Source organism: Lepisma saccharinum, chromosome 1, assembly GCF_977018435.1.
Source record: "Lepisma saccharinum chromosome 1, izLepSacc3.1, whole genome shotgun sequence".
NCBI lineage: Eukaryota > Metazoa > Arthropoda > Insecta > Zygentoma > Lepismatidae > Lepisma > Lepisma saccharinum.
The window spans coordinates 201,738,143-201,810,231 of NC_139229.1; the positions used below are offsets into that span (position 1 = coordinate 201,738,143).

Consider the following 72,089-nt stretch of genomic DNA (forward strand, 5'->3'; position numbering starts at 1 on the left):
TCGACTTGAATCTAGGATCGGCCACCCACTTCATGCATTTATTTTTACCTGAAACCAATTTCACGTCTACATGATTCCGCACGTTTTCCATCGTCTTGCCATACACCGCGTTATTCATCAATTTAAAAAAAATCTTTGTCTAAATCGGAAGTGGCAACTGTCCTATGTTGCGTGTTTGTTGCAATGTACGGTTTTTGCCACTCGGAATGTTTAAACCTGAGTATTCTTCTAATCTTCGCTACCTTAGCACCCTTCCCGATCAAGAATCGGAGATTCGAGTAATGAACAACGTATCTCTTTTTCCCCTCTAGAGTCAATAAAAGCTTGCATTGATTAGAATGAGGCGAAGATTTGAACTCGGATGCCGGTGGTAAATCGCTGAACATCGTGTAAATGATCGGGGAATTCGATATCCACCTCTGCCAAGAAGCCATACTCACTATCATTGAAATTTTCTATATCTATTGATGCGCATTCGAATCCCCCGTAAGGAAGTTTCTGTACCATGGCATGTCCGTAGAGATTATTAACGTCGGCGTAGAAGATGTAATTGGATGCTCGATTGAATCATAATCTTCTTTCATGTGCACGTTGTTGGCTATTGCATATCTCTGTACACATTGTACCATCCCGCCCCGAATCCCCCTCTCGATGAAAAGTAACATGTCCACGTCCGATATCAGTTCCAGCTTGACCGTTGTCTGGAATAACATTGCCGACCACGCTAATCCCGGTAGGCTGTAGAAATACGCTGGATCTAATTTATAAATATTCGTTGCCGTTTTCCTGAACGCTTGAAAAACATCCGCGAGTATCGTTACGTCTAATTTTAAGTAGGCATCGTGGTAGTCTCCGAGTGTCCTACATTCTAATTTCTCCCACATGAATTGCGCGTGTTGGTATTCTTCGTCCGTAATTCCTTTCTCTCTGAGTCTGCTGTAAAATTCTCTTGGAAGTGGGAGAGCGTCGTCATTAAATTTAGAATTATCACTAACATATTCGTAAGGATAAATCCCTTTACGTCTAACGAGTTCTATGTCTACGTTGGGAAAACTAGCTTTTGTAATTTTGAATTGTTCGTCTAAAAGTTTGCTGGCAAGAGCGTCCAGGCTGGCAGAGAGAAATCTGTATGAATCCAGAAACCTCATCTCGATGGTATTTTTAGTCTCAGGAATCATAACTTTCTTACTTATAGAGATGTATCGTTCTTCGTTTTGAGCAAGAATATCTATTTTTTGAGTGTCGTATCCGAGTTTCCTAATTAAGGGATGAAAGTCGTAATTAGAACCAATGTGAAAGAATATGGGGACGAATTTTGGTTTTTGGATTTTGAGGTTGCATGCATTACAGATTCCGCTTATGAAGCGACCGTCCGTATGCGAATGGTGAAACACTTTACGATTGTCGTCTGTGAAGTGGTTATCACACACAGGACACTTGACAGTGTCATAGTAATTTTGAAGTTCGATAGCAGATAACGGAAGCATCGGTTTCGATATTTGCAGCATGAATCCAATTTTCCCAACCTCGTCGATCATCTTTTCGAAGAAGCGTTCGATTGCATCGGGTCCTCGGTATACGTACGGTTCATCTATTTTATCCTGTCGCACGACAACGTAACCGAAACTGTTTGGTTCGTGAAGCTGGTAACGTGTGGTGGAAGAAAGTTCGGGATCCGGATCGCAGTATGAGAGTGGTTTGAGGAACGCCTCGAAATCAGCAACGATGATGGCCGGATGTTCCAACAATGCCTTGTGCATTTTGAATTCTTCCACTTCATTCTTTTCGGGCATCAACATTCGAACCGGTCTGTTGTTGCCGCAATATATTTTATGTTGAAAAAGTTTATCGATAGCAATTTGACGTCCTGTGTATTTTCGATAATCGACTTGTTTTTTATCGTTGAACGTGGTTAGGCATCTCGGGCAAACTTCGATGTTGTTTGCATGCTTCATAGTTTGACTTGTGACCAAACGTGATAGTGAACGAATGAGACAGTAATGGTGAACACTGTCGTTTGAAATTAGAAGAAGATTAATCACACGAGCATCATCATCGTCGACATCGCTTATCCTGACGGGATGCACGACATGTTTATCCAACGTATAGGAATACACGTTGATGATTAAGCGTTTTCCTTCTGCATCTCGTGCTCGTGTTTCGAATTTTGATATATCAGAAATGGTCACCGGGTATTCGATGCCAGCCATTGCATTTTCCAGTTCAGGTTCATGCTGCTTGTAATGATAAACCCGTTCTGGATGATTTGACCAATGAATCGGGTGAAGTTCCGCCAACACACACCAAAGGAAACACTTGTTATCACTGTTCTGTATATTTAACACAGCCCTCTTGTGTTGAATGTTCGGTGGAAGAGGAACGTAGCTGGAAGCGCGAAGAGGCGAGAATTGGGTCACGTAAACAGTTAACGTGTGAGGACTTCCACACAGAGACCATCCCGACCCTTTAGCCTCGAAATCGTCGTGTTTCTTAACCAGTTCATTTGAAAGATCAGAATAAAATTCGTCCAAATTATCGACGTCCGCCAAATGAAGAGCCTGGTTTTTTGTTCGATGATAAAAGACTCTTGTTGTACCATCGACTTTTTCGTATTCGGAAAATAGATCAACGTATACTTTTATGGAATTATTTTCCAATTTATTTTTTAAAATATTTAGTACAGATGTTTTCGTTTCACGCAAGAAACTAAGAATGTCGCAGCCTGGTTCCGAAGTAAAAGAGAAATCCTGAATATGACGGTTAAATGCAGATCTAATTGGTTTACGTTCATCGGATAATTTAACTTGTTTGGAAGTGGAAGCTTCGGTTCCTATATCATGGATTTTTCTTTTCAATGTTCCTTGTTCGGTCGATAGTTTGCAAATTTTCAGGTGTTTACTTAAATTTGTAATGCTGATCATCTTTCCGCATCGAGCACAAGACTTAGAAGGTAACGAACGATTTAAACTCGAAGCTGTTTCGCTACATCTTGCCCTGTGTACCGATAAATTGTTCCTTGCGATTAGCTTCCCACAAGTAACACATTCAGTTTTATCATTTTTACGATTGAAACTGGTGGTGGATGCCATTGCTTTCTCCAAAATCACAGAAATCAAAAAGTCTAGTATATAGCGATACAATTTTCAGTATGTTATTTATATAGAATTTCTTGGGTGTGAATACAAAACTCAAGAATTCAATCTACTGTGAATAGAATTTCAGGTATGTTATTTATATAGAATTTCTTGGGTGCGAATACAAAAGTCAAGAATTCAATCTACTGTGAATACAATTTTCAGGTATGTTATTTTATATAGAATTTCTTGGGGTGATTACAAACTTCAAAAAATTCAATCTACTGTGAATAGAATTTCAGGTATGTTATTTATATAGAATTTCTCGGGGGAATACAAAAATCAAAATTCAATCTACTGTGAATATAATTTCCAGGTATGTAATTTTATATAGAATTTTCTCGGGGTTCACGTCCCTCTACCCGAGCGTCATGGTTGCAGCGGGGCTCTCGTCCTTCAACGTGAACTTGGAGTGCCGTGAATTCCACACCGAAACGTCCGTTCCAGGTACGGAAGGTACGTTCCAGCAGCACGAATCCCACCGGTTGCACGGAAGCGGATCTCCACGTGTATTTTTCGCCCGATACGCTCAACGCCCTGTGCATCCGCAAGATCATGACCTTGCGTAAACAAATCAAGGAAGCCAAGAACTGCAAGGCCCTGCCGCCGGGCAAATTGCTCGAAATGGACGCGAAACAGAACACTGCGAAGTTGATGATGAACAGCATGTACGGTCAGATGTACGAACTGAAAGACATTCCCGAAGAAATTCGCACTCACGTGAACCAACCTAACATTCGCAGGCCGTACGAAAAAACGTGGGGCTCGTTCGTTTCGAAGAACCCCGCTTGCGCGTCCCTCGTCACTTTTCTGTCTCGAACCATCCTACTGAAATCGCGAGATGTGGTCGAAAAATTTCCCTCGAACCCGCGACCGCGCATGATGTACATGGACACGGATTCGCTTTTCATACTCACGGATAAACGCGCTCAAAATAGCTTGATCGATCACCTGCACGAGCGGTTGGTTCCCGAACTGCGGGTGAAGGTCGAATTCGTACTGAAAAACTTTTTCGCGCTGACCAAGAAAAAGTACGTCGTGCAGCTGGCCGACAGCAACGAGGTGCAATTTAAAGGGCTGAGGACTGCTATAGACGTGCGAGAGAGGAATTTTCTGATCACGATCCTGAAGAGAGCGTGGGGTGAATACCTCGACACGGGATATCGTACGACGGACTCGGTCGATCAGATCGTCACGAGCATCGTGTGGCCCACGGCGAAGGCCTACTTGGAGTTCGTGGAAAGACACGCGACTCAATTCGATTTGGGGAGGAAGGGAGATCGAATACGACGTGGACGTAGGCGATGGGTTCGTTCATCCTCACAGAGCGGACCTTTACCTTCAATTCGACGTGGTGAAGAAAGAAAGCGGAGACGCGTTCCCCGCAGCAGCAAATTTGAAACTCGTGGACAACTTCGTGCCTCACCTGTTCTCGCAGGTGGAGGTGAGGAAACACAACACCGTCATCGACAGAAATTATCCAAAACGGACGCAGCATACTATCAAGCGGGAGGATTCGAATCGGGAACCAAAATATCGACGAGAAGTCACACGGTGCTATTTCCCATGCGTCTGCTTTCGGGATTCTTCTCGGACTACAAGGAGATCATGTGGAAGGGAGGACTGAGAATCACATTTCGAAGAGCGGCCAACGACAACGACGCACTGATGCGATACAGTAACTTGAACGCAGACGGTATCACGCCGCTGCCCAACACTTTACCCGAAGCAGCCAAGTGCGTCATCCGGAGCATGGAGTTGAGAATGCCGGTGGTGGAATACGAAACGAACTACGCTCTGAAGTACAAAGCGGAGATCTTGAAAAGTCCACAGGTGCCCATTCATTTTCACGGTTACCAGTGTGTGCAGAAAATAGCGTCCGGAAGTCACATGGAATTCGACGTGACGACGCAGTTCAACAACATACAGTTCGACATGCCAGATTTCGTCATTGTACTCTTTCAGACCGGGAGGGACAAGAATCAGGAAAAAGATTCCAGCAAATTCGACGACTGCAAGATCAAGAACGTTTATCTCAAGAATGGCAGGAACGAAGTGTTCCCGCGCGAAAATTACAACCTCGACATGACCAAATATGATTACCTCAAACTTTACGAAGCGTACTCCGCTTGCAAGCGCGTGACCGAGGGAAACGTGGACATGTACTACACGCCCAGCGAATTCAAAACCCACAGGCAGATGTTCGTCATCAACAAGACGAAGCGGAAGCAGGTGGTGGTCAACGATCGAACCAACATCAAGGTCGTCTGCGAGTTCCACGACGCAATGCCAGAGGAAACCGTGTGCACCGTCATCCTGGTCGCCGAGAAGTTCTTCATCCATGACGTGAAGAACGAGAGGGTCACGGAGCAGTTTTAAAAAATTCCTAAAAAAAATTGCCACATACTAAAAAAAAATCAACAAGGTTATATAAAATATGTGAAAAAAACTTTAAAATACAGAAATATTAAAACAAACGCGGAGTCCAATGTAAGTTAGTTCGGTGCGCAAATAAAAAAAAATGATAGGTCACTGAAAAAAAAATCGTAAGATAGGTTAAGTTTTATCACGTAAGATCGGTGCATTCGTGCCAAGTACGAGTGGGAAAAAAAATTAGATGCGATGAAAATTGCACTGAAAAGTCGTCAAACGCTATAAAATCAACAAAAAAATCGTCAAAATATGCTACCAAACCATTAAGGCGAGCCCCACCGAGCCCCACTTTCGGTTGGTGAACTGTCTATTTGGGTCTACTTTACAAGAGCAAACCATTAAGGCGAGCCCCACCGAGCCCCACTTTCGGTTGGTGAACTGTCTATTTGGGTCTACTCTAAAGTAGGTCAAAGCACGTAGAGGCTCTCGTGTAGTTTAGCAAAAAAAAAAAAAAAATAAGTTAAGTTATATCAAGTAAGATCGTGATATACCTACAAGTACGAGGTGGGAAAAAAAAGTGGTGCATTGAAAATTGTACTAAAACATCGCTAAACGCTAAAACATCGACAAAAAATTGTCAAAATATGTCAAAAACTTATATTCAATTGATAAAAAAAGAGGATAAAAGAGGATACCTACAAAGTACGGCGTAGAAACAATAAACTTACACTACTAGAATACAAGACAAAGGACGTTCTATTCAATGAAAGAATAAATGTGTAAAAATGTCTAAGCGAGTTATCGTAAATTTTTCTTAACTGTTTCACATGAGAAATACGACGATCATTTTTTACTTCTTTCGTGCCCCTTAGACTTAAGACCTGCCTGCCTGTATGTTATGCCTCTGATTTGACGTATTCATTCAAATTATAACGTTTAACTAGAATGTTTTAATATTACTGCCCACAAAAAAATAGCATTTTCCATGTCCCCCCCCACTTCTATTTATAACATTTTTCGTATCAAGCTCCTTTAAGCGCGAAGTCCCTTGCGGTCGCGCACTTCTTCCACCCCTTGCTACACCCCTGCCTCTCAATGCCTTGGATTGCCTCGAAAGTAAATATTCTTTACGTTGCTAAACTAATATTTTCCCCCTAGGATAGTGAAATGATCCACATTAATGAAGCGACTGAAGAATGCGACGTATATTTACGTTAATTTTTAGCGTTTTTCTACGTCGTAGGTTAATCGTTAATGAGCATTAATAGTGGAATCAGAATGAACACGATGATACATATATTCATTCCTCACCCAGGATTCAAAAGTAGGGCTTCTGGCTTCGTAGCCACTTCTTCATGGAGGCCAGAAGGTAAGTAATGAATACATTTGATTAGATGATTTTTAGCGTCGCTTTTTTCATTTTTGGCTAATCCAAACGACGAGGATGAGTAATAATATGATGAAATTGATGAAGGGCACCGTCAAGGGAACACCATGCCATGTTCCTCCACCGCGTGTCGAACCCGCGACCCCTAGATACATCAGAGCATGGTGTGTATCATTCACTACGGTAGAGATCGAGAATGTGTGGAGCCATATCATTTGCTCGAATGGTGTCACGGCAGACTGCCATACACAGGGGAGAACTTTACCTTTTGTAGCAGTCGCCACATATATTTTGATGGCATAAAATCTTCGCTGTCCCTTCAAGTACATTTGCTTCTGTAACTTTGTAAATATTGTTATATAAAGACCACACTGAGGGAAGGAATACGCTATCTTTCACTAAACCTGAATACTGTGTGACCATTTACTTCATTGCATTATTAATTATAAAATGCAATCAAATACACGGCTATAAATTATCAGGTTTAGAAACGGGAAGAGTATTTATGTCGTTTATATTTTATTTTGCCATCTCGAAAATAATGTTTACTACAGTGGATTTAATATTTTCGTTAAGGTCATAGAAGGCAAATATGTTGTTTCCAGGCATTGTATAAAAAATTAAATCGATGTCTTCAACTCGAGCTTTTTCCCTCAAAGTTTTCCGGTGGGGAACATTATCAAATGTACATGCCATTGTTCTCTCGGTTGTTTTATGCATAAGATGGCGCAGTGGGAGCGTCGTTGCCTTGTAATCAAGGGATCCCGGGTTCGATAACCGGTGGAAGCTCATAGTGGTTCGGATCCCACTTTAAACTGTAGGTCCAGTCCCGATTAGCCTTATTGTGCATAAAGTGGACTTAAAACACCAAATCAATCAATCAATTATGTATAAGCAAATGCATTATACGCATATAATAATGCGAATATCTCTGCGTAAGCATTTGTATGTTATCTTTTTACATTTGAACTATGAAGAAACACACGCAAACCGAAGTGACGAGCAGGACACAGTTCCTACTTTGTGAAAATAACGCAATGGAGAGATCAAGCGTAAGATACCGTGACAACAGACACAGTGGGAAAATGCGCGGTGAACTTACTACAAGCAGGGAAGCGATTGTTTTGCCCCTGCGACGTTGTCGGGTGAAGACTTTCCCCTCTCGTTTAGTCGCACGTTAAACAGAGCGAGCGAGTACAGAAGACGTCAAATACGTGTAGCATGCCACGTCGCAAAAATACATCCACAGCTCTCTGTCCACGGTTTCGGCGTGGCTGCAGAGGCGAGAGTGAAAACTTCGCTTCACTTATCAGTGTTGCCAAACACGACTGTTAAAAAAAGAACTGCATTGAAATTAAATGTAGTTAAGGATTGCAACCAAGCCGTTAACTTTGAGAAGTATAAACGTTTGTCTTCGTGTTCTACGAATTGGGATCCTATGTTCGAATACCGTACGAGTCTTGGGATGCTTTCAGACCGAAGCGAGAAGCGACACGTGTCACTTGGAAACAAACACTCAATAATATATGCTATGCTGCACGGGTAGTGTTACTTCAGTGAGAAACCCCTCGTTGCTCGTTGCTCGTCGCTTCGTCCCAATGGAACTTTCGTACCGAAGCGATAAATGGCTTTGGAAACAAAAATTATTAAATAAATAAAACTTTCTAACAAATGTGATATGACAGACTACACGTGCCACTTGCATGTTTCACGCACTGGGGACGTTATCGTGTTGCTTCGGTCTGGTGGTCATGCCTACGCATTGAATGCTTTCTTGCAGAGAGATTTTAAACCGAAACGACAGGCAACAAGTAGCAAACGACGGCTGCAAATGACACTGAAGTTCATACCGAAGTGACAAGCGAAAAGAAAGACAAGCCACTTCAGTCTTCAAGTAAGCATTCACTGTTAAAGCCCGAACACCAGACCTAGGCGACCCAATTCAGGATATTGACAAACGGAAGTAACAGGCGAGACTTGCTTCTTCGTTTCGAAACGTGTCGCTTCTCGACTTCCGCTTCTGAAAGTCATGGATGTCATGCAGCGTGTCGCCTTGGTCTGTTAGAGCATTTGAGAAAAACGCTTGCTTGTAGACAGAGGTATCGTGTCACTTGTTACTTCGATATGAACACCCCCTCCCTTTTGCCGGATCGCTTGTGATCTTGGTCAGAAATCTCCATTCTTATCCTCATCATGTCCGAAAGGAGACTAGTAACGAGTTTCTACTGATAACATCTGATAACTCTACTCTTTGTTTCCTGGTAATGGAAGAAAATGAGCTTTACAAATGGATTTCTGTTTACCAGTATTATAGTAAAACCCAACTAATAATTTGTTATAGTCACATATAGAAGGGTCACATTTGGAAGAATAAATTCTATTGTAGCATTTTGTTTGATTGCAGGATTAAAGCCGACCCCCGTTGTGGAGTGGTTAACACATCGCGCTACGACACCAGGGTTCGAATCCCGGTCTGGGCATGGATGTTGTGGGAGTCGATTCATCAATTTCATGATATCATCACTCATCCCCATCTTCGCAAATTAGCCAACAGTGGTACAGTGTCTCTCAAAAGTTTTAGGACAACGACATTTTAAACTAGGCAACCCAATTTACACAAGGCGTTGGTGGGTTGCATGTAGAGTTAGGCTCAATTTCAGGGTTGCCACATGCACATTAGGTATTTATAAAATACGCGAAAGAAAGATATCCAAATATTATTGCATAAAACTAGAAAAACATCAGTATTACATTTGTTGCAATACTCTCAGAAAGAAACAACATGGAGTTTTATAGTATTTCATTGTTGATGAGTCTACACAAAGGAAAAGTGGAGAGAGGAAACGAAAGGGAACAAAGGAGAGGAGAAAAGAGAAAGCAAAAGGAGAAGAGGAAAAGTAAGGAAGGGAAGAAAATAGAGGACAGAGGAAGTGGATAGGAGAAGTAATGAGGAGAAAGGAAGAAGATGCGAGGAGAGATGAGGAAATGGAGCAAAGAGGAGAGAAGAGAGGAAGGAAAGCGAGGTGATAGAAGAGGAGGAAAGGAGTTTGGAGAGGAGAGGAGTAGACGATAAGAGGGGAGTGGAGAGTAGAGTAAAGGAGAGAAAAAGAGAAGAACGAAAAGAAGAGGAGAAGAGTGCAATGGAGTCGGAAATATAAGACAGGAGAGGAGATAAGAGGAGTGGAGAAGAGTGGGATGGAGACAAGAGGCGAGAAAAGTAGGGAAGGCGGTATGAGATAAAAGTAGAGGAGAAGGACGGGAGAGAAGAAGGAGAAGGAGAAGTTAAGAACAGAAGGGACTGGAGACGAGAGGTGAGAAGGGGTAGTTGCAGAAAATACGTCTCGGCGTCAAAGAACTGATGCATTGATAAAATTATTGACATGAAACATTCATTAACATTTTATAATGTATTGGAGAATGTATTAGATCGGTGCGAAATTCCTTTTGGCCGAGTTCAGAGCAAGATAAAATCTTCCACGTAAGATCTTTGATTTTACCTGCGATTATACCACTAAAAACATGAATGTAATTTTCATATATATCCAATTTTTCTCCTCTTCTCGGTTCGTTGAAATTGTGTTATTTGACATTTCCCCTCCCCCCATCGTTATTTCCAATCTGAATCATTCCGTTTCATACGGCGTGGACAATGAACGCAATGGGATATGTCTAAAACGTACGAAAAGTTTCTGCCACCGGAGGGGTTTGAACCTACGACCATCAGATTATCAATCCTTAACGGTAACCACTACCACACAAGCTTTCGCTCCTGAATACAGGTAGAAGGAGCTGACCAATGTGAAATGCAGATCCAACCCCCCTCCTACATGTCATGTGCAAAGAATACTTGTTTGTAACAAAGAAAACGAAGGTAATACGACTGGGCGAAAACATTTAATGGAGAATTCCACATGATGGAAACTTTTCAGTCGATATTTGTGAAGGTATCTTTGCATTGAACTCGAGTGGAAAAAGGTGTAATATTAGTGTGTCCTGAATTGCCACAAATATAAATGGTTATTTCATTAATATTTGTCAATGTATTTGAAGCAGAACACAATTATCGTTAGAGGTTCATAATTCAAGATCTGATACGTGAAAATATCCCTTTAATCGTGTGTCAATTCATTTATTTGTTTATTTTTTTTAGTAAATTCCAGTTTTAGCACAATCTAGCCACTATGCACTATTATTACAAATAATGTTGCCATGCTCTTGTTTAATAGAAGGAGAATTAAATAAAAGAGAACACCTCGTAAGAAGGATCGAACCTGGGACCGCTAGCAGCCTATATCATTTCATTCAATTCTCAATTTCAGTACTTTTCAGGACAGACAATCACAAACATCAATGCCCGAGCCGGGATTCGAACCCGGGCGGGACCCCCGGCGTTGTAGCGCGATGTGCTAAGCACTCCACCACGGGGGCCGACACCACTACACCACGCCCTTACCTTCCGTTGAATCAACAAAATTAAGTATTCTGTTCCTCCAATATTGTAAATGTCCTTGGATATACATGTAGTTGAATTTTACTTTAATTTTGAATTGTTTCTTGTGGTATAGCAGCTATCTTCGAGAATATATTTTGGAAGTGATGAAGAAAAACAAGAATATTGGTAGTTGTTGTGAAAATGATAGTTACTTCTTCTAACTTATTATGTTGATTAGACATTATTAATGAAAAATATCTTGAGCCTTGAACATTGCAAGGCGATGTTCTCTTCTTGTGATACTGCAACATATGAAATGCTTGTTTTCTGACGCAAGTCTCGTGTCCAGAACAGTCTTATGAAATGTATTTGCTGTTACGTATGGTAACATGAAACAATTACAGCGTTTGCGAAAACGTTTGCGAACTGCTAAATGTGCGAGACGTTATACGTAAACAGGCGGAAAATTGTATTCATAAAATCACATCACATTTGACAGTGTTAGTCAATAGAGAGAGTCGTGGAACAGTGTGTTAAGGTGTTGGATTAAATCCTTCTTATTTTACTATTTCGAAGAACAACAATTTTAAGGTAGAACAACAGTCATTCCGTTCCGCTCTTTATTTCTTTTAAATTCTTACACATTCCTTTAATTGATTTTAAGAATAAACAAAAGTATTGCTTGCTTTTCTGTCATTGGCCTAGACAGTGGAATTATGCGTGCAAAGTTCCTGAAAGCTCAGATAGGTTAAACCGCTTATTGACAATCGTGAACTTTTCGTTTAATAGATAATATTTGGTTTTATACGACGGGAGAACATTGGTTGAATTTCCTTTCTTGCCCTTTTGAGATAATATATATATACTTCTACAGTAGCAATCGCGTTCGGGAAAGGTTAAAAGATGACTTGGTATTCAAAGGCAGTAAGCTTGGTAACCTAGCTTGTTCGCGTTCATGAGTCACGCTTCACAAGGCCACTTATTATCGCAAAACATTGTGCGTCGATGCCGAGCGTCTACACCCAGCACATTACAAGTGACCAGAGTCGAATTTTAAAGAAAATCTGAAGAATAATAGATTTCATGAGAGGCGGCTACGTGGGCACTATCTCAACATGCAATATGTAATGATTCCTGCAAACAAAAATGCTTATTGAATGAGTATTCGGATAGTAATATATGCTTTATCGTGTAACATGTAAGATACTTATTGGGATTACCGCGTAGTAGGGCAACCGATCCATGAAAAACAAAATAAAATTGAATGGTTAGTTTAATATAGATAAATATTTTTTTATTAATTTTTCCTTATTCCCTTGTTTTTCTTATTTTAATAATAACAATAACGCATGGCTCAAGAACTCTCGAAGGGCCTTGGCCTATGTCCCGACTGCCAGTCTCCCTCACACAATCCTTCCTAGTGATCTTCAACCAGATGTGGTGACGTGGGATCAGCACGTCGAACCCTCAACCATTATGGTGGTTATTCACCTGATGTTTACAATTTCGTTCCTGTTCGGCACAGGCGGGACCCTACTTCTGGTTTTGAAAGAGTAACATGGATTATAAGGATGTAAGGGTAATATCTTGCAGAAAAGACGACAATCATTGCGTAGCTGTTAGTTGCAATAAGACGTCCAGAACGAATATTTTTTCTCAAGTATCTGTGAATCTTTTTTCGACACACCAGATACGAAAACTCAGTGGATTCAAGCAGTAATGCAAAAAGACTACGAACCACGACATGAGAAACTACGCCCTAGACACGTCACTTCATCACCGTTAAATAAACCAAATGAAATATTTAAGTGTTTTTAAATTATAATTTTCTAACGCACATATGTTGGTATAACAAATTTAAAACGTAAATTTTTACAACCATGCATGTTATTATCTGTGGAAGAAAGAACAATTAAGAGAGCTGTGTTCTAGTAGATACACAATGTCGAAAAATTATCCATTCTGATATAATCAGAGTACATTTCATTTCTTTTGTTTTAAGTACACTTTATGCACAGTAAGGCTATTCGGGACTCAACCTAGAGTTTAAGTCACATTGTGCCTCCACCAGATATCGAATCCTGGAACACCTTGATTACAAGGCAGCGACGTTACAGCTACGCCATCGAGAGGCTTCGAAGTATTTGAATGTTTATAAATAATGTAAGCTTTATTTCAACCTGCCGAATCCTCCAACTTCCTGTATATTCGTATCATGTGTGGAATTGCCTGTTTTTTTTCGTTTTCGTGGAATTAAAAATCAACTGGCGTAGCTATATATGTTAATGATTAATTAGAATGATAATTATAAAGAATGAGAAGTGGCCAAACATAAATTAGAACCAACTTAAAATACACGTTTATGTAAAAATTGATCTGTGGTTTTATTAATGAAAAATAAAATGTGCAGTTTATAACTATTAGGTTAAGTAGAATATCTTTGTTTTTCATCGGTGTATTTAATCTTCCTTTTACCTTTAAGAATTTATTATTATTTACTTCTTCCCTAATATAAAAAATCTGTAGCTTAATTTATAGGCGAATGAACGTTCTTGTTTAATGTATATACCAACGAAACCATTCGGTTCGATACCCGGTGGAGGCACATAGTGGTTCGGATTCCACTTTAAACTGTAGATCCAGTCCCGATTAGCCTTACTGTGCACAAAGTGAACTTAAAACATCAACTCAAAACAAAAAAAACGAAACCATTGGTATAGAGGATCAACATTGCCTCAGTAAAGATTTCTATTGTTCCATAAATCATCATCCAATGACTCTGGGAACTGGTCAATTTCTTCGAGGTATCTTTAATTCTCTGTCACTTAAACATTTCAAGTGATCCATTTTGTATCCGCTCCTTTTTAACAAAGTAAGCTCGAAGACAATCTGTATTCCACTAACTTATATTGGAAACTTGGTCAAACCGGAAGTTATTTTATCGCCTTCGATAATCGAATTGTCTGATCGACTATTTTTTGTTTACCCAGGAACATCCCCCATAGGAGATTTACGAGACCGGGTTACGCTACTCACTCGTAGCTCCCCAATTTCCTCACGATGGTGGGTTGCCACCGGTCCCTTACACAGGCCGAGAACACAGAGACTGAACCCAGGCGGACTCGAACACATGCCGTCCCGCAGTCGGAGTCCAAAGCACAGCACCTTAGACCGCACGATCACGGAGGAGGACTTTTCTTATTTTACTTTTGGCTAATCGCGAGGATGAGGATGAATAATGAATAGAAAAATAAAAAGAAGGTCACGCACAAAGAACAGGACGGGTCTTAAACCTCTTAGGTGACGAGTCCAAGCCCTAAATATGAGAATTTCAACCATAGACCTCAATTTTTTTTTTGAAAAAAAAAATAAAAACAAAATTACTATTTACACTAAACTTATTATCAAGGCCAAAATAGTTTGTAACTGTGAAACTACCCTCTGAATGCAAATTGACATGTTTTTTTTTCTTTCTTCATGTGAGTAAGAATTAAATGTGTAGCACACAGAGATACTTCTTGCGAAAACAATTAACTGTGCACTGTCCCAGCATGTCTGGAGCAAAGCCGCGCATAGCAGAAGATAAGGGGGAAGAGGGGAAGGGGATCGAGTGGAAAGAGCGAGGCAGCACACGCTGCTGGAAAGGCTGGCAACTGCAGTGGATCTCCTCCCTCCACGCAATTCCGTTCCTCTCATGTGTTCATCGCTGCTCAGATACTTGTTTTGTTCACCTGCTCCAGAGATAAGTGGGACAGAGTGTAGTTCGCATACATGTAGCAAGTAAGGCAACTTATCTCAGAATGAAAATTCCACAGAGTTTTCAAACGTTTGTTTGAGCAATGATGACTGGACACGGATCTAGTGGTCTAAAATCATTTGTAAACTTGAATGTATCTCTTTACAGATACCAAGTTATAAGGAACTATTTCGTAGATGTTCATGTAACCGTTATAAAATTATAAATAAAATATATTCACAACCTTAGATATACTAATACGAAGAAAGAAATTCAGAGTAAGATTTCAAATGCATGCATATAAAGTAATTATAGAAGTACAGAGCAATATGAGAGTATTGAACTTTTTTTTTTTTTGCAGGATAACGTTTACAATATTGAGGCGAAAGAATAATTAAGAACGTAGTGTAATGGTTAGAGTTCTTGAGAGCATTGTAAGCGGTCCGAGGTTTGATCCTCCATACGAGGTTTAAAAATATTTCTCCTTCTATTAAACAAGAGCATGGCAACAATATTTGTAATAATAGTGCATAGTGGCTAGATTGTCCTAAAACTGGAATTTACTAAAAAAAATAAACAAATAAATGAATTGACACACGATTAAAGGGATATTTTCACGTATCAGATCTTGAATTATGAACCTCTAACGATAATTGTGTTCTGCTTCAAATACATTGACAAATATTAATGAAATAACCATTTATATTTGTGGCAATTCAGGACACACTAATATTACCCCTTTTTCCACTCGAGTTCAATGCAAAGATACCTTCACAAATATCGACTGAAAAGTTTCCATCATGTGGAATTCTCCATTAAATGTTTTCGCCCAGTCGTATTACCTTCGTTTTCTTTGTTACAAACAAGTATTCTTTGCACATGACATGTAGGAGGGGGGTTGGATCTGCATTTCACATTGGTCAGCTCCTTCTACCTGTATTCAGGAGCGAAAGCTTGTGTGGTAGTGGTTACCGTTAAGGATTGATAATCTGATGGTCGTAGGTTCAAACCCCTCCGGTGGCAGAAACTTTTCGTACGTTTTAGACATATCCCATTGCGTTCATTGTCCACGCCGTATGAAACGGAATGATTCAGATTGGAAATAACGATGGGGGGAGGGGAAATGTCAAATAACACAATTTCAACGAACCGAGAAGAGGAGAAAAATTGGATATATATGAAAATTACATTCATGTTTTTAGTGGTATAATCGCAGGTAAAATCAAAGATCTTACGTGGAAGATTTTATCTTGCTCTGAACTCGGCCAAAAGGAATTTCGCACCGATCTAATACATTCTCCAATACATTATAAAATGTTAATGAATGTTTCATGTCAATAATTTTATCAATGCATCAGTTCTTGACGCCGAGACGTATTTTCTGCAACTACCCCTTCTCACCTCTCGTCTCCAGTCCCTTCTGTTATTAACTTCTCCTTCTCCTTCTTCTCTCCCGTCCTTCTCCTCTACTTTTATCTCATACCGCCTTCCCTACTTTTCTCGCCTCTTGTCTCCATCCCACTCTTCTCCACTCCTCTTATCTCCTCTCCTGTCTTATATTTCCGACTCCATTGCACTCTTCTCCTCTTCTTTTCGTTCTTCTCTTTTTCTCTCCTTTACTCTACTCTCCACTCCCCTCTTATCGTCTACTCCTCTCCTCTCCAAACTCCTTTCCTCCTCTTCTATCACCTCGCTTTCCTTCCTCTCTTCTCTCCTCTTTGCTCCATTTCCTCATCTCTCCTCGCATCTTCTTCCTTTCTCCTCATTACTTCTCCTATCCACTTCCTCTGTCCTCTATTTTCTTCCCTTCCTTACTTTTCCTCTTCTCCTTTTGCTTTCTCTTTTCTCCTCTCCTTTGTTCCCTTTCGTTTCCTCTCTCCACATTTCCTTTGTGTAGACTCATCAACAATGAAATACTATAAAACTCCATGTTGTTTCTTTCTGAGAGTATTGCAACAAATGTAATACTGATGTTTTTCTAGTTTTATGCAATAATATTTGGATATCTTTCTTTCGCGTATTTTATAAATACCTAATGTGCATGTGGCAACCCTGAAATTGAGCCTAACTCTACATGCAACCCACCAACGCCTTGTGTAAATTGGGTTGCATAGTTTAAAATGTCGTTGTCCTAAAACTTTTGAGAGACACTGTACAAGAGGCGAAGTAAAATAAAACAAATCAATTACAATTACACTTGGAGGGTTAGAAGATAATAGAAAAACAGATCTGGTTCCAAAGTTTTAAGTTGGCAACATTAACAGCTCGGAAGCAACAAGACGGCCAGGCGAGAGGGGAATCCCGTCGGCATCCGCACGTACCTTTCTTCGCCCCTCAACCCCCTGGGATGTTCGGCACCAATACATGCGAAATAGATCCAAGATTTTACACACCCACACTTCCTGGTCCCAAGAGATGCGATTAAACACCACACTTTTACACAGACGTGAAGCTTCCAGAGCTGGCAGAGTTTAACACACACGTTAACACACAAATCGAACAAATAGCGACTTTTTGGTACCTTCGAAATACTTCACGTACATGTCGAAAGGGGTCTCAGGAGTCTCGCAATGGTCTTTTCTTTGTTGGGACCGGCAAAAAGTCCCAACAATTTTTTTGGTCCCATTAAGAAAGGTGTTTAAACATACGCTGGTTCCCACAAGAATATATCTGCGTACTCACACACACACACACACAGATATATATATATATATATGCATACACGAGTATATTATTAGATACGCACATACCCTCAATGCAATAAAACTAAAAGAGTGAGATAAAATTAATTTCTTCTTTCCTGACTGAACTTTCATCAAGTCTCTTGTCCCCGCTAATCACACAGTCTGCACACACCTATGTCAATGATATAATTAGAAAAAAGATTTGTATCTCTGCAAGCAGTGTGAAGAATATGAGAATGGATATGTACATATACACAATATTGTCGGGTCCAGCACCTCCCCACCCCCACCCCCCACAACCCGCGCTCCCCAAACAGCTTCAGGTCATCAGTGTCCCGAATTTTCACTTATGAAATATAACAAGCCAAATAATACCAAAAGTTTAACCCCCTTACGTGAACTATATATACGACCATGGTTTTGCCGGAAGTATTTTCCTAAGTGCTGAACTGGGAGTTTTCGTGACCTTGTAAATTGGACAAAGAAATGTTTATCGATAAATAAATTGGGTATCATGCTCAGTTCAAGTAGAAGACGCTCACGTGTCTTCGTAAAAATAACGACAGATAACGCTGTTAGTTCCATTTCTAGTATAGAAAATAAAAGAAATCACATAAAATTCGTTATCCTTTCACGGTCAAATAACAAATCTTATCTTCTTAATACAAGCTTAAAAATTAAAATTTGAAAAATTTGATATTATTTTTCTCGCTCGAGGAATTTTATTATTTTTGATATAACTGTCTTCAGCGCAACAGTTCTATGTTCCATAATTTCAAAAGACCAAGTCCAAATAAAAAGTATCATAAAACTATTGTGTTTTAAATGATAATAATAAGAAACAGATGAAGTTCTTCACTCTGGACCGTGATATTTTTGTCACAGAACGAATATATAATATTATTTTATAAGTGAAAAAATAGTAATACGAACTATGCCAAACAAGGTGCATATCTATCTGGCTTTACGGAATATTATAGCTTCATAATAAAGCATGGACAAAATTTTCTGTATCGCTAGATTTATTACGATGCATTATAATTATTAAAGAAATTTTAAGACGTTGAAAAAATTAGAGGCCTGAATATTCTTGCACTGAATAATTATAATTTGAATTGGGCATTTTTTTTTAAATATAAAAGCTAAGGGAAAATAGGAGTCTGCAGTTACTTGTCCACAGGTAGTAATCAAGTCTACAGAAATGGTAAGTAGAAATTCTTCTACTGTGAGTGAAAATATTAGAAATATTGAATTGCTTGTAGGTTTGTCCGAGGTGCAGAAATGTTCTAGACCACTTCTGTACTCTGTACCCAACGTTTCGAGGAATAGATTTAGAACGTGTTTATTTACTTCCTGTGTGATGGATATGTGGATTACGTTAAAGATAGACGATCATTGCTGACTGACATAGGCTTCGAAAGCCACAATGAATAAAATGCTTGGGCATGGTTGTTTGTAAATGTCCATTCATCAATTTCATCACTCATCCCCATATTCTCAAAATTAGCCAAGAGGCACAAACCGCGAAGTAAAATAAAACGAATCAATCAAATCAAATCAAACCATCACGAATGCCAATCTTCGGACGAGAACTATTGAAAGGGCTCACACTGCATGCTAAACAGTGCCCTCTCACCGTGTACTGTCATTATTTCGAAATGTGAAACACATTTTGGTCTAAGCATTTCGGATAGGACAATCTCAGCATATATAAAGAAAACCTACAGTGTAAAAATATTGAAAACGTTATTGAACTTACTTACCTTCGAATCCTGCTTTCTTATCTTCACTTTCAAATACCCACTCAGCAGACAAACTCTTCTGGCCCACGGCACAGACGACCTCACACAATGTCAACGGCAAGGCTATTCTGGGCCTGCTTGTCCCAGACGACCTTCGATTGGTCCACACGAAAAGCGCGCCGTATACGACGCGTGACTTGCAACAAAAGACACTAAAAGTGAATGTCCTTTAAACAAAGCAACGATCTTTGGGGGTGGGGGTGGTTTAGACAACTTTTGTGGCAGGCGGATCCACTGGGAGGGCGATGGGAGCGATCTCCATTCCCAACTGCCAGTTCTTGGATTTGATATTATACCTGATATTTTTGAGACTCAAATCTTCCGACTTTTATCCCCAAATTTAAAAGGCTCGATAATATTTATAAAATAAGTCAACCTTATGATCAAGATAAGCTAATCGAAACTGACACTACAGTTTAAATTTGTATTGAATCACTGTGCAATATGCTTCAAAATGAAATCGAACTGAGACCCCTTGAGGGAATAGGCTTTCGTGTTCTGTGAATATTCACTATATTTCTCATATCTGCTCATTCAGATTACATTGTGGCAATAGGAGGTCAAGAGGCATTATGATACAATAATAACCACCTATTCCAGTCCTCGACCTCTATTTTTGCAAAGGAATTCTCTATCTTCTAGAACACAAAATCAGCTTCGTTCCTGTTTACAGTATAATATGTTGTTTATATATAGCAGTGTAGTGTATGTTAGAATTGAGGTTCGGTGAGGTGAGGCATTCGAATGAAATTCGCCCCTCCCAGCTGTAACTTCTTGATCCGCCACTGGTTTGTGGCAATTTGAAAGCGCTCTGTGGATACCAAAGTCCTAAGAAAATAAAGGACAGAATTTCTCTCCTCCACAAATTGATTGAGCTGGTTTATTTTATTTCGCTTTTGTGTCACTTTTGGCTAATCGCGAAGATGAGGATGAATTGATGATATGATTAAATTCATGAAGGGACACTCGCAAAGGAAACACATCCCCAGGCCTGGATTCGCTGCGCTACACACTCCGCCATGGAGACCGGCTTTCCTTCACAGAGATAAGTACTTCATAATAATATTAATGTAGAATATAATATTGTAATTCTCATCCAGGAACAGCCCTATAGTAGGGGGGTGGGAGGATAAGGGCAGTTGATTCAGGTTCCGCAACAAACAACTTCAAATTTCCCCAGAACTTATTAGTTAATAGTTGACATTGATACTTTCTAATACACATGATTAGTTGACCAAAAATCTAGATTTTTACCCCCTAAAAAACTAATGTGAACATGAGAATGTTTTTTGTCGCTTTTATATAAAGAAAACTTCAAACTGCGTTTATTGTGTAAACAAGCGTGAATGTGAAGATATGAAGGACGTATCATCCAAAATACAATAAGTAACTTCATTTTTTTTAACTAGTCGTTGAATGCAGGGTCTTGCACTACTAATAAAACTGTATCTTAGATAGTGGTAAGCAGGAATAATGCTGTTTTCTTTTCCTTCTCACTGGCAGGCAGACACGTCATTCGAGGTATTACATATATCGATTGCCTTCGACTGTTGACTAGAACAATAGAAAACCAGATTCTTTTAAAGGAAGATCGGCCGTTGGTATAAAATTTATTATTACGTATTATGATTATTTTGATTGATTGATTTGCTTTATTTTACTTCGCTTTTGTGCCACTTTGGCTGAAACCGAGCACAATTTAAAATGAAGACAAGACCGAGAATGACAGCCGTCTGTATAATCGAGACTTATACTGTCCGAAAGCCTTGTATTGTTCAAGGATTTGGTAAATCGTAATGTAAATTATTTTTTGAATTCGTTATAATCAAAATTTCTATAATATGCAACTTGATTTACTTTTTATTTAATTTTCTAAAACTTTCGTTTTTAAGTTATATTACTAAATGTCTTTGAACATTTCTTATAAATTTATTATTGAGATAATCTAAACGAGACCGAGGCTTTTCCTTCGGGAAAGAAAGAGCAACGAGAACGAGTCTGCTTACAGCGACGTCTGGCGAAGAACGAAAGGTTCCTTCAGTCACGACTCTCGTCTCAGTTTGTAACCTAAATTCATGTTGCACTTTTATTAATTTTTGTAAAAGTAATCCTATGTTCAATGGCGCTGATTAACTTCAGTTGACCATATTTTGAGAAATCTTACGTGCCAGTATAATGCAAACTGTCTGAAATAAATGTAATAAGTTAGCCGTGACCGAGCACGTTGAATAGTAGACTCAAGGATTTTGCTACCGAATGCTTGACGGTCAATTAGTTGGCTTATGAAAAGATCCACGTATATATCCAAACCAATAATAATAATAATCTCTTGATTTAGTAGGTGACGTGCGCGTGGATTACAAGGAAGCAGAATTCTTTATAGGGGTGGTCAGGCCAACAATAAAATTTAAACAGTAATATTAATAACAATAATAATTATCATGCTTAGCATTATTATTGTTATAAACTAATTGAAATAAACCAATTTTATTCCAAATGTATTATCATTACTATTATTATTATTATTATTATTATATCCTCCTTGGAGAGAATTTTCTTCTCGATCCACTTGATAAATGAATTTCCAGCGCAACAGTAACTTGACTGAGATGCTTATAGTCATTAAATTTTGTTATTAACTTCTATAATAATAATACCCGTGGCTCTACAGCCCTCGAAGGGCCTTGACCTATCTCCCGGCTGCCAGGCTCCATCCCACAATCCTACCTAGAGGTGTGGAGATCTTCAACCAGTAATGGGATGACGTGGGGTCAGCACGTCGAACCTCCAGCCGTTATAGGAGATATCCGTGACCGGGTTACACTACTCACTCGTAGTTCGCCAATTTCCTCACGATGGTGGGTTGCCACCGGTCCTATGCACAGGCCGAGAACTCAGAGACTGAACCCAGGCGGGCTCGAACCCATGCCGTCGGAGGCCAAAGCACAGCGCCTTAGACCGCACGGCCACGGACGAGGACAATTAACTTTTGTACAGTTTGTTCAAGAAAAAGCTTTCAAAGCTAGTTAGAAATTTTAATCACAGCGTTTATCAGAGGAATATAATCGTGTACCAGAAATAAAACATTGCTTCGACTTGTAATGTCATTCCCAGGGAAGACTTCAGGTTTGGTGCATTGACGCGTGACGCGCACAGCAAGGGGTTGCTCGTTACAAAGGAAAAGGAGAGAAAGTCCAGAAACGGAACTTTGGAGGATATTCACGTATGGTATTCAACACGTCGTTGCAAAATTTATTTGTTGCCACATCTATTTGAAGACAGTGGCTCAGAAAGGGAACCAGTTTGCCTCATTAAATGTAGCGTATATTTGGAAATGAAACAAGAATAACAAATTGGAACTGCGTTTATGGTATTATGTGCTCATTGAAATTAATTAGCTTAACGAAAATTTCTTTTGAATACTTAGATAAGCGGACCTATTTAGAAACTTTTATGATTTTTGTTTATGCAGCTCTAAAGATTTCAAAAATATGGATAAGCATTTTAGGTTGTACATTGACTGTGATGTAGGGGTGGGGGAAAAGTAATGAAAGTTGAATGTCTTCTGGAGTTGCGGTCCCTTGCAAGGATAAAACGCAAAGTGGGATGAAACATTTTCTATTAGACTGTTTGTTGTTGGCGTTACCGCCCTTAGGCATACCTTTTGAATAAATGCAAAAGATAGTCGTTGGTGTAGTAAACTACGAAGCAGAGGGTTTGGGTAAAGTTTGAATATGTCCTTTTCTTTGTCTCATCAGTGTTATCCTCATCGTTACAATTAAGCCATTCGTCAAATTGCAAATTGAAGTATTCGTCACATGTCATATTGGTGGCGTACGTAAGTTGTTTGGCAGAGAACTTTAAAAAAAGAATTTCAAATGCAGGAAGGATGGGAATTCTAGGAACATGACTATAACACAGGCCCGTTTATTTCGGGGGGGGCTCATCCTTATCACCACAGGCGTCGCCAGAAATATTTGCAGAAGGGGACAGGCCATTGATTGGTAGAAAGAATAATGATAATAATAATTATTACCAGTTTACCACGGTTATAATTATCATTTTACAATAACAACTATTATAAGTTATTGAAAATAAACCAATTTTAATCCAAATTATTTGTTATTATTATTATTATTGTGTAAATGGAGAGAGACTGCTACTCGATCCACTGTATGAGTGTATATCCAACACATTGTCCATTTTTTTTACATTTTGTACAGTTAGTGTACTGAAATTCATAGTTATTGTATTTTGTTATTATCCTTTACACATTCCGTCAGTAAAGGCTTTAAAAGTTTTGCCCAAATTTTACTCATAAAGTTTATATAGTATGACTTGTCGCAAAGAAAACTATAAATTTTGAGAGCTAGTTGATCCATTTATTCTTTGGATTAAATGGTAGAATATAACAATATAAACTGGTTTCTCTATTATACACTAAACTTTTTTCGATCTAATGTTTAATCCTGCTAAGTAAGTAAAATTAATTACCTCTATGCACTATTTAAATTAGATATTTGTAGGATTTCGGGGCTTCAGCCCCCTTAGCCCTCCCCTGGCTACGTGCCTCATAACAAGAAGGCATAACCCTTCTCTTATGGTCATAATCCTTTACGATAATCCCAGTGACTTCGGAAATATTAAATTTTTAATTGTGGTGGGGTCACATTTTAAACATTAAGTTTATTTTACATCTCAGCACAGAGAATTGTCTTGACGCCTCTCGTTAAATTTACTGTAAAATAGTAAGGTTAAACAAATTATTTAAGCGTTAAAAAATAATTCCAATTACATTGAGTACTCAGGATGTGTACTCCTGGTGTTATATCTGTAATCTGTGTTTTGCATAAGAGCTTCCTCCTAGCCGAAAAAGTAATGAAATAAGAATAGGAAAAGTGTAATGCAGCCCGACAGATAAGCGTTATGAATGAACACTAGAAATACCGACTCCAAGTAACAAAATTTACTTCTCCAAGATAACATTGATAATGAAGGCACATTATATTTTCATGAGAAAATAACTACAAAGATGCAGTCATACAGGTTCGAACAACAAGAAAGAAGAAATATTGTAAACAGAAAAAACACAGTTTTTTATGCCTTAATTTGTATGCACTTGCACGATTGCATATGTCACACGTTCTTTCAGGCTATAAACATGTATTTCCTTTGTTTAAGTGAGGAAAAATCATATTTTTCTTTCGGCTTAAATTTTGTTAATTACTGACGTAAAGCAGTGAAATTGTACTTGAAAATAAGAAATGACTATTCAAATAGATTATTCCTGAAATTTACATGTAACATACAGGTATTTATTTCGTACACTTTCTAATTATTAAAACATCACAGGGATCTCAAAACTGACAGGTTTATTCCAAGGTCCCTCGACCGCTAGTTTCCCCCACACGAACAACGTCGACGGACTTTAGGTTTTCGACCTATTTTGAAAGTATTTCAGGATTTAGTCACTCGAATCAGCGCCACTTGCAGTACAGCGCCTCTGCTGAATATTTAGAGAACTGCTACAGGGTGGTAATTTGTTGGGAAAAGGGTTCAGCAAGTAGAAAAAATTGCCTCGGAGAGCCTGGCAGGGGGTCCAGGACGACAAACGTTGTCATGTCGGCAAAATTCTTTCGCTATGACAAGGCCTGTGACTGGATTTTCAGTGGGAAAGTTTGTACATGTGGCATCACGGTGCAGCCGAAACTCACCCAAAGGGGTGTATAGGGAAGGTTTTCACGACAGATCTGCACTCACCCTAGGGTAGGGAGGAGAAACTCACTCAAAAGGGTGAGGATTCCGAGTATTCTGACCTTCGAAGCCTCCAAAGAGCGAAACTCACCCCAAACACACCTTTTTTTTTTTGCAGTGTATTACATACCTACGTTGGTGAAAAGCTGTCAAATATTTCATAATTACTACTTTTAACCTTCGTTCTAAAAGTTGTTCAAAGACAAAAATGGTAATCTGGAGTCATTTTAGGGGGTTAAAATTTAGTAATTTAGTTCTTTACTCCTATCTTTTCAAATTTTGGTTTAAAATTTCAAGAGGATCTGTAGCCCATCAGCATCCCCTGCATACGCCAGTGACTCAAACTTATGAAGTACATTGCGCTATTCATAATTTAAACAGGAAGATCAGACGCTTGCCATACTCTTAAAGAGAAGTTTAGAGATATTTTGAAAGTCTTGTCATGATAAATATATATATATATATATATATATATAAAACGAAGCACCACTTTGACGAACTCTGGTTCTGACCAAAGTCTTAATAACCGAGAGAGCTAGTTCACAGTATCAATATTTTATCCGATTGTAAACAAAATTTCCTCACAACAGGGCAATTCCTTTAAACGCATGAAAGCAGTTGTAGACACATACAAAGTGATGCAACCTTCTTCTTGTGAACTTCTACAGACACTGAACTTGAAAGAAATGTAAAAACATTTCAAACTCTTAATTCATTCACAAATATTATCAGCTAGTTCTTTCAAGTACAAGATGATGGACGTGAATTACGTGAAAAGCATGTTGATCTCCTTATGATACAACATAGTTCATTGAGTCCCGTGTTCGATACCGGTGGAGGAACAAGTGGTTAGGATCCCTCATTAAACTGTAGGTCCAGTCGCGGTTATCCTTAATATGTATAACATGGACTTTAAACCAAAACTCAAACCAAACTAAAGATATAGTTCATTTGCTTCGTTATCCTGAAGAATACTCTGCCTCTTTCATGTCCCTTGCTACCAAAATATATTTAGTGGGGGAGTCCAAGGGGTTCGGACCCCCCTCCCCCCTCCCCATAGACTTACCAAATACTAAAATTAAATAATGAAAAATATATTCGTTTAGTCTTTGTTGTATAATTTCCTCTGAACTTATAGGAAGACAAGGATTATATAAGAATCATACGGCTTTGAAGAACAAAAAGGACTTACCAAGTACTAAAATTCGATGGTTAATAATTTCCTCTGAACTTTTTAGAAGGCAAGGATTATATTGGGATCACACGGCTTTGAATGACATTGCAAAGAAGATTTATGTACACTACTACTCAAAATAATATACATAAAATATTACTACATGTAACATCCTTCTTGTAATTCGATAAATATTCAATTATATTAATCAATTTGACATTAATTTCATTGCCAGGTCACTTGCTTTTATGTATATTATTCCGATCTTAACTACAGGTAAGCTACGTAATGAATATGCGCTGTTACATATCTATTCTTATGCAGTCTTTTTACCTATTCGTGTAACAATAATATAATATCAATTCATGTATTGTAATTAGTATTAATTTGATTTGATATAATAATTTTAAATTCAATATTATTCTTATTACTATTATTATACTATTATTATTATTATTCCTGAGACACTTGGTTTGGACCCCCCACGAAACATATTTGTAGATACGTGCCTGCTTTCTGCCGCTTTCACATTAGCAAAAGCAGACAGATGGTTTTCTGAATTGAAAATTATATAAACCTATTTAAAAGTTTTGTTATTTAGAGTCACCTTTCTGCCACGTTTGGCTAATTGCGAAGCGAAGATGAGAATGAGTGATGATATGATGGGATTGATGAAGGGACATTCACTAAGAACACCCATGTCCAGACCAAAATTTGAATCCGGGATCCCTGGCGTAAGGCGTAGCACGTTGTGCTAACAACTTCGACTATTTGCTCAGTTCCATGAGACAAACGCTTTAGTGGTATGACTTTACTTTCATCTGAAAATCACAGAGCCAAATGATCAATTTTATGAAAGTAATCGAAGCTTGTGCAAGCAAAATGTCACTGTAATCAAGGGGTCCCGGTTCGGTACCCGATGGAGGCACATTGCACAGTGGTTTGGATCCTACCTTAAGGAGTAGGTCCAGTTCCGAGTAGCCTATATGTGCATAAAGCGGGCTCAAAACAATAATTCAATTCAATTGAATGCTTGTGCAGACAGACAATCAAAGTATTAAATCTTCAAGAATTTTAATCAAGAATCATCTGCTCGAATTCCATTTTCAATACGATTCTCTCTTATTGCAGTAGGTAAACTGTTCATGTTAGTCCCCCCACACCAGTTTAGATAAGTAAACGCCACTACTTTGTGCATACATTTTTAAACAACAAAAACAACATGTAACAAACGCAAGTGAACGAACACCGCAGTATTACGTTCTCATCAATATCATAAGAAATAATGGAACACGTAAAATACAGAGAATCACATGACTCTGTATTAAACTACACATCTTCTTAATCCTTGACTCTAAAGGCACGAAACAAAAACCATTCCATGGAGGAAATCATTGTCTAAGAATTTGGTCTAGTGACTTTAAGACGTAACCTACGTAGTTTCTTACATATTTGCTGTTCTTCGTAAGTGTCCCTTCATCAATTTCATCATGCTGTCCAACTTGTCCAAATTTCTGTTGCCAAGTTCAAAACACAATGTTCATCTAACCCAGGTAAAACTTTCTTGTGAACACTTTAATTAATACGTTTAAAATATCAGAATATGCCACGAAAACGTATGTGGAAAACAGCCTCCTGTTGCCTCGGCTTGGTAAGCTTGGTCAGTTGCAGAAGTATGTCCTTCTTTAATCCACAAGGCTGCATACTTTTTGGCAGGGAAATCTTTGATGACTGGGATCGTTAATGGACACGAATGATTTATGAATTGGGTTTGTAACACAGTTACGAAATAGTGTACTATATGCTTTCAATTTCGTTTTTATGAGAGGGGATAAAAACATGCCTGGCAGGGATAAACTATTTTTTTTATTTTGCCGGTGATAATTGTGTGTGTGTGTGTGTTTGGGGGGGGGGGCTCCGGCATCCCACTCGTTAATTTGCACAGTGACTGAAGTAGTACAGTGACTGAACTAGTGCAGTGACCCTCCATACAAAACTGTCACTGGCGTACGCACAGTGAGGTTGATGGGGCTACAGCCCTCTCCGAAATTTTGAGAAAAATCAACATTTCCGAATAAATGCGGTGAAGAACTCAAGGAAAAAACAAAGTTGCAAGTGAAAACCCCCCGTAAAATGACGCTGATTGCCATTTTTGACAGTGAAATGTTTTAAAATTATGAAATATCTTGTCGAGTATTTCACTCCCTCCAAGGAAAGCAATTCCAGACCCTCCCGAAAAAAAAATCCTCCATACGCCAGTGAAAACTGTCCCTGTTAGTGTAGGTGCTTACGTCATTAGTGACCTGAACTATATTTGGCTCCAAAGTTTATGAATTTCAATTTAAATATAATTGCAAAAAGAAAATATTGTTGCAATTATAGTTAGGAAAGCGACTTGTCCTGGTATGCCAATTGTGAAACCGGGCAGGTGAATCCGACCTACTTGACTGGTGTTATGAATTCTTCTGATCCATTGCTGTTGAAAGAACAGACTACCGAATGGAGCAAATCTAGCACAAAACAGAAAACATATAACAAAATATGCTTACCTCAACGAAGTGCAACTCCGGAAGGACGAATGCTTGTAATAGTTCTAGTCATGGTGAGGAGTGAATGAACTTCCACATGGCAATGCAACATGGAGAGTGTGGTAGGACGGAAGTTTAAAAAGCAGTGCTCCTCAGCACTCCGTGGCAGATACAAGCCTCTCTTCAAATTTCCCGAGGGGGTTGGTTCGCCAGTGTTGCATAAGTGTGAATCTTGCAAGATAAAAAAGAGACACGGGATGGAACCAATGAATGTGCAGTTTGGAGTTTGAGTGTATTTTGTGGTTTTTATGGCCAGGAGTTTGAACTAGGAATATGCAAATACGATTTCTATTTATGCAATGGTGAGTACTGTATTATTATTTTTGTATTTTTAATGTTTTAATTTGCATTTTTGTTACTTTTGTGTAATTGCAACAGAGGACGGAATGGTGATTAGATGAACTGGTGATGGGACACTCCAAAAGAAAGAAATATCTCTGTTCAGGTAGGGTCTCGAAGCTCTGTAGGAAGACCTTGAGTGTACCACTAAACACACTCGGGTACAGCAATGGCTTTATTATTTATTATTATTATCATCATCATCATCATCGGAATGTAATATTAGAAGTGAAATCGCGGTATCTACCGGCGTGGAGGCCGCCTTTATGGCAATGACCCTCTGTTGCCGCGTTTACCTGCCAAGGAACTCGCGGTCAAATTGCCAATCTTCGGGAAGAGCCGACAACGTTAAAATTCCCCCTCCCCAAAGCAGCCATTAGGGAAACAGGATTTTGTCAAAATAACCGTTCTGGGCTGTGATTGCACACTGGTTCCTAGCTTGAGTCAGCTAGCAGTAGATGTCCGTAAGGTTGAAGGCAGGCACATTTCCCTCAAGATGGCGCTGCTCGCTCCAAGCACTGCTGAATATTTGTGACGAGCGGCAGCTTTCAGACCGGAGTGACGCCCGACACGGGAGTTTCACACCGAAGTGACAAGCGACAAGGTCCCTTTCAGTCTGTTTAAAAAATAAGAAAAAAGTATTCACTACGCATGCGCGACCAACAGGCCGAGGCGACACGATGAGGAAACGGGTCAGCGAGTTGTGTAAGAAAGAGAACACTGCAATGGTGTTGATAAAAATGTAAATGTTCTGCTTCTTTCCATAACTCCACAATGAAGTTGAACTTTGCATCGAATATATTCAAGCAACGCGTCCAGCAACGGACCCAGAAATAAAATAGTGGGGAATCAGATAAAGGAGTGAAGTATTTTCTGGAGGGGGGCAGTCACAATTAATATATATCCCAAAACACATCACACAAAAATCTGCACATGGGTTTAAAGAGCATTTATTTATCTAGTTTTTAGTATTTGGTAGGGTGGGGAGTGGACAGGTTGACTCACCATCCGCAAGCGCGTGCACACATAGCATACAATCTTCATGTTCCAGCTCACTATATATATATAGTGGAAATGATGTTGATGCAATATTAATGATAGGCGTTTCTAAAAGAAAACATTGCGATATTGGTACATAATCACACGTTAGTACATATTTATCTATATTTCCATAACGAGACCATTTATTAGTTTATATTTATATTCTGGCAAGTAAACATTTGTTTGAATGGGCAAAAAAAAAGTAAGTGTCTCTACATCATTTTCATCAACTCACGTTACGAGGTCAGTGGCGGATAAAAGACGTTCACTCGGAGGGGGCGGATGCCTATATGACGTCCCCTCCCCAACTTTTGGCGTCCAACACCCACCTCCCTCTCACACCCACCTATCAACGGTCCTGTCATAAAATGCTGCCACGTTTATTGTGCACACACCACTCATATTAAATTTCGTGAACCACAAAACAGTGCCTATGTTACTTCAAATTATATTACCAGAAATACATTTCTCATAAAGCAAAATAAATTTGATATTTAAGTTCAACAGACGTGACTTGAGTTAGAATTTTTCATTTAAGTACACTTTATGTACAGATAGACTAATCGGGACTGAACCTACAGTTGAAAGTATGATCCGTAAAACTAACCCATATATTTCTCCACCTTGTATCGAAGCCGTGACCCGTTGTTTACAAAGCAACGAACAAAAAGTGAGTTCCCCCATACAAAATGCTTTCACTTCAAATCCTCAGGATTCAAACTATTTTCCAAATGTCGCTATAAGTGACACGTATAGGGCTTTCAAACTGTGTATGTATATTATGATATCTATTGACAGAATCACAACTTTGTGACCGAGTGATGATGATATCTTACTCTCCTGTAAACAAAACAGATTCGAAACACTACATCATAGGAAAATTTCGGAGCGAATGCAGAGAAGTTCGTTTAAAATCATACTGAACTAAAGCTTGAGCCAAAGTTAAAACCGAATGGTATTTGTAGGAAAACGGAGCGAATTGTCCCCTCTGGATGCTGTTTCTTCTCTCTTCCCTGTTTGAAAATTATTTAGTGCTTGGAGCATTTCCCTCCAAAACACTGTTTCAGTTTGAAGTTATATGTTCTTGCAACGCTCTGTGTTAGTTTTGTAATCATCAGTATTTCTATATAATAATTCAATCCGTGGAGGCACATAGTGGTTCGGATCGCTTTAAACTGTAGGTTCAGTCCCGATTAGCCTGTCTGTGCACAAAGTGGGCTTTATTATTTGATTAAACACAAACTCAAGCAACAGATAGCACTATGAACCAATACCGATACCGATGCCGCTACTCTTACCGATTCCAACCGATACCGATATTTGAAAGTTGTAATACAGTAAAACCTCATTAATCCGGACTAATGGGGGGATAAGTTGACCGGTTTAACGAAAGTCCGCATTAATTGAAATAACCTAAAAGAACAGTAGAAAGTGCATTAAAACTCCGTTTATAGCAACAAAACACGTTTATTATGGTGTATTTAAAGGGCATAGGCCTAAATACTAAATACACTATACAGTACATTACAAAGTCTGCGGGAAAGAGAATTTCATCAGTGGTTGACTGCCTTTTATTTGGGAAGTTCTCTTTTTGACTTATCTATAGCCACATTTAAAACCTTGAATTCTGCTTTCATTTTCTTTTTTTTCTTTTTCTTTGCCTTTTGCCTTTTGCCTGTCCGGATTAAGCGATGTCCGGCATATCGTTATTCGGATTAACTAGGTTTTACGGTATTTAAAGTTTGTTCAAAATATTAATCAATATTAGTGTGTAAATATTCTTCTCCAATTGCATGCATCAATTTACCAAGAAATTTATTTTAGAATATTCAAGAATTAAATTAAGGATATGAAAATAGATGTTATGTAATCACAAAATACAGTTTTTCGTGGAAAATTGGCACAGAAGAAAAATAAAGTTTGTTTGAATCTTGCATAATTTCCAGATTTCGCGAAATTATCCCGCAGCATTTTTGTGGACCCCATGAAAGACCAACATGACGAAAAAGTATCGGCTGGTATCGTTAGATGAATTTCAACCGATACTTTTCGATTCCGATACCGATATTTATAGGACACACACAGTATATGAATTACGCAAATTATGTATTAATAACTGAAAAATATTAAATAAGGCATTTCGAAGGAAGACAATCGCACACCCCGCACCCCCAAGATCCTCAAGTTAGGGTTGTCACCCCCGTAACACTTTAACCCCCTCTGTAGATCGATAGTAATGTCTCGCTCCAACCACATAGGAAATATGCAAATGACTGGTGGGTGCAACATATGAAAAATTCCCACAAGAAGAAAATGAAAATGTTCACTGGCCCCTCTCTCCAATCTACTGCGGCCTTAGCAAGTGCCATAAAATACCAAAATGCATTTATGCAAATTTATCAATAACTAAGAAAATAAAATAAGGCACTTGAGAATTCGATAGTCTCCTGAGTCCCCTACAAGATCCTCCCATTTAACCCGCCCTTGCAAGCTACTAAGATTGGTAGTTGTAGTTCACGTAAATAATTTTCGCCACCAAGTTTCAGCGTCCAGGGCACATGCCACCTGCTGCCCTCCCACCTACGATCTTTCCACAGTGAAATCATATGAAAAAATGAAAAAGTGAGGAGGCTGAAGTAATGGTGGGAATAATCTGGAATGAGAGTCATATTTAATATAGACCGAAATACTATACAAAATGCCCATTTGAGAACAAATAGTATGTATTTGTCTATTATTATTTACTGGTGGGGGGGAAAGAGTCAAGACTGGGATGGTTGTTAGCCCATCATTCCCATCCCCCACAGCTCACCGTTGTTGTCACTGCTTTGCCATGCGTGATGAAAAATACCCTAATATATTTTTAAAATTTGTCCCAACTGTGTAAACATCTGAAAAGCAAAATAAGGTTATCACTCACCGCCTCCTATCTTTCGTCGTCTCCTATTTTTGTCACCTCTTATCTTTATTTGCTTTCACCGTTCAGTTTCCATTGTAGTCCCTCCTGCTCCTCCAAAACTACCGCCCTATGGAGCGTCGCAAAATGCCATAATAGTTACTTTATTTCATTTCAACCGTGGAAATTATTTATCAAAATCTGTAAAATGAAATATAAGGTCCTTTTAGGTTCTGTGTCCGCCAGATCCCAAAAGCCAATGTAACATCCACCCAAAAGAAAATGAAGCACCCCTCACCCATGTTCATGTCATAATCCACGTAAAGTATTTAATTAGGACAGTGTTTCCGGATATATATATTTTTAGCTTTAATGAACACTTCACTTGAGTTATTCCTTTTCTACATCTAACATGTCACTATCGCATCAAATACTCTGTAGTGCAAAGTGGAAACTCGATGATCTGTTTTGCGTCTAGTATGAGCAAGGTTTACCATTAATCAGGGGATAAGAGATGAATTGCCACATCAAACTACATGGTATGGATATAAAGATAACTCTTAACATATTTAACGTCATAAGATGAATTATCATTTATAATCTGCTTAAATTTATATGAAATAACAATGTTCGAGTTCTGTTAAGAGCAAATACACTGCATATTTGGAAATAAAATAGATAATTATATGAATTTAAGTAAAGACACGTATTGACTTTTACTATTTATTTCTTATTCTCATTTATTGTAACATGTATATGAACAAAATGTACAATTGTTTTCCACTAAGAAAACTTAATATTTTGTAGAAAGAAAATAATTAATAGTAGCCTATTTATTGAACCACAGCTTACACAGTACATTTTTATGACGAAATAAGAAATCTTAAGTTCTCAGACAATCACGTGAATGGTAAGCCATGTTACTCTTTTTGCTCTGTTTTTTGATTACTCATTGAAAAAGAATATCAGAAGTAGAACGCTTGTATCGTTTTCAAATTAATGTTTATTTACAAGACAAATATATGCTAAAACAAACTTTAGTATGAAGATATTAAAGGAAGTTTTTGTTTCTGAATACTGGACCTTGCAAATTTATCATTTATCTATTATTTCATCATTTGGAATTTGTGCAAGAATGTCACTCCCACTACACAAAACAAGCAAACTTGACAATCATGAATCCCCCAAACTGGAACGCAACCTACTTTTAAAAACCTATAATCGAATATCACCCCAAGACCGTGGATTCATTCCCTCCCCAAAATCGTTCATCATATCCCCCCCCCGATAGTTTTAATTCTTGTTTGTTTGAATACAATACCATGTTAAAATGTCCATATATTTTTAATAGTTCAGTATTCGAAATTATGGAAAGCTGGCACATTGATTGGTTATGGGTAATAAGTAAAATTATATAAATATGCCTTTAAACAGTGCGAATGGAGAATAGATTTATGAGATTTATATAACACACAATTTGAGAATTTAGCAGAAATTGTTACACAACTTAAGATAGAAAATTCAACCTGGGCAAACCAAATGACATGCTGCAGCCGTGTGACCGATTCAATTATTGTTTCATGGGACATTACAGAACCTTGGCTATTAATTCCTTCCCAAGCTAATTGCGAGAATTTAATACGGTTCCTCCTTCAAAGAATTCGCTCCCTCTGCTTGGGATAAATATAATTATTTTAGTAATTCATAGCAATAATTACGTGTATTCTATCTTCAGTGCAAATGCCACTTGTTATAGTAAAATTGTCCTGCGACAAGGTGTTAGAAATGCGAAGAAATTTGATATTATTTTTTTTCTGTTTTATCGGGTAACGTGCAAGGTGTTACTGTACAATATGTAGTACACTTAGTACAATTATTACAGCATAAAGGAAATTAATACTACAATAATACGACAAATAGAAGTGCATCATCCAAATGATGCACCTGCTTTAAATTGAGCAGAATACTAACATTATAAGCAATATATTGTAAGAAGTGATGTTATGAATCAACACCGAGAAAGTAGTTCATGTCTTGTATTGCAGTATATATATATAGTATATATATATATATATAGTATAAAACTTTACTAAATTCGAAACACGCATTATCGTAATACAATATTGCGAGCGAACCGAGAAAGAAAATTTTTGTATCCATTTCTTTGAAGTCTTTCAAGAAAATTAATTCAATGGGATGTCAATACTTTCTTATAACCCTGCGATACTTACTCTTCCCTAGCTCCTCCTTTCGCACGTTCGGCGCCAAAAACGTGTGGAAACCATACCGCTAAATATAATCCCGTAATTATAATATTCGAACTTTCCCCCACTACAGAAATCCATCGACAATCTAAGATTTAATTAACACTTTAGCTCCCCCCCTTAAATTTAATACTCACCAAAATTTCCGTGCCAATTTAGACTTATTGTTTATGTTGAAGAGTGGATGTTGCCTTCTCCAAAACAAATAATTCTCAGTCACCAGAATTTTCGCAACAGTTTAGAGTCTAGACAATAGTAATATACAAAAATTGGATACCCCCTCAATTTGACGCTCAATCCCCCCTAACTAAAATACCCTCTGTAATCTAAGACTTAACACTGATATTCAAGAAATGTATATTGCCCCCCCCCCCCAAACGTTTAAGTCTCAATCCCCCCAGAATCTACGTGTCAATAGGTAAGAGTTGGATATCCCCTTATTATCCTTTACAATTCCCTTGGAAGTCCAGAAATTGCTATTATAAAGCAGCAATGGTAACTTGTGTCCAATGCTATATTGTTCACGTCAAATTTTCATCATAACCCCCCCCCCTCCCAATTGGCTGTACGCAACGGGCGTCCACAAACTCACCTGTGAGTACCCCTGCCCCTAAGTACTTTCTTTTCTTCATCTAATGGATTAAATATGGTGCATTTAAGGTGTAACATTTTTATATATATTTTAGAAATGTATAAAAATGTTGAATTGAATGTTATTTGAAAGGGAACAGACGCCCCCAAAAAATCTCGATGGCGGAGTCTGCGCCGTAGTCCCCCTCGTGGGCACCCCTGACGCACATTGTATAGTTTGTCAACATGTCTAGTCGGTACTACTGGTTGTTTTGTTATAAATAGTGAAATAATTCGGATAATTCGTGTTACAATGCGAAACAGAACGGAGAAAATGGATAAAATATTTGTGGGATTATACAGGTTTGATGCTGAAAAAACTGGGTGAAACAAAAACCACGGTTCAATTTCTGACGTTCGTCTTCTTGGAAACCATGCCCCATCTGAAAATGAAGATCAACACTTTCCTACAGCACTAAGGAATATTTGGTTTCCACTTTCTGGTGATACTGGCAAAGAGAAACTGATAAACTAAACTATCAACCCTCCACCATTACGTTACTCGGTAGAGAGACACGAAAAAAATTTCAAGCAGCCATCAATTGAATATTTACTCATTTGGTGATCCATCCTGAATGAAAAAATGTTTCATTTCAATGGATTTGGATTTGAAGGAACAGTAAAAGACGTAACGACAGCATTTCTTCTCTCACACATCTGAGTGGCTGCAGTTTTTTTTTTTTTTTTGTTTTTTTTTCCTTCGTGAGAAAGGTGTCTCGTTTGCTGCCTAAGCTATTTGATGTTAGCGACCTCTGAATTCCTTGGGAAATTGTTGAGATGCCTAGCTATAATATGAGAGTGGTAAAATTACTGGGAAATCCTTCGTGCAGATGAAGAAATGAAAGTTTGAAAAAACTGTGGCCTGTGGGATTGGTCAGTTCACTTCTGGAACTAAAACATTGTGAGGTTTGCCGTATTCTCATATTTTTATTTGTTGAGTTTGTGCTTAAGTCCGATTTTTGCACAGAAAGGGTAATCGGGACTGGATCTAGAATTTAAAGTGCGATATGAACCACTATGTACCTGTACCGGGTATCGTACCCGGGACTCGTTGATTACAAAGGTACGCCGTTAACACGTATGTACTCTCATTTCAATAACACGTTTGCATTAATAGGGATTATCTTCGCACTTGTTAGTGGTTCCATTTGTGATATAAATGTAAATACATGTTTCAAAAATATGCCTTCAAAAGTTATTTCGAAAATAAAAAATGGAAATTTAACTGTGATATTTCTGAAGGTCAGGGTATTTTTTGAGGGTGGAACACTCAAGCCTATAACATTGCTTAGTTACGAGTAGTTATATACACGTGTATGTCAAGGACATTTTTAGAGATGGTGTGCTCAAAACTACAAAGAAATAACAGCATTTCCTACTAAATAAATTTAGCCGACCTGACTGAGTTTTTCGCAAGTGTCTCTACCGTAGGCAAATACTGGGAAGGCACCTTGTACAGTACACACAACACTGACTTTTTCATATCACTTTCTTGTCCTTTTCTTCCATCATCCTCCACCCTTCCCGTCTCTGTTAACGTAATAACACAAATAAGTGGCAATATGTAAACTAAACAAAATCATGCTTTCTGCATTGTTGTTGTCTAAAAATAAAGTTTATGTCAATAGGATCCGAGTACTTCGAGTTCTGTCGGTCTTGGGGCTTCAACATGGTGCCAATCAGAGTTCGTTCCTGCCACGTATGAATCGGAACTTTGTCAGCGTCATTAGGCTCTTCAGCCTGAGTGGCAACAGACATGTTGCACCGGAAAATAACCATCTTAAATGCGATGAAACCTGTAAAACATTCACAGATATTTATTCTGGGGTGGTCCCTCTGATAAAACATCAATATTCTTAAAATTCTTCGAACGGACTCCGTAAAGCATTGTAATACTTCCAAAACTGAACCTGCTCTGAAACACAAGAAAAGTGCCTCATTAAGAAATCAATGTGCCTTTGTTAAGTTGTTAGGTTTAGTATGGCACAATATTTTCAATAATACCAATATAATAAACCAATAAAATTTGTTAGATGACAACGACTCCTTACCACAAGGAGAATATAATTATTCCTTAGATGTTTACTTGTTTAAAAGCTTTGATCCTTTGAAAGGTTTGTTAAGGAGTTGAGACAGTTAAATCTACTTTATGCACAGTAAGGCTAATCGGGACTAGATCTACTGTTTAAAGTGGGATCCGAACCACTATGTGCCTCCACCGGGTATCGAACCCAGGACCCTTATTTACAAGGCAACGACGCTACCACTGCGCCATCGCGGAGGCATCGTTTACTAAGGAGGATTCTCAAAATCGGTCTTCACGAAATCGAGAAAGATAATGGGCGATTCGAAATCTTACAGTTTGTGAAGATAATTACTTTTAACACGTTGCGTGTTTTAGGTTGTCTCAATAGTATAGTAGAATAGTTATTTGCTGCGAATAATACTACTTGCCCTGAGATATGATAATCTACATAGGCATCACGCCAGCATTATACGTACTTATTTTAGCGTGTATTGCGCTCTGATTCGGGACCACTTGTAACTTTTTGCATATATGCGATTTACCGCCACATAAGCGGTCATTCTTCAATCTGGTCACAAACTACTCGAGCTGGAAGCATTGTTTTGACGCGACGGCGATACCCAACCCTGCCTGTTGATGACCTGCAAGGGGTGGAAAGGCCGCTCCCTCAAAATTTCGAGAAACATCGAAGTGCTCGGTTCCTACACTGACATCCACATTTTTGCACTCTTGAGTTAACTATGACGGTGCAGACTAAAGCAGGATGCAGGATAGAAGGAATTAGACGAAGGTTACGTTGAATGTACCCTCCCGACATTAACCAAGAAAGACTGAGGTAAAACAAAAGATAAAGATTTATCTTTCAATATCTGCGCACCCATGAAGCCTCTGCATATGATCTTCTAACGGTTAATCAGCATTGCTATATGATAGCATGCAATGTTGATTGGGCATTATCTATTGTCTAGTGCTTTAAACTTTGAACTCTCTCGAAATATAGTGTTAGAATAAGTATAGTTTAGAGCACTAGGGCTCGATAATGCATAATGTCCAATTAATTAAGCTTGCTTATGTAGAACCATTGCCACTAATATTCAGAAGTAATAGCTAGTCTATATGTTCTAGAATTTTGAAAAAATGTGTTAGTACATATAATATTAATTTTATAAATTGCTGTCTCAATTTTTGTCTTCTGTTTCCTTGTTTCAGAAGAAACTTGTTCTACTGGTGTTATGTGTGGCGCTCCTGAAACCAAGCATATCTCTAACGAAGACCTGTACGGCGAGAGAATTCCGAGAGGCCGTCAAGGATGCATGCAGTTCCGCAGGGCCTAAAGTTGATATAAATGAAATAGGTAAAAACCTATCTAGATTAGATATATACTACAACTTTGATCTAGGGCATATTACCTTTCTTTCCTCACCCTGGTCAATTAAACTTCCTACAAAAAGAAAGCTAAATGTCTTTTCAAATGCAATTTTATCCTCCATTCAGCTCTTTATGTCCTCTATGTTCCAAAATAGTGATACACTATTTTATATTATCCACCTGAAGCATAGGGTTTGCAATAAACTTGCCTATGTAAACTGAAAAGGCAATTCCTTGTGTAAATATTAACAGTCATATTTGTCGGCCATATTGAATATCTCAAATTAGCTGTGTCTTGCGTTCTTGCCATTTTGTCAGCTTTCTTGATCACGGAGCTCTCAAAATACATAGGATTTTATTTTAGTTATTCTTATCTCAGTCCACATGATTAATATTTGGGGGGATGGAAATATTTTCAAAGCATTCATTTTAAAGTTAAATATGAATGTTATGGCATTATAACTGATTCTACGAACGCGCAACTGTAGACAACACGATACATTGGATGCCCATGACGGCCGTTGACAACCATATGTCCGCCACTATTCTGGCTGCTTAGAGGGAGCTCAAATGCATAGGATTTGATACTAAATATGCTTATCTTGGTCCACCTAATACATTACTTTCGTCCATGTTCATTTATAGTGAAAAAATTATATATAAATAGGGCAGTTTAAGTTTTAATCGGTTCCATCGAATGCGGCGTTGTCAAAAATGTAGAAAGCGACATGTTGCACTCTCTCAATGTCCGTTAAAAAATTATAGGAATGTAAATTCAATATAAACCCTGTGAAGTCGAAGGTTTGATGGGATCTTTTCGTAATCCGTGCAATTTTGAATGTTTAGAGGGACTCCAAATACATAGGATTTAAAACTAAATATGTTTATCTTAGTTCACTTGATACATTATGTTTCCTAAGTATATTAAGTCCAATTTAACATGTACTTACTTTTCACACAAGCTTTCACCACATCATGTAGCTTCATCAGGAGATAAGACAAGAATAGTCAAGTTAAAACATGGGAAAGGTAAGGTAAGTTGGAGCTGAGGGTAAAGTAAGATGAAGCCATATAATGTGACGAAAGCTTGAGTAAAAAGTAAGTACATGTTAAATTAGACTTAATCTACTTAGGAAAATGATGGCATGTGGTGTAGCTACGGTGTAAACTATGCTTATCCAATATTATCTTTAGACCATTTCTTGGAAGACATATTTTTAATATTAATATTCAGTATAAGTTTAAGTAGGACCTTTTCGTAAATCCCGCGTGTGTACTTATCCCTGGTGATATATAACTTTAACGCTATATATTATGCATTAATGTTGACTCAATATCAAGACTTTGGGGTTACCTACCGAGGATCGAAATCCGCACCTTTCGCACTTGCGTTGAGACAATTAACCATTTTTCTGTTTCGTATTTATCACTTTACTTTGCTCACGTCAGTATGACAAATAAAACAGCCATGACCTAGAATTTGAATCATTATTCGGTTATTAATGTAACATCTTTGCTGTTATTGCTGGCCACTCTCCATTTGATTTTAGTTCACATTGTTGTTTCCATATTTGGAAATGTAATTAGTTTTTTTTCCTTTTTTCTAGTGAAAGTATTTCCTGTGTGGGATCCCTTGCGGCCATTTCTCGAAATGGAGCAGAAATTGAAACAAGTCAAAAAAACAAATCCCCCTACAAACGCTGCCCAACTCTTCCACAGATGCTGTGTCGACGGATGCTCCCACGCGGACCTCGTTGGAGCCTGCTTATGAATATCTTCGTATCAACATACTCACACATTTACAAACAACTCAATTTTCTACCAAATATCGTCTACAATGCATCAATGTATTTAACACTTGACAATAAATTTTCAATCTAATGGTTGTGAGAATATGAAGAAATTATGCTATTTCTACTGAATTCAAGCTTCACAGGAAGAAGCACCTTGTCCCAGACATTTTTAATTTACTTTCTTTCTAAGAAATGAAAAATGCATGCAAAAAGTTTCAAAACACCGTCCAAACTATTTTGTTTCACAGTTTCACATAATAGTTAATTTTATCATAATTGAGACATAGGTATATAATTTCCCCTGGACTCTTTCTCACACAATTACACCAAGTGATTTCTTTTAAAGAGCACTTTTTTGGTAATAAAATAATTGTTATACACCAAAAAGCAACATCGATACACGTACAGTCACCATCAATAAAAATGGGACGCCTAGATCCACAAATGCTCGCTTCCCTGCAACTTTGTTGCCCAACTCTAGGGCGATAAGTGGATTTCAATAGCAAATTTTCAATGGTAACTTCTACAACAACCGCAGATTTAGGCAACACACATAGCGCCTTGCAGGGAAGAGATTATTTCAGGATCTAGGCGTCCTCCCGGTGACTGTACGTAAGTTCCAGAATTCATAACTCCAGATGTAATTTTTTCCAACAGATTAAAGTGCACACCAATGGCGTAGGCAGGATTTTTACTGGGGGGAGGGAATTGGAATTGGATATTATGTAGCTGCGTTCTAGGAGGGGGATGGGATACACTACAAAACAGTTCATAATTACCATTTCCAACCTTAGTTTTAAAAGTGGTTCAAAGGCAAAAATGATAATCGGGGGTTATATTAAGAAGGGGAGGTGCATTTACCACTCTGATTTTCACGAGTTCTTCACAACTGCCATTTGAACTCTATTTTCTAAAAAATTCGGGAGAAGGTGTAGCCCCATCAGCCCCAGTGCGTATGCCAGTGGTGCTTACTAACGAATATCTATTTGATGTTAGAGTTGTTAAATTATATATATATAAAGGTATATATATAAATAAGAAATAAATTACGAACATGTATTTCGTTAAATTGGTGTTGACCTAATCTCATCACAAATGAAAACAATGGTGCTAAATATCTATAGAGGGGAAAAAATTACTTCGAATGAAAAATTCGATTATTCGAAGTTCAAGATAATGTATTTGTTTACTTGTTTAAGACATGTTTATTGTGCTTATTTATAAACGTACGCTACTTCCCAGGACATCATCCAGTATCATGTAACAGGCAATCATTTTTGTCTACACAAAAGAATCATATTAAAATGTAATGTCTTACAAGAGATAAACTAATCTATCAATAAAGGTAAACAATAACGTGTAATGTTCGATATTTTAATTAATTTTCTTGACTTTTCTATGTTTCTTAGGTTAATTAAACTGATGAAAAGGATAAATAAATACTAACAACACTACCATCGTAAGCGAATCCAACTCGCACGCTCAGAATTCGAACATATTGTTTGGCGGTGTGTCGCTAACCACTATACTGTGTGGTGGGGCTGATTGAAAGAAGATAACGGGCTGGACACTAGCTCAGAATGTAGGGCGATGAAACTTCACTATAGTCATCACCTGAGGACTGAATTTTTAACTCTTCTTACCTACCAGTGCACTGAAATAGAATTTTGAGTGTCGGTATTTCTAAGGTTCAAATCTAGAGTTTTGATTTTTTGTTTTTAAGTCCACTTTGTGCACAAAGAGGTTAATTGGGACTGGAACTACAGTTCGAGGAGGATCCGAACCAACATGTGTCTCCAACGGGTGTCGAACCAACGTGTGTCTCCACCGGGTGTCGAACCAACATGTGTCTCCACCGGGTGTCGAACACGAGACTCCCTCATTGCAAGACGACGACTATACCATCGCCCTGTACAGATCTAGAGATGACACCGAGACGAAACGAAACTTGGCACAGTCTCATCTACAGCAGTGTTGCCACATGAAGGAAAATTTCATTTTTGCAGGGAAATTCGGACCGAATTTAAACTAAAAAGGGAATTCCATGAAAGATACAAAAATTACATGGAAATATGAAACCATCAGGCTCAATATTGGAACAGATTATATGTATTAAAGATTATACTAGTTCCATTTTCATATTCATAATCCTTTGCTGTTAGTTCTTCAGTATAAGCCTAGTGTCTACTTACATATTTATAAAATATTTACGTCTTTTTCCTACGTATTCGGTTAAAAAGACGATGAGGATGAATGAATGGGTGAAGGAACAAACACAATTGTATATTCATGCCTGGCTTTCTAGACGTCTGGTGCGGTAGCGATAACTAGGCTATTAGCAAGTACTAGTACGTGATGAATTTGTAAAACATTTTGATTCTAATATGTACGAACATGGGCCAATGAAAATATTGCTGACACTACTACTACTGATACTACTAACTACTATTATCATTATTGTGCGAGTTCTTTGTATGAAGGGAAAAATTGGACGAACAGGCGAAATTTTGACCTTTGCAAAGGTGAAATTTTGTCTGCAACACAACACAACACAGATCTAGAGTTGTAAATGTTTGTCTTTATCGGTGTCGTCTTGTCGCGCCACCCGAGACACGAATGATACACAGAATTATAAAAAATACTTATTAAAACACACATATCACATATTAATCTGGGTACTAATGCTGAACGTATGCAATGGGTTTGTGGCTGATCTTGACAGCTGAGAGCGTGTACATTTCATATTTGCATAATGACATCATGACATCAATGATCGTAGTCAGTATGACGCTTAATATATATTTCACATAAACATTTTGCAGTTACTTCCTCAAAACACCCAAATGTCAAACCCCCTTCCACGCTGTGCAGCTGGACTGAATTTTGAAGACTAACGAGGCTCTGCCGTCTTGACTCGCAGTCAGTGCCGTCTTTGCAATTAGCCAAAAGAGAAAGTGGAAGAAAAGCGAAGTAGAATGAAGCAAATAAATTAATCAATATCTATTTTCTAAAATTTCTGATAAAATAACACCGGGTATCCGTGTCGGAGCAGTTTGCATAAGGTAAAACAAAATCAGTCTCCTACTACTGTAGTAGCTTTGATATTTGAGAAGGAATACATATTTTATATTTTTATATGTTTGCCTCCTCAATCCCTTCAATTTGTCATCCCTTCTCACACTCCTATGGCATGATAACATAGACCAGATTTTCTCAGTTGGAATAATTTTAGTTTTACTGAAAAATGCGAAAGTTATGAAGTGTTTTCTCTTACTTATGGAAGTCGCCTTGACAAGTTTTGTCTGCTCTGCTCGTAAAGGGGTGTAGTAGGAGTTGCTGGCAGGGGCACTAGCCCTTCTACCCCCGCCAGTGCAATTGACATTGTCAATAATGTTGAATTGGTAACCTCTGAGAATGAAGTGAGTGAAAATAGGTGGCATCAAATGGCTTATTTAGCTAGACATCGCAATGAAAAAACAAGTTTTAGTCTCTAAAAACAAACTATCTATACTCAGTCAGCCGCCTTTTCGGTATGTCTCCAATAATAATCATACCATCATGTGAAAAAAAAGGGGGGGTCCGGTTCATATTTCGCATCCCTGATGTTCCGGTATAATTTAAGGCAACGGGACAATAGAGCATACCTCCGAATGTATGAGAGTGGAGGAGGGCATTTTTCCGGGATTGTCCCGTTTGAAAAAGTGTCTACAATAAGACGAACAGCAAAAGAATTTTGATCTAAACGAAATAATCATGATTTGAATCTCATTCACCGAAGTCTCGAAAGAGGACATTAAGTCTCATTCGCATCTCGATGCCGGCATCCGTGGCGGAGTGGTTAGTACCGTGGCGTAGCGTTACGTCCGAATTCCAGGAACAGGCAGCTTACGGTTGCCTGACATAAACATTAGCCTTGTCACTGTGAAGGACTTTTAATTCAATGGAAGCGTCACACTGGTAATTGTTTGCGACAACCATTCATAGTGCGCAGCTTTTCATGGATGTATCCAATTAAAATCTTGTGCAATGGCGTTTGAACTTCTCTCCCTAGATGTCACTTTGATCTAGATGTGTTACCGATGCGCTAAACAAATTTTAAGGCATTTTTCTAACACCTTGAAAAGGAGAAAATTGGTACAAGAATTCAGTCATAAGTTTTTACTGGTTAAAGATACATAAAAAAATTCTTCACCATTGCATTTCTCGTGAAATTCTAGCCTGATTTGATATATCATATCACCCCCTTCCCATTTAATATTCTGAAGTTGAATTCAAGATGGCTGACATCAAGATGGCCGCCGACCACGCGGGTGGCGTCAATGTGGTTCCTACTTGGCCTGATAATGATTGGTCATCACCATTTCCATGTTGCGCGCTGCAGTGGCCTTGTACCGGGGGTGTTAAGTGACTTTTTGAGCCACCCTGAATATTCAGCTCCATACTTACAATCTTAGCATCTGAATGTTCTGCTTCTTTCTTCAAGTACATAATCAGATATTTCACTCGGGGGCGTGGTTTACCCACGACTGAGTTCAATCGGTGGTTCCATCCTTCAACCGCGTTATTTGTCATGTGTCTCCTTTGGTGGCAGTTCCACATGTCAATTGGAACATGTGGATTTTCCAACCACTGGTCTACAAAGTAGTCGAAAAATTCAGTCAATTCTTCATTTTGTTCTGGCTGACTATGGATATGAATCCATCCTTCCTCCACTTCCGTTGCCTTTAAGAATGCTAAGGCAGCACACATCCTGATGGAGTTCCGAACTTCCTGACTGGATTTGTACACTGGGTGTTCACACCCAGCCTAAATTAAGAGAATTTCAGAAAATCAATCGTTGATCACAATCATAAAGAAGAAAACGCTAAATGTGAGTGACGCTGATTAATTGAACATACAAAAAGGTTAAAAAATTGTAGAGTACAAGGAAGGAATAATAAAATAAAGTAAAACATGAAATGTGAATATAATAATGTATGTTTTATGAAGAATACGAGCCTGGGACCTTGTATTGTGCTAGCTCCTCCGCCAGAGAGCCCAGGGAAAATCCATTATTTACGAAACATAAGTCAATTTTCATTTATTTCGATTCAGTGGCGGCGATTAAGTTCCGGAACCGGGGGTGCAAGAAGCCAAAACTGGGGGGGGGGGGGCAAAGACAGTATATTTCCCTCTGTATACAAAGGTTTAGCATAGTGCGAGGGAAAAAGTGTAAGGCAACTGCCCCCTCGCCCCACTAATCGCCGCCACTGTTTCGATTTATGGTTTCCGCTTAACACCCCACTCGCCCGTCATTACCCAGGAAAAAAACAAGGAAAAATTACTAAGGTAAACAGTTTGAACTATTGAAATGCCTTCTTCTGTCCTCATTTAGTGTTGGAAATTATTGTACCTACTCCTAAGAATTAATCCCGCCACCAATTCAACTAACCATGATACCAACGAATTATTATTATTATTATTATTTCAATTTCAATAGCTATTTGTAATTTCATGATGTGAATTGCAATTTGCGACACTTAAAATTATTGTCTTAAGTTACCTGTAGGAGTTTATAACAATTGCAATTTCTTTTCAATAAAAATACAATGGATATTTATCCATACTCGCATACATGTGTACCAAGATAAATATTATTTTCCACTAGCAGTGTCTTCGTCTTCTTTCTTTTTGACTCGTCTACATTATCTAAAGGTTTAAGCAACATATTTAAAGTGTCGATGTAAGTGCAAATCTGATCATTTTGGTGATATATTGTTTGACAACAAAACCTTCTGCCATGCAACTGCAAGGCTTCGTGTGCGCGACAACTCTTTGCAATAAAGTTTTTGAGGAAGTTTTCTGCCTTAATTTTTGGCGAAATGGATGGCGAAAAGCATCGAAGATTTTAGGAATTACTATAACAATGCATGCAAACGTACTTGCATTATAATATATTAATAACTGCTTACTTTTCCCCAATACAGAAGCTAAACGAAACTAAAAATACCTTAAATACTCGTACCTCGACCGCTATCGGCATTCTCCGAACAGTTGCTGCCATCTGTTGAGTGTTCTTTCGGAAGGGCACGTGCTCCGATGTCCAGTTTTCCCCCTTGCTTTTTTTCGGCTTCTTCCGTCGAGCTAGATAAAACACGGGAAGAATACAGCAGAGGTAGTTCACTGCGCCAGATGTGCCCCGGGCTCTCGCAGCCTAACCTGGTGAGCTTCTCTATGTATATATATACATACACGAGTATAATATAAAAGATACGCACATACCCTCAATGCAATAAAATAAAAGAGTGAGATAAAATTAGTTTTTTCTTTCCTGACTGAACTTTCATCAACTGTCTTTTGTCCCCACTAATCTTGCGCGTTAGTGTACGTACGAGCAAATCGGATGAGTCGTAGCCTTTTACGGTGTATATTTTTTACATTTTTCGTACGTGAGTGTACGTGTGCCCGGACGAGTCGTAGCCTTTTACGAGCTATTTTTGAGCGTTAGTGTACGTACGAGCATATCGGACGAGTTGTAGCCTTTTACGGTGTATATTTTTACATGTTTTTGCACGTGAGTGTACGTGTGTCCGAACGAGTCGTAGCCTTTTACGAGCTATTTTTGCGCGTTAGTGTACGTACTAGCAAATTGGACGAGTTGTAGCCTTATACGAGCTATATTTGCGCGTTAGTCTATGTATGAGCAAATCGGACGAGCTGTAGCCTTTCACAAGCTTTTTTGCGCGTTAGTGTACGTACTAGCAAATCGGGTGAGCCGTAGCCTTTTACGGTGTATGTTAACCTCACTAGCAGTATTGCCAACTCATCGTAGCCTTTTACGGTGTATATTTTTGTATTATTTTAGGTGTATATTTTTGTATTCTTTTACGATGTATGTTAACCTCATTAGCAGTGTTGCCAACTCGTCGTAGCCTTTTACGTTGCATATTTTTAAGAGGTCGTAGATTTTTACGGTGTATGTTAACGTCACTAGCAGTGTTGTCAACTTGGCAGCCGTCGAATCGAGCCCCGTAACCCCAGGTCACGTGACCGGAAATGGACGAGCAAATCGGGCGAGTCGTTCCCTTTTACGAGGTGCTTTTTTTACGCTTTCAAGCCGCCGAATCGAGCCCCGTAGCCCCAGGTCACGTGACCGAAAGTGAACGAGAAAAATGGGTGTGTCCTTCCCTTTTACGCCCTTATTTTTTTATAATCTATTACGATCTAAACTAACCTAACTCTTTTTTAGAAAAAAATGCCCAGCTAGTCGAGTAGAACCCTTGCTTATCCGTACGAGCCGAAGACTTTTACGCTCTTATTATTATTATTATTCTTTAGTTTTTGCGCATGCGTGTACGTGTGCCTCGAAGCCTTTCATGAGCCTCTGAATTCCACGCCCCGCCGGTCCAGGCACTACCTTCCTGTTAGTGCCTTCGTGGTTGTTTCCCCTTTAGAGTAAAGGGGGCCGCATACCTTCATGTTTTCCACAACACAAAAAAGCGCGAGAAAATAAAATTCAAGATTGGCCTCTAGCGAGGCCCAGGGGCACTTTTCGCCATCCGGTTCTTTTCTTTCATTATTAACCAAGAAAATGATAACTGAGTGCACAGAAGTAAAGGATTTTAATGTTGTTTGCTTTGCAGGAAATGCTTTTACTGCGTTATCAATAAGCTAAATATGTGAGGCGAACCGTCGCTCTTCAGGCAGGAGAATCGGTAGCTAATCGCACTAGTGAATCCAAAGTTTTTTGCTATCTAAGATGAATATTGACACTCTTGATGCTGTTTATATTTAATTTTAGTCCTATAGTCAGGAGGGTGGGAAAAAAGGTGAAATGTAAAGATAATATCCTCAATGCACATAGAGAGATTCATTTCCAGCTTCTTTGTTTACATAGCAAAGTAAAAACTTGACTATTATATGATTTATAACAAAATTCCTTTAGTCTGTCTTCCATTACTGGATATTATGCAAGAAAAGAAACACGATGACGATAGGATTTTGTAAAATTGATGGTAGACTTTGACGGAATTCAGCAGGGAGAGTTTGCTGCGAGGATTGAAAGGGGAAGGGAACTCTCGATTCGGGATGCTGTACAACTCGATGACCGTTCTCGATTTCAAATTATCGAGGTTGGTGTTCAATGTGTTGATATTATTTCGAAGTTCATCCTGGACATCGTCTAGTTTGTTCTGCACGGGTCCCAGATGTTCGGTGATGTAGGTGATGATGTTGTCGTACGAAGGAATGATCTTGACATCTTGATCATGATCTTGAGCGCCTTGAGCTGCTCGTTCAGATCGCGAAGCTGAGTACTGAAACTCGTCAAAGCCGATTCTTGATTTTTTCCACGCTCCCGATTTGAAGTTTGACATTGGTAACAATCTGCTGCAGGCTTTCTACGAGTCTCAACTTTAAATTTTGCGTTGCGAGATCGTGTACTTGGTTTCTGATTTCGGCAAACAGAGCATGCAGCTGATCGATGTGTTGGTTGGTGGGCAGGGCAGCGATGTTTCCTCGAATTTGAGTAATTTCCTCTTGGATGTTTTTTATGTCCTCGGATTTGAGTATTCGGTTCACGGTTCGCTTGACACCCTTCAATTCCTGCGATGTTGGTAAAGTGGCCACGGAACCCTGTAGTGAGGCCAAGACATTCTTCACGGCTTCGAACTCTGTGGCGTCGGCCACGGTACTCAGAGCATCCTGGAGACGCGTCATGTCATCCTGCGTGGACGTGGATTGCTGGAGGATTTCCAACTTGCTCTGTATATCATCGATCAGATGGTGGAAGTGGGAAAGTTCAGTTTGGATGTTCAGGCTTTCCAGCCTGGCAATCTGCTGCTGTACTATGCTTAGGGTATCGGTGATACCAGGCAATTTCGATTCCAACGCTTCCTGAATATTCGCGAGGTCGGTTTTCATGGTTGCCAAAGTGTCTTCGATGTATGCCACGGTGCCTTAGATCTTCCAGAAATCTTCGTATGTTTCGAGCTGGAGCTTTATATTGGTCACTGACTTCCCTATGACTTTGATTTCCTCATACGACGGAAGGTTGTTGATTGACTCTTCGACGATTTGAAGTTTTTCCCTGATGGTTTTCACCGACTTCTCCAATTCAGCGGATGATTTCAGTGAAACAAAACTATCTCTAAAGCTCCCGATTTCGTTTCGTAAGTCTGATACCGCCTGTTTGATCAGGAGAATGCCTTCAGCTGACGAGTTCGTTTCCAGTTGAATCTTGATACCTGCGATGATGCTTTCAAGCTCGCTCAATCTAGCTTGAATGTTCGCATTCTGTTCCTCAAATTTGGTTTTCAGCTGAAGGACGTCTCCAGATTTCTGAAGCTTGAACAGTTCGTCTCGAAGGTAGGTAATCGCTTCCTGAATGTCCGTCAAACTTTCCAAAGATGCTAAATCGGCATACTTGGCGACCAGGGAAACGAGTTCCGCTTCGATTTTGAGGATAGAATCCACTAGCGTTGTCTGTAGACTCGTGATTTCATCTTGTAGACTCGAGGAAAGAGTATTCTGGAGAGTCAATAAGTCGCTACGAAGTTTCTTCACTCGCTGGTCGAGTTTTAGAATTTGAGTGTTGTCGGGCGGCTCGACGTCAGTGCCGCTGCCTCTGGAGTGCCCAAATATATTGTTTGGCATCTCGATGCGCCTCACTGTTTATTTAGGTAATCTATCACTTTTACCAATGTACTGTTTACCAATGACTTTCCCCCCCAAATAAATATACCTGAAATTTGGCTTTCTGTATTCCAGAAAATGGACCCATTGCAAGAGCCATCACTTCATCTTCTGTCTACAAGACGAAAGAGCCCAGAGTCATATGTCCATATTGTAGCATTCTCCAAACCAAATCCAATTTCAACCGGCACAAAGCAAGATGTCAACAGCGCCTTCGAAACCTGAGAAAAACTCCCAACGAAAGCAAGCTTTGCGAAAAATGTGGAAAAATCATAGCGTCAAATTTGGCCAAACATCAAAAACTTTGTCGTGTGCAAAAACACAAGCTTCCCGACGACGATGCCAGCCAAGCACCGTCTGTTCAAAAGAAAATGAAACTCCCGGAGCCTGTATGTGACGGGGATACCGAACCCATTTTACCTAAGAGAACATCTTTCAGGAAGAGATTGGCCGACTACAGCCTGAACAACGGGAATTCGCCCTGTAGCGCAAGTATATTCCTAGAGGATAAGAAGGAGGAAGCGATAAGAATTTTAAACCCAATTCTCGATAGGGGTCCTTTTAAAGTCAGTCTGATATTAGGTTATAAAATTTACAAACAACCGGGGGACATTCATGTGTTCTTCCATAGAACCCAGCAGCAACACGTACTGGAAATCGACAGGCCGGGGATTGGCGATCGTTACGATGGGTTTACGGGGGAGCTTCTTCGGAAACAAGAAGAGTTCCAAGCGAAGGGTTCCGGGTGGAGTGTCTGCAACACAACGCACACACTAGATATTTGCGTAAGCAAATATACACCATTTTCCGGATCAAAGTACGTGAAGCTCCCAGAGGTGATTGAAAACAAAAAAGCATTTTTAACATCAAGAACAACGATACACAATGTTTCAAATGGTGCATTCTTGGCCATTTGCATCCAGCGAAAAAAAACCCGTGCTGTGTGTCGAGCTATAAGCGGTATTCAGAAGAATTGAACCTATAGTTTCGGGACATCGAGTTTCCTGTCGAGCTTCACGAAATTGCAAAATTCGAGAAGGCTTACAACGAGAAGATTGCAGTCCCAATCGCCGTCAACGTTTATGGATATCGTCACGATACCAAAAAGGTGAAAGAGTTGCAAATAGATCCGCTTCGGATCAGCGACATTGACGAAGAAGGTAAAGAAGTTAAAATGATAGACTTGCTGCTAATAAAAAAATGAGGAAAATCATCATTATTGCATCATCAGTGATCTATCAAGACTGGTCCGAAGTGGAATAACAAAACATCAACATCACATCGAAATATGCCACAGATGCCTAATATTCTTCGGTGGGCATGGTTCAGATCGGCCAAAGACAAGCTGAAAGAGCACCTGAAGGATTACAGACGACATAAAGCTGCAAGGTTCGTGTTCCCGGAAGGTTTCCACAAGTTCAAAAACCACAAGGTCCTGCTGGAAGCCCCGGTGATGATTGTTGCCGACTTCGAAGCTTTCCTGAAACCGATGGCTATTTGCGATCCCGATCCAGCAAAGTCCTCAACTACAGCGTATCAGGAACATGAACCCTGCAGCTATGCTTATTACGTCCACTGGAACGAAGGAGCAGATGCGAAGAGTAAAGGCCCCTTTATTTACCAGGAACCCGAGGCAGGTAAACAATTTCTCCAATCTCTTGTGAGAGAAGTAAAAAAAAAATGCAGGAAAGTTCTCCTCACGGAGATGTTGCCTCTCACGAACATCGAGAGAGAGAAACATGAATCATCAACACACTGCGAAAATTGCAATGACAAATTTACTGATATGTCCGATAGAATAGTAATGAAAACATGCCATCATGATCACATAACAGGACACGACATTGGGACGTATTGAGGGAAATGCAACTTAAAAACGCAAACAGCGAAGTTCGTGCCGATATTTATGCATGGTCTCAGTAATTACGACGTACATCATTTTGTTAAGGAACTTGGATACGATAAACATCGTATCGAAGTGATTGCTGAGACCGATGAAAAATATATGACTGTCAGCAAGTGGGTGAATGTACCACCCGATTACCACCTTGTGAATGGTAAAACAAAAATTCCCTGCCGAGATGACTGTTCCATGTGTGCCGAGGGTAAATTTCCCAAACAAGACCAAGTTGAGATGCGATTCTTGGACTCCTACCGCTTCCTCCAGGCAAGCTTGGAAAAGTGCGTCGCCAAATTGGACAGGTTGGAAGTCACCAGAGAACACTTTAAAAATGTGCCATTGGATCTTATTCGTAGGAAAGGCGTGTATCCCTACGAGTACGTCGACTGCAAGACCAAGTTCGACGAAACAACACTGCCGCCGAAAGAGGCTTTCGATTCCACCTTGACGGAAACAGTTTTATCCGACGAAGACTACGAGCACGCCAAGCTCATGGGGATGGTTTTCTGAATTGAAAATTATAAAAACATATTTAAAAGTTTTGCTATATTTGTAAAATGATGAGAAATTCAAAAACATATTCTGAAAAATTATTTTCAAAAATAACATTGAAAAATCATTTGAAAGAAGTGTTTTTTTTTTTAAATTAGATAACATTTTTATTTCTTTAAATTATTAATCAAATACAATACTTAGTTGCTCTATATAATGATAATAGGGGTAATAGAACAGAAGTCATACCTATAATCTTCGGCGTGTGATACTGATAGCCTATCACCGAACCACTTTACAATATTAAAATAAAATGAAGTTTCTTTCTCGGAAATTACTGGCAGTGCACGTTAGAAGCTTGCCATACCAATATCTACCCTACCACTAAAAGAAACCACGTCACAGCCTCAATTTTCGAAGCTGTAGCCTCTCCATGTAAAGCGATTGCGTCTTAAATATATTAGATTTCGATTATAACACCATTAAGCCTTGTTTCCATGATTATGAAAAACTAAATATGCTGACCAAGGAAGTAATTTATTTTATTAAAAACATAAACTAAATGTAACGTTTCAACCTTCTAGCAAGGTCTTCATCAGACTCTGTATCAAGTACAAAAGTAACAAGATACACAAAAAGGGCATTATATATACACAAATGAAAGAATACGAAAAAGAAGGCAAAATAAATAGCCTACGGAAACATCTGGAAAAGAATGGCTATGAGAAGCAGGATAGACTGGACATAAACAGAAGAAGTAAGAAAACGGGCAGGGGAGGATTGGAAGAGAAACAGAAAGAGGAGAGAAGGTTTGGAATAAGGAGTATGGGGAAGACCACAGAAAAAATATGCAAAGTGCTTAGGAAAGAGGGAATTAAAACTTACAGGAAGGGAGGGAGAAGCATCTTAGGAATAGCGAAGAATGCAAGCAAGAAAAAGGAGAACAGAGAAGAGGAAGAGGAAGGGATTATCTACGAAGTGAAATGTAAAGAATGTCAGAGTGTCAGAGGCTGAAAGACAGGATGAAACAACATATGGATGATGTACGACTTAAGAGAGAGAGAAATGCTATATTTAAACACACGAGAGAAACAGGACATGACATACAGTGGGATGAGGCTAAGCAGATAGGAAGGGAGAAGAGAATGCTAGTGAGAAAATGGAAGGAAGCCAAAGAAATAGAGAAGAAAGGTGAAGAAGACATAATGAACTGGATTGGGGGACTGAAGTTAAACAAAGAATGGAAGAAGGTGTTAGAAAGAGTGGAAAGGACAAGAGAGAAAGAGGAGAGGAGAAGGGAGAAAAATAAAGGAAAGAGAGCGTGAGATAAAAAAGTCCAACCACATTCTATATCAAAGTAATTATGTTTAGCCTTTTAGGTGAAAGTACAGTTGGCAAGTGAAAGCCACCTGCTAGAAAGTTCCTGACAACTTTCTAATAGTCTGGAGGGAGTAATGTTTGTGTATATATAATGCCCTTTTTGTGTATGTTGTTACTTTTGTACTTGATACAGAGTCTGATGAAGACCTTGCTAGAAGGTTGAAACGTTACGTTTAGTTTATGTTTTTAATAAAATAAATTACTGCCTTGGTCAGCATATTTAGTTTTTCATTAGATTTCGCTTAAATATTTTGGACATTCATACACCTTTATTTCATTAGCTACAGTGAAGCGTTTGGATGTGTTGTTTATAAAGAGACGGGTGGGGATTATATTTCTAATTTACATTGAACGAATTGGTCTTAACTTATAATCATGCCGTATGAAGTATCGAACTCGTGAGCTAGTGGTTATCGCACTGGGTGTCACTCTAACGTGAGATACGAACCAGTATGTGTCTCCACATGTTATCCTGCACTGAACTTAAACAAACAGCTCCCCGCCTCCATTTCTAAAACAAATTTACATGAAATATGGTATTTATAAAATAATAATTATTGATATGATTGCTTTTATTACTGAACGTCAAATAAAACCTTCTCTACAATCACCTCTTCGTCCTCTCTCTCCCAATATCTTTCTGTTCCTCTCTTTTCCCCTTCCCCACCCCCACACACATGTATCAAAATAAATATAACATTAAATACCCCCAAAATACAATTTATTTTCTACTTTCCGTCACCCCATTCCCCCTCCCACAACCCCTCATTATTATTGGCGTTCGCCAGACCATAGTGGTAATGTATGGACGTCTTGTAATCAGTGTGTCCTTTTCCGAGTTCCATTCAGGTCGCATAATGTTTCAGATTCCAATTTAAATGTATCCAGAGTCGTGATTAGCCTATGTGTGCAAAAAGCGATGTTAAAACGAACTCCTGACCTCAATAATGCAATTTGTGTATTTTTTTCAGCTGTGGTTCCCTCTTTCCGCGAAAAATTACGAAATAACCTAATCACTAACTCAACAAATAAAAATGCATCTCTAAATTAATTAATGAAAACTGTTATTACACCCAAACCACTATTTTATCGTAAATGTAAATGAAATGTCATCTCACGTAGTGAAAACAATATGAAAATTGTTCTAATGAGTGATATATGACTAGCCAAAAGTGACAGAAAAGCGAGTAAAATAAGACAAATATATAAATCAATCATCAACATGATATTTTCTACTATTTCTGATAAAATAATATCAGGTATCCGTGTCAGAGCAGTTTGAGTAAGGTACAACCAAATCAGAATGATACTATTAGTAGGGTTTTCTGAGTACTAGGTTTGATATTTGAGAAGGAATGCATATTGTATGTTTTATATCTTTGCCTCCTCATTCCCTTCCACATAGACCAGCTTATCTCAGTTGCAATAATTATCAGCGGCGTATACTCTGGGTCACCTAGGTAATCGGAGATGACCCGGCTATAATTTTTTAAAAAGTTGTTTTTTATTTCTTCACAATATTCTTCCGAACCAATCTTTGTCACATATTTCTTTGCTTCCAGCGCGCAAATGTTTTCAACCGTTTGCCGCGGAATGTCCGTGAGGCTTTTTCTCCAGCTGGTGGAATCTGGTGACGTCAGGGTGAGATTCCACCGGCTCCCTTTAAATCCCTTGACGGGAGGGGAAGGAAACACTGCTTCTCAGGCGCGGTTATTCCGTGGCAAGGGTAAGCTCCTTCTGGAGAGAGTCCATCGGTCGCACTCTCCACCCCAGAGCCTTTGCCATTCCCTCGGCTGGCAGTGGCGCCCTCTTCTGCCATTCTTCCTCGATGGCCTTTATATCGTAGGAGCTGTGTTGTTTACGACAGGGAAATTTCTCGGGGAAAAAAACAGAATTCTGGGTTCACAAATTGCGTACTGAAAAAGAAAGTAGAGAAAATACATCTGAAAATGCGCGAGAAACAGGGAAATCTGAACAACATTTGCGAACCAATTTTATGTTAATTCTCATTTTACATTTGCTTCTGTCTTCCTGATCTCTGCTATTTCAACAGATATTGTAAAAGGAAAAAAAACACTTTAATATTGAAAATGAAGGTAATTAAATAAATTAAAATTTGAACTAGAAATTCAAGAAATTACACCGACCTGCGTTGCGGAGTGTTAGCACAGCTCCCCACGACGCCAGAGCTACAGGGTTCGAATACCGGCCTGGAAGTTCTTGGTAAATGTCCCTTCATCAATGTCATATCATCACTCGTAGTGATTAGCCAAGTGGCAGAAAAGCGACGTTAAATAACAATTTAATCAATCGATTAATGAAATAATTAAACTATATGCTTACTTTTTTCATTTTTGTATTTTAAGATGCGTGATTACTTTCTTTGTAGCCTTCAAAACCAGTACTTCTTTCACAGAAATGAATAATTTTAAAAGGGAAAGCTGTCAGAAATAAATTATATATAAATATACGTACACATAAATTAGTTAATTTAAGTTGTTTTCCCCCGCTTTAGATTAATAATGATCATAAAGATAAAAGATGTATGAATAAAATATATAAACAAAAAAGCAATGATTCCAACTTATAGAACCTTGCGCATCGCAGGGAATTTAAAGCTGGGAAAGGGAATTTTTCAGCATCCATAGGGAATTTAATTCTGAGTCAAGAAGTAAGGAACCACAATAGAAGATTGGCGCAGGGAATTGAATGCGTGTTGTAGGTGGCTTTGTGCTGTTCTTCCTATTAGCGATTCGAAAATGTAATATTTGTTTAGCTGTTAGTGGTTTAGTATTCGTGCTAGTGCTGTGTTTACTGAAGTTAAAGGTAATGGATATAATACAATATTTGCGTATGAAAATATTTGGAACGGGATCTTTTCCGGAGAAATTGGAAATAGTTAAGTAGGTAGGCCAGTAACATCTCTTGTACACAGGTCTTGAACTTAAACTTCCATGTATAGAAACAAAAATCGGGAATGCACAAGTAACTGGACACTGGGGTAACTTGAATTTTAGACTTCAATTAATATTGAGGGTTTTTATTTCACTACCGTATTCCTTTCATATTCTTTGTTACAGGTTTTTTCTTATAGATTTATTATATTTTCTTGTTTTATTATTTGAAATTCTAAACGTAGATTAACTGCAAGTGCAATCACAACAATTATTCGACAGTGGTCGCAACAATAAGGTAACATTTTTATCACATATATTCATAAATCCTGTATGGATATTGAGGTAAATTTGCAGGGAGACTTCAGGAGTGGGTGGATGAATCAAGTGTCGGAGATTACCCACTAGTTAAAACCAGGATACGCCACTGATAATTATAGTTTTACTAATAATGCGAAAGTAATTTAGTGTTTTCTTCTAATAATGGAAGTATCATTGACAAGGTGTGTATGCTTTGCTCGTAACGGGGAGTAGTAGGAATTGCTGGCAGAGGAACTAGCCCTCCGATCCCCACCAGTACAATCGTCATTGTCAATAATGTTAAATTTGTAAATTCTGAGCATAAAGTGAGTGAAAATAGGTGGCAAAATAATGGCTTACTTAGGTAGGCATCGCAGTGAAAAACACAAGCTTTAGTCACTAGCAACAAACTATCTTTTCTCGGTCAGCCGCCTCTTCGGTATAATTCGTACTCCTATAAGTCGAATAGTATTGCAATTTTGTTCTAAACGAAATGTTCATAATTTGAAATCTCATTCACACAAGTCTCGAAATAGGACATTATATTTCATTCCCTTCTCGATACGTTCCGGTTTAAGTGAGGGAGTGGTTAGCACATCGCGTTATAACGCCAGGGGTCCCGGTGTAGAATGCCGGCCAGGGCATGGGTGTTCTCTGTGAGTGTCCTTTTAATCAGTGTGTGTCATTGATTTCATAATATTATCATCATTCATCTTCATCGTCGCGATTATCCAAACGTGGAAGAAAAGCGACGCAAAAATTTTAAAAAGGAAAATAAGAAAATTAAATCTTCTCAATTCGTGCCTCTTGGAATCGTCGGACAAGTCTTGAAGGATCTGGTCACGATTCTTGAAGTGTGGTCTCGATATTAGCTCAATTCAAACCCAATGAAACTGCCGAGTAGGTTTACTGCATACATACTAGAAAACCAAGATACCCATTGCAGATCTCCTTTCTTAAGGACATTACGCAGGGCTTCTTCACTTTCCAATTGGAGGTAACTGTAAATGATTGTGCCCATGGGCGTATTTAAGGGGGGATTCAACTGTCCAAACCCCCTTATGGTTCAATAAAATTACGAGATTACCTGCTCTATCCGCTTCTCATAAACATTTCTTCGGACTTATATTATTCTCCTAAATTCGAGATGTACAGTACGGGATACCTATGGGAAGAACATTACGTAATTTCACACACTATAGATGGGACTGATAGTTTCGGAATTTCTGCGTTAAGAAACTGCATTGGGACTGTCAAATCAGTTATAATTTCTTTCCTTCGAGTTTTCTTAAAGGAATTTGTTTTTTTTAAAAAGGCAGTGCAAGAAAACCAGGGAAACACCGTAACATTCTCAGCTGTTTGACACAACATGAACAGAAAAGTGACAATACTAAGTAGTGTGACTTGTGGAATTTAATTCACAATTTGTAGAAACTTTACGGACCTTACAATCAGTGGCGTGCCCAAGGGGGGTTGGTGGAGGTTATTACCCCCCCCCCCTTTAGCCCAGTATTCCTAAAACGAAGATGCAAGAATAGATGGCAAAATGAAAGATGACCACCAAAAATGCACACTTAACCCACTCCTCTCGAAAATTCTGAGCATGCCACTGATTACAATATATTAGTAGAAGAGAAATATTTCAGCAAACTCTTCAGTTTCTTCACTGTGTATCCTGTGGGGAGTTTGAAACATCTTCACTTGTTCTAACCAAATAGATTTCATGCAGTGCAAGATAATGTTGAACACCTCAAAAGGTGTACTGTTCGGTACTGTGAACATTACAGTATTATAAAAGAGATATTAAAAAAGTGCCCCTTCCCCCCCGAAATCATGCACGTCCCCAGATATTTTCCACGCAGGGACAAGCAAGGTACTTTTCCATGGGTCATATTATTACGATAATAGTGTTGCTCGCTCAAGAAAACACTACTTGAATTTGAAATTATCGCATTCCGCATCCCCATTATAATAATTGGGGACTAAAATTGGTAAACGATGTAAGTGCCAAATTATTCAAACACAGATTTCCACTTTAAACTGTGAAATGTGTCATGCTTTATAATGTTGTAAACGTGAAAAGTGGCTGGTAGCCTTTTAAGTAGTTCAAATAGCGTGTAAAGAGGTCACTAGTGTGAACGTTCTTACGGACTGATGTGCTGAACGATGCGAATTCCCAACACTTTCGCTTTTGGCATTTACAACGTTTACCACTTTTAGTCCTCAATTAATGTAAATTGCTGTAACTCCTTTCCAGATGTCCATCCTCCTATATTAAACTTTTATCTAGAAATTTACTATAGAGGATTCTTATTGCCGTTATTAAACACTATAATATTCTCAAAGAAAATGAAGTACATTCAAGCTGACGAAAGTTGAATGCAGCTACGGAGTAAAGGGTGCATTGTGCAGAAATCAATGGGGGGGGGAAGGAGGGCATACATTTAAGTAAAAGAAGGCAAGGCTAGCAGAATCTAAGAGTTACAGGACAAAAAATACTCAACAAGTTGTTAGTTTTTACGTCTTTCTTGAATGATTTCTTCCAGACGGCCAAGAGAATCTGCAGTGGGGCACAGAGGGGTAATTGCCCCCCCGATTTAAAATTTTATCGAGAATTTGCCTTCGGCGCCAAACAATCTAAATGAAAAAAAGTAAAGAGAATGCTATGGCGGTCTATGATTTTTTGTGCACTATTAAATCAATAGTGTTTTCAGTTTCCTAAATTTTGGATCAGAATTCTTTCTTGGGCACTTCGCTCGCAATTTACTTCTTTTCTCTACTGCATTGTAAATTACGAGAGAGAGACTGTTGCTGCTAAACAGTTTTACTTAAATGCAGGAACAATGGTTCGAAGAAAAAGGTACGCTTATATTTCAGAGACAATTTATATAAGTTTTGCTCTTGATTTGTTATGGGGAGGATGAATTGATTATGTAATGTATTTAAGTAATTTGAAAAATATATACGCACACACACACACACACACACACACACACACCCACACCCACACACACACACACACACACACACACACACACCCACACACACACACACACACACACACACATATATATATATATATATATATATATATATATATATATACATATATATACATACACGAGTATATTATTAGATACGCACATACCCTCAATGCAATAAAACTAAAAGAGTGAGATAAAATTAGTTTCTTCTTTCCTGACTGAACTTTCATCAAGTCTCTTGTCCCCGCTAATCACACAGTCTGCACACACCTATGTCAATGATATACTTAGAAAAAAGATTTGTATCTCTGCAAGCAGTGTGAAGAATATGAGAATGGATATGTACATACACACAATATTGTCGGGTCCAGCACAACCCCACCCCCACCCCCCACAACCCGCGCTCCCCAACCAGCTTCAGGTCAGCAGTGTCCCGAATTTTCACTTATGAAATATAACAAGCCCAATAATACCAAAAGTTCAACCCCCCTTACGTGAACTATATATACGACCATGGTTTTGCCGGAAGTATTTTCCTAAGTGCTGAACTGGGAGTTTTCGTGACCTTGTAAATTGGACAAAGAAATGTTTATCGATAAATAAATTGGGTATCATGCTCAGTTCAAGTAGAAGACGCTCACGTGTCTTCGTAAAAATAACGACAGATAACGCTGTTAGTTCCATTTCTAGTATAGAAAATAAAAGAAATCACATAAAATTCGTTATCGTTTCACGGTCAAATAACAAATCTTATCTTCTTAATACAATGATCCATACCTCAAGCTGGTTGCCCAATTGAAGACAACTGTATTTGTGATTTAACGTTTCGCGATTGTAGCAAATTGCAAAAATTTGGATTTTTTTTTAATGTATTTATAGCGGGATTTCATTTTCAGTTACGTAGGGGATTGTTGATATGAAGTATGATATGGAGCAGATTGGAACTTTATGATTATAATGGGAATTAGAGACAGATAATATAACACAATTACCGGTACTTATTTCAATGAAAGATATTATAGAAAATTACATTTTGGCAAAAGGAATGTTTATTTTAAACTTCTATTCCGGATAATACATGTTTAGCATATTCTTTGTTAAAATGATGGGTTACGGGAGATGATTTTTTTTGAGAGGGGTGTGGTTGTTTGCATTTTATCCCATGGAAATATTTTAAAACTCGAGAAAACATTTTGAAGTTTACTTTCTATCCAGAAATGTACGAAATGGCAATAGTTTGTGAAATGAAATGAAACCAAATCTCTGCGCAAGTAGAGTCTCGAGAGGTCTCGACCAATAATCACGTGAGAGTGAACGGAATTGCATGGAGGGGAAAATAGACTACCGCTACCAGTATTTTACATCAACGTGTACTGATTCGCTCCGCCCATTCGCTTTCAACCCTTCTATAACATTAACTGTAACTTTGCTCCAGAGATACCCGAGATAGGGTATAGACATTACTCAAGCCCATAAAGCACGTAAAGTTTTACTTATGAAAAACTCTCACCGGTATGGGTTGATAATAAGATAAAATTCCCTTGCATACAGGACAATGTTTCGTAGGCACATATAGAAGATCTGTGGGTACGCCCCACACATTCTCGATCGAGGTCATTTTGGAGGTGATGTGATCAGCACCACACTCCAGCCGAATTTACCTTCCTCCCAGGTATTGATTTGATTTGAGGCTGGGTGAGCCCCAGAGCAAGTTTATGCGGGGACAAGGCGGGGAAAATTACCACATTAAATCGCCGACCTTGAAAATCGAACCGAGCTGTTCTGCGGTGTAGACCATCACGGCTCTTCCGATTGATGAAAAATTCTAAAATATTTTCAAACATATTCTTCATGTAAATCACAATGTTTATCATTGTGTACAAATTGATAAGTAAGTAAGAAACTAAAAACGTTAAGACTTTTTCCAATTAATTTACTTGCAACATCACATTCACAGTTGAAGTTTGTGGTTGCAAAGTGAGGCAACCGACAGTTATTTCTCCTAAAAGCAAGTGGACAAATTCACACCACTATGTTTAAATGTTTAAACTTGACGTAAGGGTTTTATATAAGGGGATTTCATCACATTCACTGAAGGGTGCAAAATGGCCTGATGTACCGACGCACTCAAAAAACTTAAATCAATCAATCTTATTTATACCACATACGAAAGTAGGCTGTGGAAAGGGGGGCAGTGTCCCGGGGCACCCGGGGTAACTTGAGTCCCGAATGTGCTGAAGCCTGTAATGAATTTTCCTGACTTACGTTTTTGTTCCACTGGCCCGTTGCAGGCAGAGACCCAAAGTTGGTGTTCCGTATAGATGTACGTCTTCAGAGATTATGCCACGATTTCCCACTATCCTAAGCAAGGAATACAGGTGGGGTGAATTATGCAAGGTTTAACACAATTAAGCTAATATTAAAACGCTCGCTGGTAAATCTGTGTACATTCATGAAAGAACGCAGCAACTTGCATCTCAAGCCGCAAGCGTACGCAGGATCTTTTTTCGGTGGGGCTGGTATTGTATAAGTGCATATTACATACCTACGTTGGTGAAAAGCTCTCAAATATTTCATAATTACTACTTTTAACCTTCGTTCTAAAAGTTGTTCAAAGACAAAAATGGTAATCTGGAGTCATTTTAGGGGGTTAAAATTTAGTAATTCAGTTCTTTACTCCTATCTTTTCAAATTTTGGTTTAAAATTTCAAGAGGATCTGTAGCCCATCAGCATCCCCTGCATACGCCAGTGATTCAAACTTATGAAGTACATTGCTATATTCATAATTTAAACAGGAAGATCAGACGCTGCCATACTCTTAAAGAGAAGTTTAGAGATATTTTGAAAGTCTTGTCATGATAAATATATATATATATATATATATAAAAATGAAGCACCAATTTGACGAACTCTGGTTCTGACCAAAGTCTTAATAACCGAGAGAGCTAGTTCACAGTATCAATATTTTATCCGATGGTAAACAAAATTTCCTCACAACAGGGCAATTCCTTTAAACGCATGAAAGCAGTTGTAGACACATACAAAGTGATGCAACCTACTTCTTGTGAAGTTCTACAGACACTGAACTTGAAAGAAATGTAAAAACATTTCAAACTCTTAATTCATTCACAAATATTATCAGCTAGTTCTTTCAAGTACAAGATGATGGACGTGAATTACGTGAAAAGCATGTTGATCTCCTTATGATACAACATAGTTCATTGAGTCCCGTGTTCGATACCCGGTGGAGGAACAAGTGGTTAGGATCCCTCATTAAACTGTAGGTCCAGTCGCGGTTATCCTTAATATGTATAACATGGACTTTAAACCAAAACTCAGACCAAACTAAAGATATAGTTCATTTGCTTCGTTATCCTGAAGAATACTCTGCCTCTTTCATGTCCCTTGCTGCCAAAATGTAATTAGTGGGGGAGTCCAAGGGGTCCGGACCCCCGTCCCCCCTCCCCATAGACTTACCAAATACTAAAATTAAATAATGAAAAATATATTCGTTTAGTCTTTGTTGTATAATTTCCTCTGAACTTATAGGAAGACAAGGATTACATAAGAATCATACGGCTTTGAAGAACAAAAAGGACTTACCAAGTACTAAAATTCGATGGTTAATAATTTCCTCTGAACTTTTTAGAAGGCAAGGATTATATTGGGATCACTCGGCTTTGAATGACATTGCAAAGACGATTTATGTACACTACTACTCAAAATAATATACATAAAATATTAATCAGAATATTTTATGTAAATTATTCCGATCTTAACTACAGGTAAGCTACGTAATGAATATGCGCTGTTATATCTCTATTCTTATACAGACTTTTTACCTATTCGTGTAACAATAATATAATATCAATTCATGTATTGTAATTAGTATTAATTTGATTTAATATAATAATTTTAAATTAAATATTATTTTTATTACTATTATTATTATTATTATTATTATTCCTGAGACACTTGGTTTGGACCCCCCACGAAACATATTTGTAGATACGTGCCTGCTTTCTGCCGCTTTCACATTAGCAAAAGCAGACAGATGGTTTTCTGAATTGAAAATTATATAAACCTATTTAAAAGTTTTGTTATTTAGAGTCACCTTTCTGCCACGTTTGGCTAATTGCGAAGCGAAGATGAGAATGAGTGATGATATGATGGGATTGATGAAAGGACATTCACTAAGAACACCCATGCAGAGACCAAAATTTGAATCCGGGATCCCTGGCGTAAGGCGTAGCACGTTGTGCAAACAACTTCGACTATTTGCTCAGTTCCATGAAACAAACGCTTTAGTGGTATGACTTTACTTTCATCTGAAAATCACAGAAACAAATGATCAATTTTATGAAAGTAATCGAAGCTTGTGCAAGCAAAATGTCACTGTAATCAAGGGGTCCCGGTTCGGTACCCGATGGAGGCACATTGCACAGTGGTTTGGATCCTACCTTAAAGAGTAGGTCAAGTTCCGAGTAGCCTATATGTGCATAAAATGGGTTTAGAACAATGATTCAATTCAATTGAATGCTCGTGCAGACAGACAATCAAAGTATTAAGTCTTCAAGAATTTTAATTTGTTAGTGAGTAAGAGAATGTATTGTATTTCGCACTATTTGTTATATTAGTTATTTTGAACACACTGTTATTATTAGTCTCTAGTACTTGTCAGAAAGAGATAAACACAACTTTGATCACAATCAAGATTATGATATTTGTTTACCAGCCCATTTGCTAAAATTGCGCATCTCTTGTATTCGTAGATCCAGCTTCTAAAATAGCAGTATCTGAGGTCCCCACTTAAATAGTCTGCTCAGGGATCCTTATGAGTCTCTATACGCCCCTGATTTATACTACATGATTCTAAATTTTAATTAATCTATACTTTTCCAGGGTAAATTCATCATTGTCCTGTATTTCGTCGCTTTCCTAACATCGATCCTGGCTCAAATAACATACAAAACTTGCGACTCACGGTCAACCCTTCGCGCAATACAGCATGCATGCAGCAACCTACCTATGAGAGCACATGGACGTGAAATATGTAAGAGAGAAAAGAGCACTTGATCTCACTCTACATTAAATATCTACTTCATTTGAAATATCGATAGTATTGTTACCTTGTTCCTTGACAGTGTTGGGACGTGCACATTTTTTCCTCGAAAATACTTTCCTTGCAACTAGGGCTAAAAACTTGATGACGTGAAAGAAATCTAAATAATAGAGTGACCTAAAAAAATTTCCGCCCTTGAGATGAAAGCTCGATTTTTCATAAATTCCAAGCGACTAGTTGAATAATTTGATAAAGCATCTGTTCTTTGCTGGTTTAAAATATCAAAGCAAACGGAGAACACGTATTAAGTGCGAATGTAGTTTTCGATATCTTTACATCAAGATTTACCTGTGCAAGTTTTTCACCTTCCTTCAGAGGGGGCCTTGCACGATACAATAGTCGGTCAGCTACTGAAAATACAGTTTTGTTTCTTGTGCGTATATATACGTGTATTGATTTGTATATATTTTTATGTTGTGACAAATGTTACTTAAAAAAAATTACATATTAAAGTGGAATCTCAAACCAGGCTTCACGCAAAGTGTTTGAAGTTTGCTTGAAGAAAAGTTAGTTAACTCAATTGATTTCACAAAATACATTGCCAAATGTTTCAGTTAAAAATAATATTGTAGTTTTGCTTTGACCATATTTACGATTAAAAGCGTATTTGTTAAAGATCGAGTTAGTGGATTTATATTTGCAAGTTATGCTAGGTAATACATTTAAAGGTTATTAAACACCTGGTATGAAGAAAAACGAATCTTGACAAATGATAAAAATAATGCAATAAAGATGGTACAAAATACTGAAAAATGAACTAAAAATAAAGAAGGCTGGAAAATTTTAAATGAAACTATGTTTTCTGGTTGTAACTGAAGAGAAAAGGACTACTACAGATTTAGCATTGTCTACCAAGCTCAGAGGCTCAGAAAAAGAAATGATTCTTCATCAACTTACTAACCCTACTTTTAAAATTTGTAAAACCCTCCACATAACCTTGCAAGTCCTCTCCAAAGAAATACAAAGTATTTTCCTATATCTGGTTGAAAATGACTTCGGCACTAGTTCCATGCCAGTGTCCACTGGAGTATCATAAACAAGTGGTTTGGGATATCCTCGGATGAAAAAATAATTGGATGCAGGTTGGGTGACCTCGTAGGGCAGTAATGGGACCTCCCAATCCAACCCAGCGAGCAGCAAAAGTAACGTCCAAATTGTTGTGGAGATCCACACTGGTGAGGGGGTGTTCCCTGTCTTGATAATTTGGCTTCTTCGATCTCAAAATTGCCTATCGCCAAGAGTTTAGAGGTGCATCACTAATATCCAGTTTGGCTTTTTGCACACTTGTACGGAATCACTCTGTATGTACATGACCAATTAAAAGAATAGGACATACTAAAACATGTAAAATTCATTATGTGCATTGTCTACCATCCATCAATTAATCATTCTACAGGGTGTCTCAAAAAGTCACTTAACACCCTCGGTACAAGGCCACTGCAGCGCGCAACGTGGAAATGGTGATGACCAATTGTTGCCAGGCCAAGAAGGAACCACATTGACGCCACCTGAGCGGTCGGCGGTCATCTTGATGTCCGCCATCTTGAATTCAACTTCAGAATTTTAAATGAGAATGGGGTGATATGATATATCAAATCAGGCTAGAATTTCACGAGAAATGCAATGGTGAAGATTTTTTTTATGTATCTTTAACCAGTAAAAACTTATGACTGAATTCTTGTACCAATTTTCTCCTTTTCGAGGTGTTAGAAAAATGCCTTAAAAATTGTTTAGCGCATCGGTAACACATCTAGATCAAAGTGACATCTAGGGAGAGAAGTTCAAATGCCATTGCACAAGATTTTAATTGGATACATCCATGAAAAGCTGCGCACTATGAATGGTTGTCGCAAACAATTACCAGTGTGACGCTTCCATTAAATGAAAAGTCCTTCAGAGTGACAAGGCTAATGTTTATGTTCATAAGGAAGTTTCGATGCTCTTTATCTGATAACCCATTTTCGACAGATCAAAGCTGAATGGTTAGTGCTGGTAAGTTAATGGTGTGGCGTGCTGTGTGGAACACGATTGGTTAGTCAATTTTCCATCAACTGAACCTTAAATGCTTAGGGCTACTTGGATTTGTTAAATAAACAGGTTTTTTCATCCTTGCTTATGGAAGAAGGTACTTTTTACAGAGTTTCTTTTTAAATAGGGAGGAACACCAGAACACTATGGGAACGTTGTGAAGCAGTTGTGACCGCGCGGGTGGCGTCAATGTGGTTCCCCCTTGGCCTGATAACGATTGGTCATCGCCATTTCCATTTTTCGCGCTGCAGTGGCCTTGTACCGGGGGTGTTACGTGAATTTTTGAGCCACCCTCTATAGTAACGATGAAAATTACAAAATTTGTCATTTATACAGGGAATTCCAGATAAAACTATAATGAACAATACAAATAATGCGTACCGGTTTTATGTGACACACCATGTACAATCTGATATAATAGAAATAGTAGAGTAATTAGTTATAACTGAATAATGTTGAGATAGTAGTGTAACTTTTGAATTTAGGGTTTCTCGAACAGATGTAATTACTTCATTTACTTTTCTTTTTAGAGCCAAATTCACTCAAGGAATTGAACCCAAATGCCAGAGATGAAGCTGCAGGTCAAGCACTTCGTTGGCAATGCTGTCAATATGGGTGCACACATCTCGAAATGCAACCGTTCTGCTTCTGAAGTGTCCGAGCAAGTGATGGCATTTTAATTAAGTCCTGTTGAATGCAACTTGTAGAAGATGATATTCTTTCAATATATTGTTAATAAATGCACAATGCTTTAAAAAATGGAACTAACTATCTTAACCAGTTTGCTCTAAAATACTGATTGCACACTTCAATACAGAAATCCTCCTGTGTAGAGAACAGTGGTGGCTAGTGCTTTGGAACGTTGGTGCCTGCATTGAAAGACATTATATTACTTAGTGTGTGTGTGGTTGTGTATTCTATGAGCATTTATTCGCCTCATCTTAACCCAATCCTTCACCATAGAGAAACGATAATGGGAAATTACCTTTTATCCCTCTTTAAATCCCACTATGAATATAATGATGTCATTATATACAGACATTTTTTTTTTTTCTAAAAACCTGGGAGCCAGTTGTTTCTCTTTTAGGGAAGGGTCACACTGACCCCTATTTAGCATCACTACTGTCTTCCCAGTGTCTCCACAATATTTTGGAAACTTATTTTATATATGTTAGTCGGCAGGACATTTACTACCACGTGGAAGATGAGGTTTTGACACCCAGGGAGGATGATCAAAGTCGCTATTTTTCCGACATTGTCTCTGCATAAAGTGGCCCCATGGTTCACCCAGCCTCAAATAAATGGGTACCTGGGGGTAAAGTGCAAACATTACGATATGAAAGATTTGCTTATATTATGGTGTTGTAAATTAGCAGCAGAAATTCCTGCAACTTAAAATCTGTCAATAATCAAACTTCTTCACTCACTATAAAAGGCTTCTTGAAGTGATAAAAATAAATCGAAGAACAAGAAACAGCTGTATTCAATAGTTTTCTGGGTCTCGAAGATAAATAGTGACACTTCCATTGCCGTTCAACTCGAAGACACCCCTGGAAACCTAGGGGTTGGAGTGGGAAGAGGGTGACATGTAAAAATAAACGACAAAGACCAATATTAGTGTAGAATCAATAGTTTTCGGGGTCGCTAAGAAGAATAGTGACACTCCCAATGCCTTTCAACTCCAAGTTCATAACCTATCGTCATGGGGGGTGGGGTGAGAGGGGTTGAAAAATAAAATGTAAAAAATGATTTACATTATTGTCGAATCCATATTTTTCAGAGTCGCTAAGCTAATTGGTGACATTCAAGATGACATTTACCTGTAAATAAAATTGGTTACATTGGCAGCCCTATGTGTATGGGTGGGAATAATAATCGAACTGATTGATATTAGTGTGGAATCCATAATTTTCGAGGTCGCTAAGGTGAATAGTGACACTCTCAATGCCGTTAAACTCTAAGACGCCCCTGTCACCCCTACGTATTGGAGTTGGAAGAAAGTGGCACGTACAGCGACGGTTATTACTGTAGAATCCTTAGTTTTCGGGGTCGCTAAGATGAATAGTGACACTCCAATGCCATTCAAATCCAAGACACCCCTCGCACACATACAGGTTGGGGTGGTAATAGGATGACATGTAAAACGACAGATATTAGTGTGGAAACCATAGTTTTCGGGGTCGCTCTGATGAATATTTATTTATTTATTTATTTTACCTAAAGTTTCAGATACAGTTCTGAATAACCATTTTACACTGAAACAGTAACAGGAAGAAAATAACAATAACAACAATAAAATTGAGTACAACAAAGCACTGAAAACAAATCAAAATTATACATACATCGTTAACAGTTGTCTAAAACTTTGTTCTGGCAAGAATATGTCCACATTCGGAGGCAGGTTGTTATATGAGTGAGGAAGCCTGTAGAAAAGAGACCGCTGTAGAAGGGAGAGTCTTGAGGTGGGATTGTGAAAGAGCTTAACTAACGTTGCAAGCTGGCAGTGTGGGGACGCGTAGATGAAATTTGTTAAGCAGAAATTCGCATTTAATTTTACCATTCATGATTTTGTGCTAAAATTTCATATCTGCTAATTCGCGACGAGTGTGTGGTGGTTGGATATTGAAGACAAACATAATATCTGTTTTGTGAAGGTGCCTCAGAGAAGGTATTCTGTGGCGAGCAATTGCGAGGAAAAAGTTGAGGACAGAATCAATCAATCCGGGAAAGATTTGTTTTTGAAGGCATGGACCAGATAGGAGAGCAGTATTCAAGAATGGGGGAGATAAGGGATTTGTAAAATATACTGATGGATGATTGGTTTTGGATTTCAATGAATCTGTACAGAAGACCGAGAACACGCATTGCTCTTTTAGTAGTGTTCGTAATGTGCTAATTAAAGTTTAGTTTTTCAACGATGATAACTCCGAGTTCTTTTTTCGAGGAAACCTTTTGATTGGATTGTGTTCAAGATAATAAGCAGAATCGAGTTTGATCCTTTTTAGGGAAATGGTGAGGCAGGAGCATTTCTTAGGATTCATTTGAAGTTTCCTCTGCCGACACCACAAAAGTAGTTCTGTAAGAGCTTGCTGTGAGATTAAAGCATCGTGTTCTGAGAAGATTTCTGTGAAGAGTTTACAGTCATCGGCAAACAAAAGTATATTTATAGGGAGAGAGGACAGTCTGTCGGGGAGATCATCCATGTAAAGAAGAAACAAAAGTGGACCCAAGACGCTCCCTTGGGGAACTCCAAACTAAACAGGAAGGAAGATGGAAGAAGTGCCAGGAAGGATAACACGCTGCTCACGTGCACTCAGATAGTCTTGTAGTAAGGATAGAAATTTCCCACGGATGTTAAATCTGGATTGTAATTTATGAAGAAGGTGATGATGATTTATTTTATCGAAGGTTTTTGAAATATCCAGACATGTAACGTCTGGAAGGAAACCATGCTGAGCAGTATTTATAAGGGGAGATGTAAATTTTACCAACCTGCTCTTAATTGTTTTCTCACAGACAATAGAGAGAGGTGACAAAAGAGAGATCGGTCTATACGAATATGTGGAATTTTTGTCTCCATATTTGTAGCTAGGTACAATATTGGCACGTTTGAACAAGTCGGGAAACACACCTGTAGAGAAACACTTATTAAGTAAGAGGCACTGATGATGAGCCAAGGAGTCAGCAGTTTTAGGAAGAGAAATTGTCGCAATTCCATCTGGGGCTAATGACCGGCGCAACGGCAAAGAGGAGGGGAGAGATTTTACTTCCTCAGGGGAGGTTTTAATCGAATAGAGAGTGTGTAAACTGACAGAATTGACTATAGGAAGAGGTTCAGAAATTGTCACTGAGGAGAAATTCTCATGAAAAAACACATTAAGAAGTTGCGCTTCAT

At 38.5% G+C, this 72,089-nt stretch overlaps 1 protein-coding gene across 1 annotated transcript; it reads left to right on the forward strand.

Annotated features, from left to right (window-relative positions):
* The first annotated feature begins 18,858 nt into the window (after nt 1-18,858).
* LOC145978262 (uncharacterized) lies at nt 18,859-41,531 on the forward strand. Its single transcript, XM_083110764.1, has 3 exons — nt 18,859-18,950; nt 39,470-39,614; nt 41,236-41,531. The coding sequence occupies exons 1-3, from the start codon at nt 18,948-18,950 to the stop codon at nt 41,397-41,399; spliced, it is 312 nt and encodes a 103-aa protein (XP_082966890.1). The 5' UTR covers nt 18,859-18,947; the 3' UTR covers nt 41,400-41,531.
* The last annotated feature ends 30,558 nt before the right edge of the window (nt 41,532-72,089 follow it).

Bases quoted from the DNA above. Each gene is read 5' to 3' on its own strand.
- LOC145978262 (XM_083110764.1), top strand. The intron at 39,615-41,235 runs GTAAAAACCTAT...CCTTTTTTCTAG, and splicing joins AGTTGATATAAATGAAATAG to TGAAAGTATTTCCTGTGTGG.